At 44.3% G+C, this 71,761-nt stretch overlaps 2 protein-coding genes across 7 annotated transcripts; one reads left to right on the top strand and one right to left on the bottom strand.

Moving 5' to 3' along the window:
- Positions 1 to 14,617: 14,617 nt before the first annotated feature.
- CSNK2A1 (casein kinase 2 alpha 1) lies at positions 14,618 to 40,466 on the top strand. 4 transcript variants are annotated; one of them, XM_073682835.1, is made up of 13 exons: positions 14,618 to 14,762; positions 22,915 to 23,093; positions 24,448 to 24,559; positions 27,121 to 27,222; positions 27,311 to 27,361; positions 27,463 to 27,519; positions 27,609 to 27,692; positions 27,786 to 27,896; positions 28,463 to 28,564; positions 29,870 to 29,970; positions 30,067 to 30,215; positions 30,295 to 30,420; positions 38,892 to 40,466. In XM_073682835.1, exons 2-13 carry the CDS (start codon positions 22,993 to 22,995, stop codon positions 39,005 to 39,007), a joined length of 1,212 nt encoding a protein of 403 aa, XP_073538936.1. In that variant the 5' UTR covers positions 14,618 to 14,762; positions 22,915 to 22,992; the 3' UTR covers positions 39,008 to 40,466. The 4 variants fall into 4 exon arrangements, with proteins under 4 accessions (XP_073538936.1, XP_073538938.1, XP_073538934.1 ...); XM_073682837.1 differs by having other exon boundaries at positions 27,460 to 27,519; positions 30,295 to 30,381; XM_073682833.1 differs by having other exon boundaries at positions 27,460 to 27,519.
- A 10,547-nt stretch (positions 40,467 to 51,013) lies between these two features.
- Positions 51,014 to 63,667, bottom strand: CCM2L (CCM2 like scaffold protein). Of its 3 annotated transcripts, XM_073682829.1 has the most exons (10): positions 62,340 to 63,667; positions 62,071 to 62,238; positions 61,790 to 61,873; positions 57,371 to 57,554; positions 56,653 to 57,260; positions 56,362 to 56,494; positions 55,080 to 55,143; positions 54,831 to 54,978; positions 54,223 to 54,361; positions 51,014 to 52,566 (listed from the first exon to the last, which is right to left on the bottom strand). In XM_073682829.1, the coding sequence occupies exons 1-10, from the start codon at positions 62,367 to 62,369 to the stop codon at positions 52,301 to 52,303; spliced, it is 1,824 nt and encodes a 607-aa protein (XP_073538930.1). In that variant the 5' UTR covers positions 62,370 to 63,667; the 3' UTR covers positions 51,014 to 52,300. The 3 variants fall into 3 exon arrangements, with proteins under 3 accessions (XP_073538930.1, XP_073538931.1, XP_073538932.1); XM_073682830.1 differs by lacking the exon at positions 61,790 to 61,873; XM_073682831.1 differs by lacking the exons at positions 61,790 to 61,873; positions 62,071 to 62,238 and having other exon boundaries at positions 62,340 to 63,666.
- Positions 63,668 to 71,761: the final 8,094 nt, after the last annotated feature.

The raw sequence follows: 71,761 nt of genomic DNA, 5'->3' as shown, positions 1-71,761 counted from the left end.
AACTCTAACATTCTATGATTCTATGATCTATGAGTTGGGGAGTGTTTTCAAATAAAATATTTTTGTGTGTGTATTTTATCTTTATGCTTACTGGGTTAGTAATGGGGGTGTCTAATAGATGCCTCTCCATTACTAACACCAGTGCTTGATGCCAGCTGACACTATACAGCTGACATCAACTCCATTAACCATTACCCCGATTGCCACCGCAACAGGGCAATCAGGAAGAGCCTGTCACACCAGGTGTGGGAAAGACTTAGTGCAACACAAAGGGAAAAGAGAAAGGGAGCCCAGACTCTAGGGAAAGGGGGAAGGGGAGACCTCCTAGTCTGGTCTAGTGTCACCCTGTCTCAACAGACAGCCAGCCTCTAAGATGTCTGTAATGCCAAACATAGAGATCTCCTGCAACCAACTGCAGGGCAACTGTCTGTCACCTCTGATACACCCGTGACAGTACCCACCCCCCCTTCTATGAGTGGCCTCCGGACACTCAGGACCGGGTTTCTCAGGAAAAGAGGTGTGAAATGAGAGAACCGATCTGGGAGCGTTCACCTCTGACACTGAAACCCACATCCTCTCCTCTGGACCATAGCCTTTCCAGTGCACCAAGTATTGTAGAGAACGACATTGGAGACGAGAATCTACAATCCTCGAAATCTGGAACTCCAGAGAACCATCAACCATTACTGGGGGCGGTGGTAGAGGCGAGGGCTAAAGAGGTTCCACATATTTTTTAAGTAAGGACCTACGGAAAACGTTGTGGACTTTAAGGGCCTGAGGAAGTTCAAGGCGAAACGCTGCTTGGTTAATGACGGCGGTTGCTACAGTACTCCCCCGTTTACGCCCCCTCTTTTAGGCCAGCAAGAAATTCTTTAAGAAGAAGAGGGGCATGGATGTTCTCCCTGGGTTCCCAAGACCTCTCCTCCGGGCCAAACCCCTTCCAATCCACCAGAAAAAAGGTTTTTCCTCTTACCCTTTTGGTGGCCAAAATGTTCTCTACCTCATAGACGTCCTCAGCGGAGACTGGAGCTGGAGCGGTACCAGGATCGTCAGAAAAAGAATTAAGAACAACAGGTTTGAGGAGAGATATGTGGAAGGAGTTGGGAATCCGTAAGGTGGCCGGGAGTTTTAGCTTGTAAGCGAAGGGATTGATTTGCTTGAGAACCTCAAACGGGCCGATGAACAGCGGATCCAACTTATATGATGGTATTTTGAGCCGAACATGTTTGGAGGAGAGCCAGACCCTGTCTCCCGGACTGAATAGAGGCAGATCCAGACGTGTCTTATCGGCATGTTTCTTCATCCGCTCAGAGGACTGAAGAGGTGCGGATCTAGCGTCTTCTCAAATAGTAGAAAATTCGCCGACCAGACTCCGCGGCAGGATTGTCCACAGAAGCGGAGACGGGAAACGGAATCCGGGGGTGTTGACCGTAGACCACAAAGAACGGGGATTTGGAAGAAGACTCACTTTCATGGTTGTTATAGGAGAACTCGGCCCATGGTAGGAGCTCAACCCAATCGTTATGGTGAGCATTGACGAAATGCCGGAGAAAGCTGGTAAGGACCTGGTTGATACGTTCCACTTGACCATTGGACTGAGGATGATAAGCAGAGGAGAAATCCAGGATGACATCCAGCAGCTTACACGTAGCTCTCCAGAAGCGCGAAGTGAACAGGACCCAGCGATCAGACACAATGTGGAGGGGTAGGCAGTGGAGACGAAAGATGCGATGGATGAAGTCCTTAGCCAGCACAGATGCGGACGGGAGACCAGGCAGAGGGATGAAGTGGGCCATTTTAGAAAAGCGGTCAGCGACCACCCAAATGACAGTACAACCGGCAGAAACAGGGAGATCCGTAATAAAGTCCATAGCAATGTGTTGCCACGGAGCGGAAGGTACGGGTAGAGGCAGGAGACAGCCAGCGGGAAGATGCCTGGGAACTTTGTTAAGGGCACAGGAGGAACAAGCCGAGACGAAATCCGCAACATCCTTGCGTAGAGAAGGCCACCAGTAATGCCGGGCGATGAGCAGGAAGGTCTTCCTCTGGCCAGCATGGCCGGCTAATTTGGACGAATGACCCCAGAGAAGAAGCTTCTTACGATCCGGAACAGCTACAAAAGTTTTACCGAGTGGAAGACGAGACCGGTCAAAAGGGGCCACAGTCATTACACTGGAGGGGTCGATGATATGCAGAGGCTCCTCCTCTTGGTCGGAGGACAGGAATGAGCGGGATAGAGCGTCGGTTTTAACGTTCTTGTCCGCAGGGAGGTAATGTAGAGTAAAGCAGAATCAAGCAAAGCAGAATCCGCCTGACGCGGATTGAGTCTCTGGGCGTTTTGTAAATAGGCCAGGTTTTTGTGATCTGTGTAGATGATCACCGGGTGCAGAGCCCCTTCCAGCAGGTAGCGCCACTCCTCCAGCACCAATTTGATGGCAAGCAGCTCACGATCTCCTATGGAGTAGTTGCGCTCGGATGAGAAGAGCTTGGAGAAGAAGCCGCAGGTTACCATTCTCCCGGACGGGGATTTCTGGGTGAGCACAGCTCTGGCTCCGAAGGAGGAAGCATCAACCTCCAGGAAGAACTGCTTGTTGCAATCCGGACGGTGCAGCACAGGGGCGGAGGAGAAAGCTAGTTTTAGGGAGATGAAGGCCTCCTCCACTTCGGAAGTCCATTCCTTGGGATTTGCTCCCTTATGGGTGAGCGCGGAGATGGGAGCGGTCCGGGAGGAGAAATGAGGAATGAAGAGGCGGTAATAATTTGTGAATCCCAGGAATCGCTGAATCGCCTTCAACCCCTCCGGTCGGGGCCATTTTAAGACGGCAGAAACCTTCTCATGGTCCATCCGAAGACCAGTCTCGGAGATAATATATCCCAGGAACGGAAGGGAAGTCTGCTCGAAGAGACATTTTTCAAATTTTGCATAGAGACAATTCTGCCGGAGCCTTAACAGAACCTGACGAACATTCCTCCGGTGTGTGGGCAGATCCGGAGAGAAGACCAAGATCTTGTCCAGGTACACTACTACGCAAGAATACAAGAGGTCACGGAAAATGTTGTTAACCAGCTCCTGGAAGAAGGCTGAGGCATTAAAGAGACCAAAGATATTCATAGTGACCGTCCCGGGTGTTGAATGCCGTCTTCCACTCGTCTCCCTGGCGGATCCGGACCAAATTGTACGCCCCACGTAGATCGAGCTTGGTGAAGACCCTCGCGCCTTTAAGGCGGTCGAACAGCTCCGAGATGAGAGGCAGGGGGTACTTATTCTTGATGGTAATTTGGTTAAGCCCCCTGTAATCGATACACGGACGTAGTGAGACGCCTTTCTTTTTAACGAAGAAGAATCCTGCTCCAGCCGGGGAAGTAGATTTCTGAATGAATCCCCTAGCAAGATTCTCCTCGATGTACTCAGACATGGCCCGGGTCTCAGCCAGCGACAAGGGGTAGATACGCCCGCGGGGAGGTGAAGCACCGGGTACCAGATCGATAGGGCAATCATACGGCCTATGAGGTGGTAGTGTCTCGGCTTCCTTCTTGTCGAAGACGTCCACATAGGACCAGTAGGGTGCCGGCAGACCAGGTAGATTAGCCGGAGGTCGAGCCGGGCGAACCGGAAACAGGCAGGTCTCATGGCAATCCTGCCCCCAACGGAGCACCTCACCAGATCGCCAATTCAGGACGGGTTCATGTTTCTGTAGCCAGGGTAGACCTAGCAAAAGGGAGTGAGAGAGTTAGGATAGCACATGGAAGGAGATCCTCTCCGAGTGCAGCATTCCCACCTGCAGGGTTACAGGCTCTGTGACGAGCAAGATGGTCACCGGAAGGAGTCTCCCATCCACGGAAGCGACTGCGAATGGTTCGGCCAGACGTTTGGTGGGAATATGATACTGATCCACAAGAGACTGAGAAATGAGATTCCCAGCGGCTCCGGAATCCAGGTGGGCGGTCTCAAAGAAGCGGGTCACACCACTGGAGATAGAAACGGATAGAGTCAAGGACGGAGAGGATTTACTCTTGGCTAGGACGACCTCTCCGAGCGGTCTTAGACACTGGAGTTTCCCGGCTTCACCGGACAGGAATGGATCAGATGCTCCTTACTGCCACAGTAGAAGCAGCTCCCCTCGGTTCGGCTCTTGGCGAGACTTGACCATCTTGGTCTGGTCAATCTGCATGGGTTCGGGCGAGCGTGTCCGGGGAATTGCTGGTTGGGAGGCAGGTTTCTGGAATACAGGAGCGAGACGAGGAAATCTTCTCTCCCGGGTAGTCTACTTAACGCGTTCCAAGAAACGGATGTCAATCCGGGTAGCTAGTGACACCAGGTCGTCCAGGGTGGAAGGAATGTCCCGACCGCGTAGCTCGTCCTTGATCGGTCCGGAAAGACCCTCCTAGAAGGTGGATACCAGGGCCTCGTTGTTTCAGGCAAGCTCAGATGCGAGAGTGCGGAAATGTATGGCATACTGGCCCATGGTGAGACTCCCTTGGCGGAGGAGAAGAGAGGAGGCAGTAGAAGTCTTTCGTCCGGGCTCATCGAAGACCCTCCGGAAGGCAGTGAGGAAAGCCGGAAGATCGGACACCAGGGGATCCCCTCTCTCCCATAGAGGGTTTAGCCATGCCAATGCTTCCCCGGTGAGGTGAGACATGATGAACGCCACCTTGGCCCGGTCAGAGGGAAACTAATGTGCCAGAAGTTCAAAGTGCAGCGTGCACTGGTTTAGAAAACCCCGACATAAGACGGGGTCGCCGCCAAAACGTGGGGGCGCAGAGAGCCAGGGACCAAGGCCGGATGCCATGGCACTAGTAGACTGAGGCGCCGCCGGAGCGGGTGCCACTCGGCTCGAGGCGGACACAGGTGGGATGGACAGCGTGTCCAGGTGGGAGTTGACAGACCGCAGGTAGGTCAGGATAGTTTCCTGTTGGGATCTCTAACGAGAAACCTCCTGGTACAGGTCAGCAAGCGAAGGAGTCTGGGGCCACCGGATTCCATGGCCCGTGAAAACTGTTACGGATCCGGGTGGTGGAACCTCTGTGCTGCGGTGCAAGGAGGGACCAGAGGGGCGTAACTAAGTATCGGCGACTCAGTCAACTCCGTGAACCAGGGAGGAACCGAGCAGAGGGACCAGGTACCATTCTGGGACCGACCTTGTATGAGAGCAGGTGACTCCCACGGGTCAGAAGGCAGGAACTGACCGGTACAGCGGATGAGCACGGCAGGCAGGCTGACAGGTGGTGCGGGTAGTCAAGCAGGTTGATTCAGCTGATAGCCAGACGGGTGCTCCGGCAAAGAAGGCAGGTGGGTACAACAGGTAACAGGCAGGTGCTTCCAGGTAAGCAGGCGGGCAGAGCCCATAGACAGACTGGCGGGCTGCTGATGCTGCTGCTGTACCTCACCGCAGAGGTCATTCACCTCCAGAGACAGACAGCGGAACTGCTCTGCGAGCTCTGCAACTGAACCCATACCAAAGGAGAAAGGAGAAAAAAAAAAAAAAAGGTCCACGCCCAAAAACACACAGAGAAAAAAACAAACAAAATGTCAGTTTTTTGGGTTTTTTTTTCCTTTTCAAAACGTGCTCGGCCGGCGATAATGTCACGCCAGGTGTGGGAAAGACTTAGTGCAACACAAAGGGAAAGGGAGACCAGACTCTTGGACTCTTGAGAAAGGGGGAAGGGGAGACCTCCTAGTCTGGTCTAGTGTCACCCTGTCTCAACTACCGTCACTATATTAGTTCTTCACCAATCGCCGCACGCGTGTCTTGCACTGACTTTCCCTGGCATATGGCTAAGGCTAGGGACGGGAGGAGATGAGCACTAGTTGATCTCCACCAAACTATATAGACAACAAGGGTAGACAAACGGGGGGATTGTTTAGACGACGCCAGACAAATGCGCACACGGCCTCAAGCTCCAGAGAGGACGAAGTACTGCTCTTCCTAAAGCCTCACAAGTAGTAATGAATATCGCCGGCACCTCCCTCTCAGACACACCAGGTATTTATACACCCAGGCCAGGGAACTAATTAGCCAGAGGGAGGTAGCCGCTGGGTCCTAGAGACAGCCAGCCTCTAAGAAGATGTCTGTAATGCCAAACATAGAGATCTCCTGCAACCAACTGCAGGGCGACTGTCTGTCACCTCTGACACACCTGTGACAGATCCGAGTCGAAGCGCCAGAACTGGCGCATCTAATGTGATGCGCCAGTTCTGGCGCTTCGAGCACCACAAGCCCAGTGGCTGCGGCCTTTTATTTTTAGGTTGTAAGGGCCCAATAACAAGGGACCTTCCCAGCCTGAAAATATCAGCCCGCAGCTGTCTGCTTTACTTTGGCTGGTTATAAAAAATGGGGGGGAACCACAGCATTTTTAACTCATTCATTTATGTTAAACAAGGCTAGGAACACCCTTTAGTAGCCACATGAAAGGCACTAAAGGGTGCAAGTGTATATGTAGGGGGGTGGGACATTACTTTACTGAACTCTTTGCTTTGGGCAACTTTCTGTTTGTTCTGCTGCCTGTACCTATGATATGTTTGTTTAGATGCAATTTTTTGGGTGCGTTTACGCTGCGTAAATGCACTTACAACGCATGTGCTCTTTTTAACTGCGGATTTTCCGTATCTAATGCAAGTCTATGGAGAAATTCCGCACAGAAGGCTCAGCGTATCCACAAGAGAAAATGACATGTTGCGGCTTGGAAACACGCACCGCAGGTGATTTTACGCAGCGTAATAAAGAAGCACAGTGGGCATGAGATTTCTATTAATCCCATCCACTTTGCATGTACTGTACAACAGTGTTTTGGACGCAGTGAAAACACGCTGCGTCCAGAATGCTAGTAAGGGTACAGTCCTGCTCATCGTTATTAGCAACTCTACTTATCGGGCTCCCTCTTACTAAACTCTCCCCTCTCCAATCCGTCATTAACGCAGCAGCCAGGATGATATTCCTCGCCAACCACTACACCGAAGCCTCTTCCCTGTGCAAGTCATTGCATTGGTTACCCATCCAATATAGAGTTCAATTTAAACTTATCACTCTTACCCACAAAGCGCTCCATGCTTCAGTACCCCTCTACATCTCCTCCCTTGTCTCAGTCTACCACCCTACACGTGCCCTCCATTCTGCCAGTGACTTAATACTTAAATCCTCCATAATCCGAACTTCCCACTCCCGTCTCCAAGATTTCTCGCGTGCTGCGCCAATTCTTTGGAATGCACTACCCAGGACAGTTCGATTAATTCCCAATACCCACAGTTTCAAGCTGACCCTAAAAACCCATTTCTTTAGATTGGCATATCGCCTCCACACACTATCTGTCCATCCCAGTTATCCGTCCCAGTTTTCCCCCATATTAAAATCTTCTTCAGTTTCAGGTTCATACCAACCATGCACATAATAGCCTCGGTCAGAACTGCACATATACTGGCAGGCGACCAGTCCATGTATTATTTATCCTATATAGTATATGAAGGCTGCATTATACAATATATGTACATTCTACCTTTTGTGTCTCCCCCATTTCCTCATAGATTGTAAGCTTGCGAGCAGGGCCCTCACTCCTTTCGATATGAGATATGTTTATTCTGTATTGTTTGTATAAGTCCCCCCTAAAATTTGTAAAGTGCTGCGGAATATGTTGGAGCTATAAAAATAAAAAATAATAATTATTATTATTATTACTATTGGCAACCATGAAATTTAAGTACATAATGTGGAATATCTCCTGAAAATAATGACTCACGTGAAAGTTTTTTTGTATAGAGCACTCGTGGTAAATACAAAAGAGCAAACGATAAACAATAATTTAAAACAAAAAACAATGGGAGGGAAAAATAGAAAAACCTAAAGCTTGCTGTGTCACTGGTATTGGCACCCTTTACATTAATTAAGTATGGAAACACATTTTGACTCGCCTGTGGTAAATCACAAAAGAGATTCACCTGTAATTAATTGTCAGTGCCCATGTGACATAAATTAGCCAATCAATGATTACTTTAGTGTTTTAAAAAGCCACATGGTAGGCCCTGTTCCTTTGTCCCAATGGTGAAGAAAAAGGAGCTGTCTGAGGACATCAGAACTGCTATTATTAGCAAATACAAGACTTCCAAAGGGTATAAGGCCCTCTCCAAAGACCTTGGTATCCCAGTTTCAACAGTGCGCAATGTTATTAAGAAGTTTGCCAAGCATGGAACTGTCAAGAACCTCCCTGGACGAGGGGGAAAGAGGAAAATTGACAAGAGATGTCTTCAAAGGTTGGTGCGAATGGTGGAAAAAACATCACGTCAAACATCCAAAGACCTGAAGGCCAACCTGGAACAGTCTGGGGTCATGGCTTCAACAAGTACTATATGCCGCACACTCAACCTAGCAGAGCTTTATGGGCGAAGGCCAAGGAAGAAACCATGGCTGAAGAAAAGACATAAAAAGGAATGACTGATCTTTGCCAAAGAGTACATTGACAAACCACAATCCTTCTAGGAAAATGTTCTGTGGACAGATGAAACAAAAATAGAGCTTTTTGGCAACGCAAAGCAAACAGCCATGACGCTTATAAGGAAAAGAACACCTTACCAACAGTAAAGCATGGGGGGTTGCTGTGGGGTTGCTTTGCTGCGTCAGGTACTGGAGGCCTTGACTGTATCACATGAATCATGAAAGTCAGAGAATTATCAAGAGATTTTAGAGCGAAATGTCCTACAAAGTGTAACATACCTGGCGGCGTCCTTGCATAGTGGTCCATCTCCCACTGTGCAAGAGCGCGCACTTGATCTCCAGTCCAGTCTGCTAGCCTGGCTTCCCTCCATGCTGTCTGCTTGCCTCTGTTTCTGCTGCTTAAGGGCGGCGCCCGATCACTTCCTGCTTCTTGTAGCTCCTGCTGGCACACCCCTTGTGCATCCTCAGCCTATTGCTGTCTGTCACCTGGTATTTAACCCAGCTCCTCCCTGGAATCCATGCCTGAGCATTGTGTTCTGTCAGTTGGCTTCCGGTCACTGATGTGCCAGGTCCTGTCTATGCTTCCTGCCTTGCGGTATCAGTTCCCGTGTCTGAACTGTGTCCTGTCTGAACTATCTTCTAGCCTGTTGTCTTCTGCCTATCCTGGAGGCTGTATTTCCAGGCCAGTGTGAACACGCTCCTAGCCTGTTCTTTCCGCCTTCTAGGGGCCGCATACCTAGACCCGTTCCTGTATCTTGCCTGTTCCTGTCTGAACACGCTCCTAGCCTTTTCGTTCCGCCTTCTAGGGGCCGCATACCTAGACCCGCTCCTGTATCTTGCTGCTGTGTCTGTTCTTGTCTGAATACTCTCCTAGCCTGTTACCTGTTTTTCTCTTTGTCCGTACCTTCCCTTTTCCTGCAGAATCTGATCCCGTACCTAACTCCTACTTGTTGTCCCTGTACTCCCGTTTGTGAGTTTAGAGTCCACTCGCTACTTCATTGCATGTATCCTGTGTGTACCTGGTTCTGCCTTTCCCTTCCAGTCTGTTCCGTGTGGACAGAGCCCTGTCCCCTCTGCTCTGCCTTGCTCACCGCTCCGGCGGTTCTTGCCTGCTCTGCCTTGCTCACCGCTCCTGCGGTTTCTGCTCTGCTCTGACCCTTTGCTGGCTGCTCCGGCAGTCTCGCTCTGCTCTGACCCTTTGCTCGCTGCTCCGGCAGTCTCGCTCTGCTCTGACCCTTTGCTCGCTGCTCCGGCAGTCTCGCTCTGCTCTGACCCTTTGCTCGCTGCTCCGGCAGTCTCGCTCTGCTCTGACCCTTTGCTCGCTGCTCCGGCAGTCTCGCTCTGCTCTGACCCTTTGCTCGCTGCTCCGGCAGTCTTGCTCTGCTCTGACCCTTTGCTCGCTGCTCCGGCAGTCTCGCTCTGCTCTGACCCTTTGCTCGCTGCTCCGGAAGTCTCGCTCTGCTCTGACCCTTTGCTCGCTGCTCCGGCAGTCTCGCTCTGCTCTGACCCTTTGCTCGCTGCTTCGGCAGTCTCGTCCTGCTCCTCTCTCGCTCACCGCTCCAGGCGGTCTCGTCTTGTTCTGCTCTTGCTCGCCGCTCTGGGCGGCCTCACTCTGCTGTTTGTCCACCGCATCTGCGGTTCTGTTCCTGAGTCCCAGTCTGTACTGGGTCCTATCCACTCGGTGCTCCAACCTGTCGTACCTGCCAGTACCTCCCTGCCTGCATACCAGTCGTGCTTACCAGCATCCGCCAGTCTGCATACCAGCCGTGTCTGCCTATACCCAGCAGTCTGTGTGCCAGCCTAACCTGCCTGTTCCTGTATGCCCCTGTGTGGGTCAACAGCCGTGTCCGGGGTCTGTCCTGGAGTAGCACCTGGTCCCTCTGCTCGGTTCCTCCTTGGTGCACTGGCGTCGTATGCCGTCGTGCGACCTAGGTCGGATCGGGTGGATACTTAGTTACGCCCCTCCAGGCATTCACTCTCCGGCACGGTCCAGTGGAATCACTACATATACACGCACACGCCACTCAGCCCGGGCATGTGCATTACACAAAGTGTAAGAAAACTTGGTTTGAGTCGAAGATCATGGGTTCTACAGCAAGACAATGACCCAAAGCACACATCGAAAAGCAACAGGAATGGTTGAAAAAGAAAAAATGAACTGTTTTAAAATGGCCAGCAATGAGTCCCTACCTCAATCCCATTGAAAATCTTTGGGGTGAGCTTAAATCTGCCATTGGGAAAAAGAACCCTGCAAACATTCAAGAGCTTGAACAAATTGCAAAGGAAGAGTGGGAGAAAATTCCAGCTGAGAAGTGCAAGAAGCTCATAGATGACTACAAGAAACGTTTGGAAGCTGTCAGCAATGCCAAAGGGTGTGCAACCAAGTATTAATTAGGGGTGGCTTTATTGCTGCACATGCTGTTTATTATGTTTTTTCTTTGAAATTGCAACATGGAAGTTGAAAAACAATGTTTTATTGTTGTATTAATTTGGACCACTAATTAAAAAATCCTGAGGATATAACTTTGGTACATTTCCATTTACTTCTGAAGATATTGTACAATCTATGAAAAAAATGAAGGGGTGACAATAATGGTGAGCAGCACTGTATGTGCCCACAATCTGTAATAGCAGTGGTTTGGACGCAGCTCACCTGCGCTGCGTCCAAAATGCTGCATTGTACAGTAGAAGCACAGTGGCTGGATTTATAGAAATCCCACGCCCACTGTGCTTCTATTTGATGCCGCTAAACTCACCCGCGCCGCCGCTTTACGAGCCGCAACATGTCAATTTCTGTTGCGGAGACACACGTCTCCGCAACAGAAACTTCCACAATAGAATTTATAGGGTGCAGTATAAAAAAAAACAAAAAAAACACGGACTGTACACAGATGACAAGTGAGAAAAAAGGTGTTTCTAGATTCGCTCGTGTGAACCTGGCCTTATAGGGCAAGAACAGGGCAAAATCTGGAGCTTCAGATGAGACAGGAGATGGATATAAAGAGGTATTCAACCTTGAGAGGATTTATATTATGTGGACCTCCTTACTTTGGTGCCTATTAGTGAAGAGAGAGCATGCTTGTTTAACCCTTTAAATGAGCATTCTCGGGTGCTCGCTGAGTATATTGGCGTGCTCGGCATTTCTTTTACTGTCGCTGCAAGTTTCACGGCTGTTAAGACAATTGTGACACATGCATGGATTGCCTGACAAACAGACAATCCCTGCATGTGTCACAGGTGTATGACAGATGTGACAAATGCAGGCGCGGTGACACTTTCATCAATGCCGAGCACGCTGCAAATACTCGGCGAGCACCTGAGCATGCTCGCCGAAGGGGTTAACAATTCATACTCGCTCAACACTAGTGCCTACCCTTTCAGTACTATTAAAAAAATATATAAAAAATAAAAATGTATGACTTTTGGATTAACATATACAAATGTCAGACACCAAGAGAGGAAGAGGAGGTGGCTGACCAAAGACCAGCTCTCCATCGCAGTTGCAGAAAAGCTGACAATGGTTGCACCTTCCTGTCAACTCATTCAGCAGGAAGAGCAGCTCTGGAGAACCAACTGCAGCTCTATCAGTAGAGGAGAAACAGGCAGGTAATTAAAAAGGAAACTTAGGTAATCCCGACCCCAAGAGGTTGTCCATTTGGGAAAAAAGTGCATTTAAAATATAAATACATACAACTTGGTCTACGTGACTTAACATGGTTTGGGTTACATTAAAGGGAACCTGTCACCAGAAAAAAAAGCTATTAACCTACAGATGTGGGGTTAAACTGCAGGTTAATAGCATTACTCACCTGCCCTGTGCCCGTACTTAGCCGAATGCTGCGGGGAGAAAATGAACTTTATTCCCCTGGCAGCATTCGGTACCAGTCACGGGGGCGGTGCCGGTTCAGTCACCGCTGAGTATTAGAGCGCTCACTGTAACCATGCCCCGGCCCTGACTGACAGCCCTAATGCAGAGCCAGTGTCAGTCAGGGCCGGGGGCGCGGATTCAGCAGCCATAGAGAGCGGTGACTGTACCAGCACTTATTGCAGCGCTGGAGTGGTGCCACTAATCTAAGTTCCCTGACCCTAGTATTATACTTACCAGTCGCCATCTTCAGCTTTTACCAGCCTCCGCTCCAGTCCTGCACCTCCATTTTGATTGACTGGAAGTCAGAGGTAACGGTCACAAGTTCTCAGTGTAACTCTATAACAACCTCGTTCTGGCCTTGTTACTGATCTCATAGACTTACCATGAATTGTGACTTCTGGTCTGCCCACCAAACACTGGAGCCATCCGACAGGTCACAATCTGCAGAGGACGACCGGAGTTGTGCTGAGAACAGATGAAGACGGCGCCTGGTGAGCATGAGACTAAGAGCGGGGAACCACGCCAGCAGTGAAATAAAAAAACACTGGAGTGGTGCTTTAATTTACTGTGTATTACAAAAATGTCCTGAACCTCAGACATCAATGTTGGTCCCATGAGTTCCAGTTTGGAGTTTTGTTGCACTCGTGACCAATGCTGTGCATAAAGGCGTCTGTCTGAAAGACGAATTTTAATTGCTGAGCCAGCCTCCCCTTCTCTTGTCTATGAATTAGCTGTGACAGAGAAGGGGGCTGGCTTAGTGATTGATATGATCAGTCCTTTACACACAGCACTGGTGATGTACTGACACAGGAAACTGCTGCTTAGAACACAAGCAGGAGCTGGAGCTTCCAGGCCTGCACTGATATCTGAATATTGGGGTGCTTTCCCAAATGTAAATATATGAAAATGTTGTAAATATGTATCATTTAAAGATATCTAATATGGACAACCCCTTTAAGTGTTTCAATGTGTCAATTTCTCTTTGGGATTATTCACATGTTGTGGTTGTTGCCTGCATGTCGTGTACTTTACTCAACCTCATCCGTACACTTAAAAAACAACTTAAAGGGACTATTGTTTCTTTACCACAGGCTTAAAAACTAACAGGCAGTCACTGACCGCTCCTGACGGTGATTCAGCTGCTCCACATCAACTCCCACCAATCAGATATTCATGACCTATCCTGTGAAGAGGCCATCAATAAAAAAGCAGAAGTTTCTGATTTTGTCCAGATTTGTGAGTAGAAAATCTGCAGTTGATTTACAATGGCAGCAAAGTGGATGTGATTTTAATAAATATCCACAAGCTGCAAAAAAATTCCTTGTGCATAAATGGACCTGAGGCGCAAAATTCTAAATCAATGTCAATTCTCCCGACCTGAAAGTGACAACTGCATAGAAATACATGGTGTCACGCTTGGGTCGAGAGAGCCGCTGGCCAGTCCGAGCATTGCGTCCAAGTTATACAGCCGTCCGACTCTTCCCTTTAAGTAATATAAATGTACTCAAAAGTGGACAATCCCTTTAAGAACATTCTGCTGGTTTGTGAAAACCCCTCCACAGTAAATGTAGTCTGATTTCTGCCATGTCTGGACCAGGCCTCGCTGCCTCAGACGGAGCTGGTCTGGTGACAACCGTACTGGATGCCGTTTTGTGAATTTGAGAAGTTGTCAGAAACGTTGACGAAAGTGACGGCGATCGTCCTCCAAGGTAAAAGCTATGATGTAGGGGACGGGAGGGCGCCAGCCGCCACATGTCGGATGTTACCAGACAGGCGCATGTTGAGGGTTATGGTGCTGTATTTCCTATGGTCATCCCCCCAGGTGTGGGCACATCTCATACTCATGTGTGACAGGACCTGATACCCCAGCTCACTGCAGCTTTACTATAAGCACCCTACAGAGTGACCCCAGCCTTGACCCCATAGGTCCAGTCCCAATCCCACCCCCTTATCCTTCCACCACCAGGCGCCAACCTTATACATCCATAGTTATTTTATTATGTCATTTCTGACACATCAGAGAGACGGAAAAAAATATCAATTTCTAGAACTACAATTCCCACCATGCCCTTACGGACGCTGTGCGCATGCGTAAACCCTCCTACAAACGCCACTAGGCGCCATCTTGCGACTGGCAAGATTTTTTTCTGCTTAGTCAGGTGAGGTAGACTTGACGAGCGTGGCCCTGCGGACACTTTTACCTTCCCGTTACCCGTTCTCTCACCTCCCACATAAACTTCTACCAGTCTCCTCATTGCAGTCTAATTGCTGTTTCCAGTCATCGGACCACGGTTGAGTTTCCACTCACAAGATGGCAGCCGGAATTACCCGCCCTTTTCGGCTGCCATCAGAGTGTATTTCCGCTTCCCGTCAGCCTCGCTGTGGTCCCTGCGGCTGGCGGCCGTGTGTCTCCGCCATATTGTCTGTGTGATCCCGGCGGGAGCGGCGGCCGCGGGGAGCGGGAACAGCAGGTGCGGGGACAGGGAGCAGGGCCCGGGGTGAGAGGGGTAACGGCGTGCTAGGAACACTCCGAGGGGAGTCCGCCGCGGGGCGGAGCCTGGCTTTACCTGGACGCCCGCCATCTCCGGGTGTGAAGAGGAGGGGGCGGGGTATCCTTTCCGGGGAGAGCCAGGGTAACGTGAGGTGGCCGAGGCCTGAGTGATGGCGGCGCCGGGGGCCTCCAAAGGCCTCATGTGTTATGTGGGGAGGGGAATTAGTGGTGGGGGATGGGGGGGCCTCCGGGGGTGGTGCCGGGATGGAGCAGGCCTCACAGGGACGTCTGGGGGGTGAAGGGCCGTGGATTATGTCTTGTCTGACTATTATATGGGGCGTGTGAGGGAGGATGGGGGTTATCCCGGGGGTTAAGATGTCTTGTGATGTCACTTTATAAGAAATGGAACTTTTCTTGCATTTATGGCTTCAGAGACCAATTCACGTCCGATTTTACAGCGTCCGTCACACGACTGTGTCTGCGCGTTACCACGACAAACTGTTTATTGTGCACTAGTATCTCTCCCCGGGGACATGATGCCGACAGAGTATATAAATATGGAGCGAGTTCATCCCCAGCCGGCCGATCTCAGAGAAGATTCCATAATGAGGTTATGCAGTCACGACTTGGCCCGGCTGCGCTAGGTGTGTGCCCTCCGGCCTGGCGGCACCGTGCAGTCAGCCCTGCTGTCAGATCTGTCGCCCTCGGGCCGTGCCACAGCACATTGAGGTCTCTGGCAACTTTCACCTGTGTGGGTAACACATTTTACTTGGAGGGGTGAGAGCCACATGTCCCCAAAATATGTATTTTTCTACTTTATGATCTAAATCTTTGAGGTTGTTGTGCAACACCTTATTAATCGGCTCAGGGAGGCAAGAAAAATGTAAAAAAAACTCCCTCCCAGACCGGTGTCAATGCTGAAGTTGATCATTGGCTGTAACAATCACGTGACCTTCCTCCCCTGCCTGCTGGACGTTGATACAGTATTGGGTACAAGGGAGGGGAGCGCCATCTGTCCAAGAGGAAAGTTAAAAATATATATTTTTTAATATTTTTCTCATCTCCTTTTCAAGGCAGCGATCAGAAGGGTATCCCAGCGGCAAATCAGTGATATTTACGCCATAGTGACATAATGCCCTGCTGGAGTTATTGGACGCACGGTCATGTGATGTTACTATGGACGCAAAGGCACTGCCGCCTGGTAAACGTAAGTGACAACATGGAACAGGATGTCAGTGGTGACTAAATATTTGCTTGCAGACAGGTAGCGCAGAAACCCCATAAGCTTCATTCATTTCCCAGGTCTATGACATTTTACAACCGATTTTTGCGAGTTAAAGAAATTTGTCAGGAGCTGGGAGAAATCAAGTATTTTATTACAATGATCAAAAGTGCAGTTTGTTCTGCAGCGTGATGAACGTGCATAGCTGCGGAGCATTGTGCCACCTCTGTACAGTAATCTGAAGCAGTGAGCCTCCGTCATTGCCCGGTGAGACTGGGTACACACCAGGGCCAATCTAAAAAAAGTTAATATTTGTTAAATTATTAACTTTCATAGGGATTTAGAGAAGTTTAGAAATGGTAATTAGTGATGAGCGCAAGTGCTTGTTACTGGAGTTTGCCTAGGGTGCTCGGGTATGCACAGAGTATCGCGGGTTCTCGAGTGACATGTTCGAGTCCCCACAGCCGCATGTTTCACGGCTGTTAAGACAGCTACAAAACATGCTGGGATTGCCCACATGTTTTGTAGCTGTCTAACAGCCGCAGAACAAGCGGGCACGAACGTGACACTCGGTGCATACCCAAGCACCCTAGGCAAACTCCAGTAACGAGCACTTGCACTCACCAAGAATGGTAATATCAATGTTCTATCAATCTGAGGCACCAATGATCGTGTTATTACCGTTCTACTACAGTAAATGTATTATAACTGATCATGTGCCATTTATGAAGCAGTCGAGATCTGAACCTTGGCATAGTCCACACCCCATTGTATACTCACTACACGGCATCCATTCGTATAATTCAGCGTCCTGATGAAATTCCCAAAGTAGTTGCCTTTTTTTCCACTCCCCTCATGGTTAGGCAACAATTTTAAATGGAAACCCCTTCAAGGGGGCGGGTGATAGTAAAATTAAAAATACCTCTGGGCGGAGATGCTAGTGGGAGTGTGCACTGGTCTTCCAGATCAGTATGGGCACCCAGAGTGGTCAGGAAACAGTAGGGAAAAAATAACTTATGTAGGGACTAGTATTTGACCTTGGGCACATTATGCAATAGCAGCGCCTACTGCATCACTAATGTATTTGCTCCGTCCTAGAAACCGCTATCTTGAAACCACGTGATGAATAGACTTTTTTTGATGTAACTGGATGTCTTCATCATGGTGATCCTTCTTGGATGGGGGAGGGGAGTTCCTCTTTCTGACACAGCTCTGGCTTTTATAGGAGGAAGTCCACTTTAAGCACCCTCCCATCTTTAGTACAACTGATCATGAGGGGGTGCTGTAGTGACTTTGATTCGGAAGGTTCATGATGGTTGTTCACCTAGGGTTGCCATTTGTTTCCTGCTTTCACATGTCAGAACATAACTACTAGAGGTAAACTCTGTGCTTGGGCTGTAAAGCCGTTTGTGATAAGTGGCTAAATGTAGCACTGATCTTATTACACTCTTTTATCGTGTATTTAGTCTCGCCTGCTGGGTGCAAGATCTCTCAGCACCCTTCATCTATGCTGACAGCTGCATGGATGTGCACAGGTAAATGGACATGGACGGTGCAGTACAATGCACAGTATGTTCTTTGCTTCGGCTACTTTCACCTCTGCAATAACTTGAGGTTTTGTTTGTTTTTCCAATTTTTTTTTTTTAAATTTTAAAAATGCATGTGTTTTTGGCTTGTAACTCATTACAATTTTTGCACCTTGTGCCTTCTACAGCCCCTGTGCTGTACTAGGTACTGCTGGCCGCAGAGTGGATTAAATGAGACTCCTGTCAGCATCTTGTCCACTGGGAGTGTGTGTAACTTTTCTGACTTCCTCTTAGCTGATGTCACACAGACCACATCAAAGTTGAATGTGGCGGGAAAGAAAGAGCCTAAAGCCAAACTCTGCAAAAAATTTTAATGAAACCAAATTAAAAAAATATATAATATTTCATTGTTTACATGCCGTTGTCACATAATATGACAAGCAGGAAAACAAGCTCCAGATTGTGGCTCACTATAATACACATCTACATATCAGTTGCTGGAGTCCCATAATGCAGGATCTGTACAGATTTTGGAAGCGCCAGATATCGTTATTTTACTACGGTAATAAAAGTACATATGTACGCATTTGGAGCTAAAAATCGATTCCCCTTATTTAGTGCATTTGCGAGTTATATTTTGTTCACTTTCAGGAAAATGGACACCATACACTAAAAAATAACAAACACAGCAGGTACATGCCCTCCCTGGATCCAGCCCCGGCTCCCTATCGCTGCCCCGGTCTCAGTATTTTGGCTGCAGTGGTAATGTCCTGTCGATGGCGCACACAAAAGATGTGACCAATCCCTGAGCTCGTACCTGTGCCGAGGTGGTCGACACGAGCCGCTGAGCTCAGCGATTGCCTACAGCGGTCACCGCTACAGCCAAAACACTGAGACTGACCGGAGCAGCGATGGGGAGCTGGCTCTGGACCTGGGGAGGGCCAGTATCTGCTTATCTTATTTTAGGTATTTTTGAAAATAACCCCTTTAAGCTGCACAGTGCATTTATTATTCTTCCCCTCTTTTTTTACCGAAACTTAAGATATCTTAATTCAATTTCCAGATATCTGAAGTCACCCTGATCCTCAGCTCATTACAGATCACACGGTTTCAGATGGAGTTTCTGGAGCCCGGTGGGTGTGTACTTTGTACCTCTCTATGGTGTACAGTTCCAGATCTCATGATGTGGTATACTTGTATGATTACACGTCCTCCATGCAGATTATTACATGAGTAATAGTCAAGGGGTTTCTCGAGTTATCTAAAAACTTTTCCAAAAGTGGCAAATAACAAAATATTAAATAACTTAAAAAAAAAAAAATAAATCTATACTGTCCTGTTTAATCCCAGCAGTTAAAGGTCTGCCCTTGAGCCTCCATGATGGTTTTCTGTTTACCAATTAATCAGCCAATTATTAGCCGCATCAGTATACAGGATGTCACTGGGACATGGCAATGGAAATTGGACAGGCAACTGCAGATGTTTTTTTTTTTTTGGTTGGGGTGATTGTATTTGTAGCTTTTGAACTGGGCTTTAAAAAAAATTCTATTTAAAATTCTTATGCATTTATTAAAGGCAGCTAATTTTTATATAGGGGTCTTCTACAGTTCCCACATGAGAAGCTGCCACTGGGTCTTGCATGGTCTTATTCCCCTTTTCCTGCTGAAAAAAAAAAAAAAAACCTCATACAAACTCTGCTTTGGGGGGTTTTACTAGTTTTGCTTTCTTTTGGTCCCTTTTTTGTCCTCTCCCTATGCTTGACTCTTCTCTTCATACAACTTTAGGATCTGGGTACATAAGTAAACCTTCTCCAAAATTGATCTTCTGATTTATGGACACCACAGCCAGTCAGTATCTACCTTTTTTTTTTTCCCCTTGACCGTGGGAGAAAAGAAACTCATCCCTGGGCAAACAATGACTCTCTGCAAAGTGCTGCTGTTTACATGGAAGAGTTCATGAAAGCCAGATATTGCCTCTTGAGCTTCTAAGTGTAAAAACTGGGCACACCACTGTGGACATGGACATTGCCAGCTTATTGTTTTGGAAGGCTTAAGGCACCATGTTGCAGCAAGGGGGGTGACCCATCTTATATGCAGGCCAAGGACCCTTGCGGAGATGGGTTCTATGTGTGGCTGCTCAGTTCACCCCCACAGAGGATGAGGCTGCGTCTGGAATCGGGGGTTTTGTGATAAATCCTGCTTGTTTGATGCTCTGAACACACAAAGTAGAACATGCGCTATTTTTAGTGTCATATGCGCCAAGATGTGAAAAGCGTAATGTTTGTCGTGGAGAATAACGATCCCGTGACTGCTCTACTTTACATCCCGCCTAAAGGGTCTCTGCTCCTTGGATGGGCTTTCTTTTTTTCCCCCCAGTTTTATGTAACTAAGGCCTAATAATTTTGTAATTACAAGTCATATAATTTCCTAATATGTTTTAGTTGTACATAATCTTCAAAATCTCAGCTTGCTATTGGTGAATGGCAACCATCATTGAGAGGCTTTATGTCCGGCCCGATCATGTCCACTTAATACAGCTGCAGGACCTGGGTCACACTATATGTTCGATGATGGTCTGACTTTTCATACCTCCACTGATCCTGAGAATGAGGGGGCAGCAGAGATAGTTTACCTCAGTGTCCCTTCACTGTTTTCCCTGCACAATGGGGCCCTAACCGCCTGCTGTGGGGGGAGATTTGGGGCAGCCCCATTCAGATGAATGAAGTAGGAAAGTCAGGAGACAAGGTGCAAAAATAGTATGGCACCTTTACGCTCTGGACTGGAGGAGTCCCAGAGTGTTGACTCCCCCCACCCCACGATCATATCTAGGTATCATTTAGGTATCCAGTCCGTATTAAAAGGGTCGTCCCTCCTGATTAATGTTCATTTTGTCTCTTTTCATATGTCTTTTATGTTTTTTCTTTTCTGAAAATCCAAATAAAAATGATGTTTGAAAAAAAAAAAAAAAGGTCATCCGATGCCACCACATGGAGGGCTCAACAGTGCAGGTACCTGGACATGCGTGCAAGCGGCAGGTATTATGCACATGTACCACACGATGCAGACGAGAGCGACGCTGGTCAACCCCTTTAATTCTTTAGTGCAGTAGATATTGTGTAAAAAGCATTTTCTGCAGAATTATTTAAGCCTTAAACGCAAATCCTTAAACAAAAAAAAAATAATCAGTCATATTTGCCAAAGGCAAAACCCAAACCTTTAGAAGTCCCATGGGGTTTCTACATGGCATATTAGTATGAGGGGTTGTCATGCCTGCGTTCTGTTTTGGGGTTTGTTTGTTTTTTTATCATTAACCTCATTTTTTTTTTTTTTATTATTGTAATGGTATAAGTGCCCTTGGTATTTTTCAAAGGCGACGAGACTCGGACTTTAGCTAGGTGAACACCCTGATATAAGAATCAGTCGGTAATCTGTGGTTTCTTCTACCTTTTTTCCATTACCTTTCTATTGGCTGTTACATCAGGGGTAGAGATGAGCAAATTTATGAGTGTAATTGAATTCTCCCTACATTATTTTTTTAAATTAGTATCCACGCAAATTTTTTTTTTTTTTTTTTGCAGTTCAGTAAAATGGTGGCCAGCTGCGGCTTTTATAGTGACGTCTATAGGGCAAACAAGTAGTAAAACTCTCCACGCCTTCTTTTTTCCCCCTTGTGCGCATCTTATTCACTCTGGGCCGTGGCTTCCGGCTCTTCTAGGCCTCAGACATCAGTGCGTGATGTGCCATTGCGGCACATGACATAACGTCAGGGTCTGCTATGATATCTGAGGAAGAGGATGCACACGACGGTAGCATGGGAAGAAGTGCGGTGGGTCCCTGGGACAAGTGGGCGGTGAGGTATTACCCCCCCCACCGCTACCCCGCTTTACCTTCTGCATTATGCTTAAGGATTTGGAGAGACCCCAGAGCATAATGAGGAATATTCAGTCCGCAAAGTAACTTCCCTGTGAAGTGCTTTCATTGCTGATAGACAGGGGGTGCTTGTCGTGAGCAGCCAACTAGGTTTCTCATGGGTGTTGAATACCTGCCTATTCGTGTGCTCACTTCTATCCGTTATCTAACGGCTATAGCCAACTCTCTTGCCTCGATATGTTGCAGCTCTTGTGTGCCTAGTCACGGCCACCGATGTGTCCCATAAAACCCTGCAGGGCCATCGCTGATTTAGCATCTACCAGTAGGTTGGCAGCGACGTCTATAACACTACGGGCGCATTCAGGAAGTAAGAGGTGTGGCTATAATTGGATTTTACTTCCCCGCCTGCACATTATAATTACACGGCTGCTTGTTGTTCTCACATGATAAGGTGGCACCATTGAAAACTGAATTTGACTAATTACTTCTCAATGCGGTCCTGCTGGTTCCTGTTGAGTTTCCTGATGGGATCCTCAGTCTTCATGCTTATGACCACCCACCTATAGGAGACCAGGAAACCTCAGCAATACTTCTTATACAACATGTGTAGGTTTCTCTCCGTCCATTCACTGGCGGAGCTTAGGAACAGAGATGGTGCGGGAGTGTCTTAAATAAGTCATGTACTAGCAATACCGTAACCAGGACCCCAAGGGTAATAACCTTTTTAAAAGTAAACTAATGTGGTCTTCCTAGTGGAGTTTTCTGTTAAATCTCCATTTACATAGTTTTTTTTCTTCCAGTCTATATGCAATTTTCCGTTTATTTAATTGCACATAGTTCTCTGAATTTTGGCTACTCTCCCAGCTGAGTGTTTTGGATCCATTCTTTTCTTAGAGCCGCAGATGGAGTGGACAGGTCATATACATTGGTTACTTGGCTATAGGATACTCCATATTTTGCCGTTTTTAGTAATGCTAATAGTCTTGTATTGCCCACCATTAATGCTTCAGTGGAGGGTTTTTCCTCGGGGCCTATTCAGTATCTATATTTCCATGTCGGTGCAGTCTGATCAGGCATTGATCTGTTTTGCACTGCAGGCTCTGGCCGTGTCCAGTTACTGTTTATTTGGCGGATAGTGCTGCATGAAGCGGTGATCGGTGGCACGTTACCATACAAGGGGACAGGAGCCGAAAAACCCTGCAGAACAGGGCCTGGTACTTTTAGGACATAATTGTGGTTCTGGATAGTCACATGGTGAATGGTGGTGTTGGCTAAAAACCTTGTCACCATATCTTATTGAGTAAAATATTTTGCAGAGAAATGGTGAGATGCTATTGGCACAGCTGGGCTGAGGAATAAAGTTTGGGTACTGCTTGACGGGGCCAAGTGTAATCAGTGGGGCTCAGTGTGCATGATTTGTTTTAGCATGAGGTTTGTAAGCCCGCGCTTTCCTAGCAGTAGGATTTCATGTACGTTTTTAGTTCTTCCTAAAACCATTTTCTCTTCTCTTCGCAGTGAGACTCCTCCGTCAAACAACTACTTACATTGGGCCTGTAACGTCACTGTCCATCTCTGGCCGCCAATCAGACCGCCATGTCGGGACCTGTGCCAAGCCGGGCCCGTGTCTACACGGATGTGAACACACACAGACCCCGGGAGTATTGGGATTACGAGTCTCATGTTGTAGAATGGGGGTGAGTCTCTCATTGCAGCTGTCTTTCCTACAAGTAATATCACGTTTATCCCGGGCTAATGATGGACGCTATGAAAGGTGAAACGAAAAGAACGATGGTGTGACCCTCGTATATTCCCTCCGTCCGCGGTGTTATCTAATATACTAATTAGCAGTGCAGTGCAATTACATTTACCAGAATGGACTGCTATCTCAATATGGATACCACCCGGCTCGGTGATTACATACATAATGTGGTCTTTGTTTTGTTTGCCGAAAAGTTGAACGATTTTAATCAAAACATGATAAACTCTTTCCTATCCATAAATTACTGTGAAATTCTTAAGTCCGGCATCCACAAGTATTGGCAGATGTCAGATTATCAAGCATCCAAATGATTAGGATCAGACCTTTTATGGGTAGTGTTTCCTGGAAATGGGTCATCAGCATCAGATCGGTGGGTCTGATACCCGGTAGCCAGATGTAGACATTGACTGGAGCTGAAAAGGCACAGCTCCATATATTTAGTGGCCTGTGCCAAGAACTGCAGATCCTATGCAACGGAGGTGCACTTCTTGGCAATAGCCACTGAACAGAGTACAGGTCAATGCCTGGGAGCCTTCTGATAACTGCAGATCGTTGAGTTTGCTGTGTGTCAGATCCTCTTCTCCCATTGATCTGTTATTGGTAATCAATATGAGAGTAATTGGCAACCCCTTTTAATCTGACCCTCTGGTTTTGCGTCACTAGCTGTGAAATGCTTACCATGTGTATTGGTTACTTGCTTTTAAAGTTTGTCATTTCACAGCCCCCCTAATCATCTTGGATAACTGATGCACAAGGCATTGGTATCAGAGACACTTCTCTGTTTTTGACGCCAGGTAAATAAAGTAAGAATATCAGTTAATCTGGATGGCCCTTGTAATGGATTCTGCATTTTTAAAAGGATTTTTAATAATCCTAATACCGTAGCATCAGCCATTTGAGGAGCACCCTTCTTTCGTTTGGGTGTGAGAGCAGTCCGTTTTTTTTGGTCGGCCTCTGCATTATAGGCCTTTCTGTGCACGTCACCTGAGCGTTTCTCTGGCTGTGGATCTGCGCTTGCAGTAATTACATATATTTTCTCCCTTGTTCCTGGCTCCTCCTAAGTGACGAGGGTCATAAGTGCAGATGGCTAAATCTTTCCTGACATTAAGCAGGGTTCATAGTCCTACACCAGATAATGTCATGGCTCTGACCCTCCCATGTAGATGAAAACAGAGCTTTTCTCTACCCGGAAGAAAGGTCCCATCTGAGCCGGTGTCTGGTGATAAATGCCTGATTTATGTCTGCAAGGTTCTAATGTGAATCTGCTGAAAAATGTTGTCCTGTTACAGGAACCAGGATGACTACCAACTGGTAAGGAAACTTGGTCGGGGCAAGTACAGTGAAGTCTTCGAAGCCATTAACATCACCAATAATGAAAAGGTGGTTGTGAAAATTCTGAAGGTGGGTTTAGTCCTATGTATGTAGTCTGAATGCAGACTTGAGGCTCATCCGTAATTTTTTTTTTTTTTTTAATAAATTTAGTTTTTTTTGTTTTTTTTTTTTGTTTTTTTTACATTTATGGTGTATCCGCCTCTCGCCAATCTCAAGAAAGTTTCTGTCTAAAAGCAGTGAGGTTTATCTAATCGTGAACAAACTTTTTAAAGTGGCTAAAAAGTGTGGATCATAGAATCATTTAAAGGGAATTTATCATTAAGAGTGAAACAATTTAAAATATTAGGAGTTTTTTTTTCTCTAATACTATATATAAAAATATTAAAGATTATAAGTTCTGATATTTTCAACTTTTAAACACTATGGGTTGCAGGTGCTCATATTTAAGATGAAAACCAATTGTAATGCTAGCTTGCTTTATGATTGCTGTAAGGCTGTGTGCCCACGATGCGTTTTTTAAGCGTTTCCGCAGCGGCAAAAACGCTGCAGGAACTCTTAAAAAACGCATGGTATAAGGCCTGCCATGTCCCACAATGATAATTCGCATGTGCTGTGCAGATGCTACGGAAATTTCCGCTGCGGATTATCATTGTGGAAAAAAATGCAGCACTACCAATTATTTTGCGGAAGTGCTGCGTTTTTGCCGCCATTGACTTGAATTGGAAAGCATGGATTACGCATCACTGCATAAGCAGATGCGCATTCCATGCGTTCTAATGTGCAGATGGTAGCCGGTTCTAGAGAAGAGGAGACTCTCCTCCGGACCTGGGTACCATTGAACCTGTAAAAAAAAGAATAAAATAAATATATGCTTACCTTCTGCCAGCCCGCAGTGCGCTCCTCCTTGCATGCCAGCAGTTCGCGATGGACTGAAGGACCTGCGCTGACGTCCTAGTCATGTGACTGGTCACGCGACGCTGACGTCGGCAGGTCCTTCGGTGTACCGCTGCCCGCAAGGGAGAACAGAGAAAAGCAATACTGCGGGGGCCATCGGAAGGCAAGTACATATTTTTTTATTTTTTACCATTCTTTTACGGTCACACTATATAAATCCTTGCCGTTTGCATGGATTTATATAGTGTTGACAAGCACTTTCCAAGTGATGCTAAAATCGCTTGGAAAGCGCTTGTCAACCCGCATGCGGAAATGCATCTGAAGAACGCTTCACTTCCGCATCTCCCTGGCAGGAAAAACGCATGTGCAATCCGCATGTACAATCCACATGCGTTTTTTCTGCCAGGGAGATGCAGAAACGCTCAGGAAAAAATCCTGAGCATTTCTGCATCGTGGGCACATAGCTTAAATGTGGACGTTTGCAGAATTAAGGTTCAGGATCATAGTGCAGCACAGTTATGTTGGCAAATGCAATGTGATACTGATGTCTGGGCAGGGTTGAAGGAAAAAAAAAGTGGAAGAAAATTCTGAAGTTTGTAAAAATATTACTTTGTGGCACCATTTTTTTTGAGACCCATAACATTGTTTATTTTTCTCTGGATGGAAATGTTAGGTCTTGTTTTTTGTATGGTGAGTGACTTTTTAGTCATACCATTTGGGCTATATATTGATTCATTGCATTTCTTTTTTTAAGGAAATGAGGGGAATTACAAAAACACAATTCTGGCATAGCATATTTACTGTATGGGTTACTTTTCCATATTTATAAACCACACTTTTACGGATGCAGTCATACCAACTATTTTGGTGTTTCTTTTTTCGTTTTTTTTTTTCTCCTCGGGGAGACCTTATGACTTCATCATGGGGTGAGAACAAGTCAAGCAGCCTGCCTGCAATACTTTCTGGGCTGCCCGACCTGTTCATTACGGGCAGAAGTCATTAGCCTGGTGCCCGACCTGCTTTCAACACCACTGGCTGTATTAAGTGCTCTGAATACTGTAAATGACGGTGTGTAGTAACAGCGGATCGGGCACCAGAGTGGTGGCGCTGACTTATTCTTAAGTTGAGAGCAGTTCGAGCAGGCTGGCATTAGTGTTACTGCTGCCGGACCAGTTCCCACTGCTGGATGAAGTCACTGGCGCAGCCTACTATCCCCGCTAATTACAGGGTACAAAGCACAACAGCCGGAGATTTGACTGCTCTAAGCTTTAGTGAGCAGTAGCCGTCACATTGCAGCTCTGCGCATAGCGGTAGGCTACAATAAAATGGCCCCTGACTTCACATACAGCTGTGAAATGCATGTGGTGTGACGTGCAGCTGATGTCACCACTATCTGGGAGCACTCCAGCTCCCTCGCAGTGGTTTACACCCTGTGAATCTTAAGTTATCGCAAAACTACAACTCCCAACATGCCTTGTTAGGCTTTGCTGGGAGCTTGTTTTGTTTTTTTATTTTTTTTTTTGCTCCAGCTGTAGTCACAGGTTGAGAACCACTGGTGTTGTGCATCTTTATACTCCAAAAATGGCGAATTTTCTGCATTTTTGGGGCGTTAATCTAGAAGAACTGTAAAACGCATACATGCCAAACAGAGTGCGTACAATGGTGAGCCATGACTGTTCTAGTAATGAAAAGGTTTTGCTCCTTACACCTCTTGTCATCTTTTTTTTTTTTTTTAGCCTGTGAAGAAGAAGAAAATTAAGCGTGAAATCAAGATTCTGGAGAACTTGCGAGGCGGACCCAACATCATCACACTGGCAGATATAGTGAAAGATCCTGTGGTGAGCTTCCCGCACTCCCAGTTTTAGATAGCATGGCATCTGTGCTGGGCCTGGACATCTGTAATCTGATTTATTGTTTCTCTTACAGTCCAGGACGCCGGCACTGGTATTTGAACATGTCAATAATACAGATTTTAAGGTGAATACCAAGAAATGGCTTATTCTGCCAAAAATGGTTTTTTGTTTTTTTTTTCTCCCCTTTTTCATTTAATAATATATTTTTCTTCCTCTCCGCAGCAGTTATATCAGACTTTAACAGATTACGACATTAGGTTCTACATGTATGAAATATTAAAGGTACTCCGTAGCTTTCTCTTCTACATTAGTTTTGGGTGTGTGCTAGTCACAAACCAGTTCATAGCTGCATTGTTTTCTTCTTCCTGCAGGCCCTGGACTATTGCCACAGTATGGGTATAATGCACAGAGACGTCAAGCCGCATAATGTTATGATTGACCATGAGCACAGAAAGGTAATTGCAGGGGTTGGGTGTGTGGCCATCAGTCTGACCTCTCACCGGGGTTGTGTTCTCAGCTTCATAATTATATTTCATGTCTCCTCTCAGCTCCGACTAATAGATTGGGGCCTGGCAGAGTTCTATCATCCGGGGCAGGAATACAATGTGAGAGTCGCCTCCAGATACTTCAAGGGACCCGAGCTGCTCGTGGATTATCAGGTATAAATGCTGCTTACTATGTTGCCCCCTTCCAGCACCACAATAATGTGCTGACATCTAACACTGGATAGCACGGTGGCTCAGTGATTAGCACTGCAGCCTCGCAGCGCTGGGTTCAAATCCCACCAAGGACAACATCTGCAAGGAGTTTGTATGTTCTCCCCGTGTTTGCCTGGGTTTCCTCCCACAATCCAAAGACATACTGATAGGGAATATAGATTGTTAGCTCCAATGGGGACAGTGATTATAATATATGTAAAGAGCTGCGGAATATGTTGGCGTTATATAAAAATAAAGATTATAGGGGGGAGAAGATCATGGTGCTAATGTCATACACCAACACATATGGACCCATCCTTCCTGCTTTCAATGTAAAAGCCGTGCTCTTCACATTTTTCCTTTCGTTGCTGTGTTTAGAAAAAATAAAACGAAGAAAACCTGAACCCTATGTTGTGCTGACCCTGTAACTTTTGAATCTAGAGCGAGGGGCCCAGTCCAATTGTCAATCCTCATTACAGTGTTGTAAAGTACCATATTGTACCATATTTTACTTTTGTATTTCACAGATGTACGACTACAGTCTAGACATGTGGAGCTTGGGCTGTATGCTGGCAAGCATGATCTTCAGAAAGGAGCCATTTTTCCATGGCCATGATAACTACGACCAGGTGAAATGCTGCTACACGTCTTGATTTGTTGGGGGCGAAGAAAGTTCATAATATATAGATAGAACAGCTGTTCACATGGGCCAGTAAATACGCCTGTTTGTTGCATGGAATTTTCTATTGTATGGTGCACATATATATTTTAGTTAGTGTGCAGGTACACACATGTATGTCAATTTGATTGATACCAACTTTAAGACCCCCCTGGATATGGCTGAAAGATTCACTGCCCATTTCTCCTGAAACGAAAATTTTTCTTTCCCCAAAGTGGAGTGCCTTTAGGCTGTGTGCACACGTTGCAGATTTGTCCCTTTTTTTTTCTGTGCACATTTTTCACAAAAACAGAAGGATTTCCTGACTCCAGCAAAGTGAATGAGAAACCTGAAGTGTCATGCACACGTTGAGTATTTTTAACTTGCAGATTTGGTGCAGAAAATCTGCTGTCTGTCAATTCTCTGCGTCTTTGCCTGCATTTTTCACCCAATGAATGCACTAAAAAAAAACGGCAAAAGTGACATTTTTGAGGCTGCGTTTTCCTGCCAAGAGATGCAGAAATTTCTGCACACAAAATACTCAACTTGTGCACATACCCTTAGGCTGTAAAATGCTCAAACCATTTGAAACTTCCTTAAGTAGCTAGTGCAATAAGTTTAAAGGGGTTGTCTGGTCACAAATCATTTGACCTTTACATAAGTCATCAATTTCAGACACTCGCTGATCTACTTTTATTTGCTCCGCCAGTTGTAAACTCTTTGAATGCAAAACGCATCTTCATTCATTAAGCACTTTTGATCTGATCTGCAGTACCCGCCAGCGGCCGCTACCCGTCTGATAAAGCGTCGCTTTGCAGATCCTTTCATAGTCTTCACAGCCGCCAGAGTAAATCACAGCTGATTACTGGGGTACCTGATGTTAAACCCCTTCTTACTGAAGTAATATTGATAACCTATTACATGCACAGGTCATCAATATATTGCGACTGGACAAAACATTTAGTGAGCTAATCGCTGTTCTTTTTGCTAAGGGTTCATGCATACAAACATATTGAGGATTTGTAACATTTCTTCCATTAACTTCTAGGAACCACATTGTGCATTTGTGCCTCCAGTTTCATCACGTGCCTTGGGGTGGGGGGTCCTAGAAGCGTTACCATACAAGATACTTGGGCGTAGCAAATGCCGCATACATGCAAACACTTACAATGCTGCGGACATCCACAAATACGTGGTTTAGATATTTGGGATTAACCTTGCTATATAGCCGTAATGTTCACTATGGGTTTCATAATGCATACTTTTCCAAACTTAGTTGGTGAGGATAGCCAAAGTACTGGGGACAGAAGATCTGTACGACTACATTGACAAGTACAATATTGAACTGGATCCACGCTTCAATGATATCTTGGGCAGGTGAGCTATAAAGTAATGCCTGCTGGTACTATCATTGCACATCTGTAGTGGTCTTTGCCATTTGTTCTCCTTATACTCTGACTTTTGTGTACTCAGACATTCCCGCAAGCGATGGGAGCGCTTTGTGCACAGCGAGAATCAGCACTTAGTCAGTCCAGAGGCTTTGGATTTCCTGGATAAGCTGCTGCGATATGACCACCAGACACGACTGACTGCTCGTGAAGCCATGGACCACCCTTACTTCTGTGAGTGCTCAGTATTGTGCACCTTTCCCCTCACTTGCATTTTCTTCTTTTGTGGTTTCATAAGTCTTTTGTTCCACAGACCCTATTGTGAAGGACCAGTCTCGGATGGGCTCCTCAAACATGCCCAGCGGCAGCACCCCAGTCAGTAGCGCCAGTATGATGTCAGGTCAGTCCCAGCCCAAGTCCAGTAAACGTGATAAGCCAGGTCAGTCATTGGTAAATGTTCTAGGACTCCCTCTGGTGGTGGCGTTTTGTGCAGGATTTGTGTGTAAATAATGGGCTGTAATCAATCACACATTATGATTAATTTCCTGGGTGTAACTGTCAATCAAATGCCACATTCCAATGCATAGTGATTTAAATGGCCACAAACCTACAAGACAAGCTTTTCTTATAAAATCCTAGTAAGATCCACTCTGTTATTAAATGGTGATTGTCTTTAGACATTTATCATATGCCCATCTGAGAGTGTTGTGGTCACCAGTTGTACTTTTGGCTGTGTGCGGTAATGGCACAGGCTCTCCTGTGAGTGGAGAACAGGAACCCTGCTATTGCTTATTAGACTTGCTATACCTTATGTGCGGGTTTAACCAAACACTCTTTAAAAAAGATTAGAACAATAACCTTTATGCATACATGTCTTAAGGTTCTTGGTCATTTATTTTGCAAAGTTTTGAATTGCCACCTTTTTTTATTAAGAAAAAAAAATCTTTTTGATTCTGTTACTCTTATAGTTTTAAATTTAATTTGACCAGATGTATATTCATAGTTCAAGGGATATCCTGAAGTTTTGAAGCTATCCACTATCACTTGGGATCTGACCACTGGGATTCCCTCTAAACCATGACCAGCCTTTCCCCACCAAGCCTGAGAATGGGACTCTGAAGAGCCCTATGGGAATGGAGCTGTGGTCAACAACTGCTCTTATTAATGGGACCACCAGGGATGGCTGAGTGCAGCTCTTGGCTGGTCTTTGGCACTATCATAAAAATGAATGTAGTAATGCGCACTTCATTCATTAGTTCTCGGGACTGGTCAAGGTTATTCCCTATGTAATGCATAGAGGATAACTTCCAAATCAACTTGTATTGTTCAAAATGTATTGTAATTGTTTGTGCTATGTATATCCCTTTCACATGTAAAGTGCCATGGAATGAATGGCACTATAATAAATTTAAAAAAGTTGTCAGACCCCTAAATCCCAATTTCTTTACTTTTAAGCTAATCTGTGCTGTATTGTAATATATAACACCCCTATACTCCACCTTTCATTCCTCCTGACTGTCACTTCATTCCCTGAACCATTTACATCTGACTCTCCAGACCAGGCAGCTTCCTGGGCTTCTTATCTAAGCTCACAGCCTGAGGTAGCCCCGCCCCCAGCCTCAGTGTCCAGCTCCGCCCTCTACACTCATTGGCTGATAGTATTTTCCCCAGCATTGAAAGTCAGAGCAGCGATCCTATGTCCTCATCTGTAGTGCCATAATCTACCACACATCCCTAGTGGTGACCGAGCCATCACAGGCGCCCACATCACCCCTGACAAAGGAATACTGGGAAGTGAAAAGTCTAGTGTCACAAACAGCTGCTGCAGAACATCATAATGCACACCTCAGCTACTGCAGAACCTCTTAATACACACTTCAGCAGCTGCGGAACTTCATAGCTTTTATCAATGCATTAAATTGATAGAATGGCTTTTATTCCCACGTTGAGCCATTTAATGGTGATCTGGAGATGGCAGTATGTAATCGGTGACGCTGAGGCGTCCAATGTTATTTTGCGATGCAATAAGGAGTCTGACTGCTGGCTCCTACTGCACGACACCTCGGGCCACAGGAATCAGACATTGGCTCTATTATTGCAGTCATGTATTTTTTACTCTGATGCTGCCGCGTTTCAGATAAAATATGCATGTAATGTCTGGCGACTATGATGACTAGCTCGAGTCCAGTCCTCTGTTGCTTCTCCCTGCATTGCTCTGCTAGACTGACAGATGTCCCCCTTGGTCTGTAATTCTGCAAGTTGACATGCGGAGTCCTAAAGGTGTGTAATATGCGCTCTGTTAGGATTTAGCTTTACTTGCTGAATCCAGTGGGCATCACGTGATCACTCACATGCAGTTAGCAGACTCATGGTCATGTGACGACTGACGTTCCTCCTGATTATCTCAATTGAAAATTAGAGCAAAGAGAAGCTGGAGGAACATCAGTCGTCACATGACTACAAGTCTGCAAATCGCATGTGAGCAATCACGAGATGACCGCTCAAATCGGCAAGAAGAGCAAAATCATAACAGAGCATATTGCACACCTTTAGGACTCGGCAAGTCAATGTTAACTTGCAGAATTACAAACGTGCAAATGACCCCTCTATATAAGGCCTCCTTCACACGTCTGTGTTTCCAGTACATGTGGTATCCGGTTTTTGTTTTTTTCACAGATCCCACACATGCCTATTAAAACAGTGTGTCCATGCAAACAACACAGAGACATGTCTGTGTTTCTTTTGTGGCAGCATGGATGACAAAGGCCAATAAGTCTGTGTCCGTGAAAACCGCGTACAGCCCACGGATGGCATCCGTGTATTGTACATGTTTAACATTAAATATAGGTGAAGCTTTGTAATTTTTCTTTACCCATGCTGGAAAAACACTAATGATAAAAACGGACACACGGATGACACACTGGTACCAGTACTGGGTTTTCACGGACGTGTAAAGGAGGCCATACTTACTATTATGTTATGTCTAGACGTGCTCGACTTCTCCCAATGGAAGTGTGTTGAGAGAAACCAGGTACGTTTAGTCAGCACGAGACTGCAGGTAGGTAAATGTACCTTGTTTCTCTCGGTACATTTCCATTGGGAGAAGTCGAGCACGTCTAGACGGCACGTGACCGTAAGTATGCAATTTGCATACATGCAGCCTCGTGAACGCCGGTTTGCTCTGGGGAATCCTGACAGCTTACAATACCGCACACGGTCACAATTCAGTAATCCACAGTCACAGAAGAATGACTGCAGATTTGTGGCAAGTTTGAAGTCATTATATTATGTATGAGTGCTTATATATATATTTATTGCACCCCATATTATGTAAAGGATGTAATAGATATATATTATACTACTCACATAAAGTTAGGTAGGGATGTTTGGCTTTCGGGTGAAATTTCAGGATGATCCTAAATTGCTCTCTAACATTTTCAGGTGAACTTAATGTGATGGCTCTAAATTTTTGAATTCCTGTGTCCAACTGCTCAATGTTTCAGTGCTTTTTGCACAATTTGCTGTTTTCTAACAAGGCGCTTAATGGCAAAACTCACAACAGGTTTTTGATCGGCAGCACCACGCTATTGTGAGGCTGCAAGCTGGTTGTTCTCAGATGGAAGAGGCCACTAAGCTTAGAGGGTCACAGAGTGTGATCAGCAGGGTGCTACAGAGATACAGAGAGACTGGAAGGCTAAATGCCCACAATGCAGAAATTCTGCATATTTTTTCCGCTTCTCCCTGGCAGGAAAAACGCATGCGGTTTTTATATGCGTTTTTCCCGTCAGGTGGAAGCGTTTGTGAAGCGTTTTTGCATTCATTTCTGCATGCGGGTTATCAAGCGCTTTTCCAAGCGATTTTAGCATCACTTGGAAAGTGCTTGACAACTTGGTCACACTATATAAATCCATGCAAGCGGCATGGATTTATATAGTGTGACCAAGTAATAGTTAAAAAAAAATAAGAATGGTAAAAAATAAAGATCATACTTGCCTTCTGATGGCCCCCGGTGTTTTCTCTGCTGCGTCCGGTCTGTTGTATGGGTCGCGGTGGTGTGAAAGGACCTGCCATGACGTCATTTAGTCATGCGACAGGTCACGCGACCGCATCGGTCGCGTGACCTGTTGCATGACTAAATGACGTCATGGCAGGTCCTTTCACAACACCGCGACCCATACAACAGACCGGACGCATCGCTGAGGAGACAGGGGGCCATCAGAAGGTAAGTATAATCTTTTATTTTAAATTCTTTTTTTTTTACAGGTACCATGGTACCCCGGTCTGGAGGAGAGTCTCCTCTTCTCCAAACCCGGGTACCATCTGCACATTGAACTGTATGATATTCGCATGTGCACACACGATAATATGCGTTTCAATGCAAGTCAATGGTGGCAATTACGCTGCTTGTCCGCAAAATTAATGGACATGCTGCGTATTTTTCCGCAATGATAATCCGCAGTGGAAATTTCCGCAGCATGTGCATAGCACATGCGGATTGTCATGGGGGGACCATGGGGCACGTATTACCAAGCGTTTTTCAAGCGTTTTCACTGCGGAAATTCTGCGGCAAAAAAAACGCTTGAAAAACGCATAGTGGGCACGCAGCCGAAGAGTCATAGAAAGGCAGAGAAGTGGCCGTCCTTTGGCCACATCCCACACTGGTGACCGCTTCATTGTGAACGATGCCCTTCGGAGCCGGATGATGAATGCTGCACAATTCCAGGCACATTTAAGGAAGGTGAGAGGCACCCAAGTGTCACGTCAGACTATTCCAAACTGTTTACATCAGCGTGGTGTGCGTGCTAGACGACCTGCAAGGCTACCTGACCACACACACAGGCGCCATCTACGAGGGACCAGTGGGCCTCAGTGCTGTCCACTGATGAAAGTTGATTCACGCTGAGCAGAAATGATGTTCACCAATGATGTTGGAAACTTCAAGGAGAGCTCTATGCATCAGCCACTGTTGTCACCAGACAACCACTTGAATGGTGGTGGCGTTAGTGTGAACAGGTGTCTACTCAATACAGAACTGCCCTACACTTTGAATTGTACAGTGACAAGCCCCTACTGCTTGAATAACATCATTAATCCAGTCATTGTGCCTCTGTACGAACAACACAGGTCTCATTTCATCTTCATAGACGACAATGCTCCAGCTCATCAAGGTCGCCTCATTAGGGAGCGGCTGCGGGAGACTGGTACCTCAAATGGAGCAGCCTGCACTTTATCCGAACCTGAATCCCATAGAAAACCTATGGGATCAGCTGAGTCGTCGTGTAGAGGCGTGTAACTCTGTACCCCAGAACCTCAATGTCCTGAGGGCCGCCCTTCAAGAAGAGTGGGATGCCATGCCTCCGCAGGCAATAACTCCACTTGTGAGCTGCAGGAGACATTGTAAAGCTGTAATTGATGCTGAAGGCCACATGACAAGTTATTGAGACATTGACATTTCTTGTTGGGGTATACCCACCACTGTTGGCTTTTTTCAATAAATTGTTTGAGATGAGGAAATCACCATTGCATGCATCTACTTAAATGCCCTACTTTCATGATAAATTATCACTGGAGCGTGAACTTAAGTTTTCCATACATTTCACCCGAAAGCCAACACCTCATTTAAAGATTTTTCTGTATTTTCAGGACTATGAAAATTGTACATTCACACTGAAGGCATCAAAACTATGAATTAACACATGTGGAATTATATACTTAACAAAAAAAAGTGTGAAACAACTGAAAATATGTCTTATATTCTAGGATCTTCAAAGTAGCCACCTTTTGCTTTGATGACTGCTTTGCACACTCTTAGCATTATCTTGATGAGCTTCAAGAGGTAGTCACCGGAAATGGTCTTCCAACAATCTTGAAGGAGTTCCCAGAGATGCTTGGCACTTGTCGGCCCTTTTGCCTTGACTCTGCGGTCCAGCTCACCCCAAACCATCTCGATTGGGTTCAGGTCTGGTGACTGTGGAGGCCAGGTCATCTGGCGTAGAACCCCATCACTCTCCTTCTTGGTCAAATAGCCCTTACACAGCCTGGAGATGTGTTTGGGGTCATTGTCCTGTTGAAAAATAAATGATCGTCCAAATAAACGCAAACCGGATGGAATAGCATGCCGCTGCAAGATGCTGTGGTAGCCATGCTGGTTCAGTATGCCTTCAATTTTGAATAAATCCCCAACAGTGTCACCAGCAAAGCACCCCCACACCATCACACCTCCTCCTCCATGCTTCACGGTGGGAACCAGGCATGTAGAGTCCATCTGTTCACCTTTTCTGCGCCGCACAAAGACACGGTGGTTGGAACCAAAGATCTCAAATTTGGACTCCTCAGACCAAAGCACAGATTTCCACTGGTCTAATGTCCATTCCTTGTGTTCTTTAGCCCAAACAAGTCTCTTCTGCTTGTTGCCTGTCCTTAGCAGTGGTTTCCTAGCAGTTATTTTACCATGAAGGCCTGCTGCACAAAGTCTCCTCTTAACAGTTGTTGAAGAGATGTGTCTGCTGCTAGAACTCTGTGTGGCACTGACCTGGTCTCTAATCTGAGCTGCTGGTGACTCGGATAAACTTATCCTCAGAAGCAGAGGTGACTCTTGGTCTTCCTTTCCTGGGCCAGTCCTCATGTGAGCCAGTTTCTTTGTAGTTCTTGATGGTTTTTGCAACTGCACTTGGGGACACTTTCAAAGTTTGCCCAATTTTTCGGACTGACTGACCTTCATTTCTTAAAGTAATGATGGCCACTCGTTTTTCTTTACTTAGCTGCTTTTTTCTTGCCATAATACAAATTCTAACAGTCTATTCAGTAGGACTATCAGCTGTGTATCCACCAGACTTCTGCACAACACAACTGATGGTCCCAACCCCATTTATAAGGCAAGAAATCCCACTTATTAAACCTGACAGGGCACACCTGTGAAGTGAAAACCATTTCTGGGTGACTACCTCTTGAAGCTCATCAAGAGAATGCCAAGAGTGTGCAAAGCAGTCATCAAAGCAAAAGGTGGCTACTTTGAAGAACCTAGAATATAAGACATATTTTCAGTTGTTTCACACTTTTTGTTAAGTATATAATTCCACATGTGTTAATTCATAGTTTTGATGCCTTCAGTGTGAATGTACAATTTTCATAGTCATGAAAATCCAGAAACATCTTTAAATGAGAAGTTGTGTCCAAACTTTTGGTCTGTACTGTATATATGTGTGTGTGTGTGTGTGTGTGTGTGTGTGTGTGTGTGTGTGTATATGTATAATAGGTAATAGATGGCTAGATGGAGAAGACCAATATATAGGTAGGAGATAGATTAATAGAAAAATACAAGATGGATAATAGATATATAAATACATAGACACATGGCATATTATACTCACCTTTGTAGAAGGCTTTTCCTTCGTAGGGTTCTGCAGCAGATTCTTTATTTCTGTCTTCCAGTCACATGAGGCTGTTATGTGACCCTAAGGGGCAGGATCTTCAGTCTTTGCTGAGATTGAACGGTGGAGGAAGGAGCTTTCAGCTCCTTGTTCCACTTTCAATTTTTCTCTGTCTTTATCAGCAGAGTCCTGCCTGCTGGCTTACACTGTGCTAGCACAGGGGTCTGGCAGACTGGGGGTGGTGGCTGTTGTGACATTAGGTCCAGTCTCTGCCTGACAGGAAGACTCTGGTAGAGGAGTGAGCAGCTTCTCCAGAATCAGGAGCGAGCTGGTTACATCCCAAAGTGTGGCATCTAGGCAACAGTGTATAATGCTGACAAGGTAGGGAGTATATCACAAACTGTCAGTATTCTGCAGCCTACGTATACACATAAAATAGGAAAAAGGCCCAGACACCGCTTTAACAGTGAAATGTTCGTAAATACTACATTGTAAACCCCTTTCTGACCTGTTGATTTTTCATCTTGTTTTTTTTTCTCATTTACCTTCTTCAAAGAGCCATGATTTTCTTATTTTTCCATAGATATATAAGTATGAGGGCTTACTTCTTTAGAGGGACAGGTTTCAGTTTTGAATAACACCATTCATTTCACTATATCATGTACCGAAAAATGGTGGGGGGATTCAAGTGGAGGAAAAAAGCAGTTTTGTTTTTTACGGCCTTCATTGTGCAGTAAAAATACTCTATCTTTGTGATTTTCAAGGTCAGTACAATTACATTAATAAAAAACTTGTATAGGGGTTTCTTTTTTTTTTTTTTTTTCTGTTTTTACTTTAAGTGGCGCAAAAATTTTTCAAAAACGTAATTTTTTATATTTTAAAAAATCCTTTTCCAACGAACCTGTGTGGCGATTGTTTTTTACGTTGAGAAGTTTTTATTTCCATTTTGGGGTACATACCTTTTGATCAATTTTTTTTTTTTTTTTTTCCCCTCTACTTACTGTAGGGGTTAATTTTATATTTCTATAGGTGGAACTCTTACAGGCACAATGATGGCAAGACTGTTTTTTTATTTTTTTTAATTATTTTTAAATGGAAGGATGAGGGGGTCGAATACTTTCATCTGCTCTTTGGGACTTTACTGCATTTTTGACTCCTGTTTATGTAGTCAAAATGACCATCTCCTATGAAGCCAAGCCGCATCTGCCGGGTATGGTGTGCACACAGCTCTTGAGCCCACTCCAGAGACCTCAATTACATACATCTGTCACAGGTCTGGAAGGGGTTAAAAATGTAGCTCCAGTGATAGGTTTTCTTATAGTGCCTAGATGGTGATATCCATACTAAGTGGTATTATTTGGTCTGATCTTAACCTTCATCCAGATTGGGTTTTTAGATCCATTATTACTGATTTATTTCATGATATTAGTTTTCACATTTTTAAACACAATTTTTTAATGATCCTGGAATATACAGGATGTGTTAATTTAGGCCTTTGTATTAATGTTAATCCATTACATCTTTCTTGCTTCCATTTCAGGGATTTCCACGGTGCCAACTCCCTCAGCTTTGGGTTCTTTAGCCGGATCACCCGTCATCTCTGCAACCAACACCCTCGGGACGCCCGTAGCTGCCACTGCCGGAGCCCCACAGTAGGGAATCATTGTTCTGGCGCCTGGTCAGGAGAGGGCAGCAGATCTGGGAAGGAGAACCCTGATCCTCGGCCCCTTGTCCTGACTTCAACACCCACCAAATGTGGAGGGTGGGGGCTGCCCAAAAGAGCAAGAAAGGCCCCTGGACGCGCCGTGTCTGAGCAGTTGCTTGTGGATTTATAGTAGTTCCGTCATTATATATATAAAAAAAAAATATAGGCTGAATAATTTTTTTTTTATTTTTTTTTTGTTTCAATTATTTTTTTTTTTTTATTTTTTTTTATTTTTTTTTTTTACTTTTGTTATGGCTCCTGGTCCACAGGTTGCCCTCATGTCTCTGGGATGTGGCTCCTGGACTTGGCCCACCCTGTTTCCTCAGCTGTTTCCTGGATAGATTTTTTTTTTTTTTATATATATATATATTTTGTTCAGTCCCTTTTTCATCATGACCCTCCTGTGTCCCCCACCTGCAGAGGGAGGGGTGAGGGACTTTCTCGAATCTGTATCTAACCTCTTCCCGGGCTTTGCTGTGGCACAATTCCACGAATGACAGACGCCAGGTATATGGGTGGATGAATGAGACCATTACTCTGGCCCCGCATGGTCCTTCTGTTAAAACTAATAATAATGGCTAAAGCAAAGCCTTGACTTCTAGTTTTACTTGATCCAATGTTGCTTTATTGTTCCCTGTAAGAGACTAGGTTAAATTCTCAAAAAAAGCAATCTAATTTTGACCCTGAAGACTTTCCAGATATCATTCCCTTTTTCCTTTACACAGCTGCAAAAAATAAAAAATAAAGATGCAGGAGCCTTGCCAGTTTTTAGGTGGATTATGAAAAGCCACCAGGTGGCACTCACAGTATCCTATACTCTTGATTTTCTTGAATTGTACCCCATTAATGCATGCTTGGAAAGGAGAAACACCCCCACACACATTTTCCGGCTCGTCCTGCTTTCTTTCCAAAGAAAAGCTGTTCCACAGAAACGGGAATGTTCCCTGGAGAGACTCGGCTATTCGCACCATTCAATGATTTCTCCCATTGCCCTGGAAGTCTCTTCCTCCAGACGCCTGTCCTGCAGACAGTATCCTCACATGTCTCCCCGCACCTGAGAGAACCTCACACTTTGCCTACTTTAGGGACTGTAGTGACAACCACTCATTAGCTCCCAAGATGCTGGTGACACTCCCTCCCCTGAAAATGTACCTCATAGCTTTCATCTACTGTGGGGACCTGTCTCTTGGGACGCCCTCTTTTCCACCCGGTCTCCCTTGTTTACTCAGCAGGAATCTGTTGAAAATTTTCATTTTTTTCCCCTTCCTCCCTCCCCTCCTTTGCACCCATCCCTTTCCCCTGTGTCCAGCAAGAGATGTTCCAGTGACACAGACGATGCTTTTTCCTTCACATGTGACAGATCTAATGTTGGAACTATTTGGTGTAAATAAACATGGTTTTATTTATCAAGGTTAGATTCTGTCCGCTGTGTAAGACGCTTTCTTGGGTTGGGTTGTGGTGTGGAGGGTTGGATGGGGGAGGTGCACAATTCTCCATAATGTTTAATTTTGATTTTTTTCTAATTTTTTCTTTGTTTATTCCTCATGTCTGTTATGAGCACAGATCTAGGATGTGGCGCTGGACCACCGCCCACCCACTATGAATCTTGCAGTTATATAAAAAGAAATGTTTGTAATATATGCCTGCTGCATCAGGCTGTTTTTCTATGGGAGCTGACAGTGTAAATAGAACCCTTTAAAATTTAAGTAAATTTATTGAATACCCTTAAAAACGGCACCAATAATTCCTGTGTATACAGTAAGGCTGAGTTCACACGATGCGTTTTTCATGCGTTTCCGCGGCGTTTTTGCAGTTGCGGAAACGCATGAAAAACGCATGGTAGAAGGGCAGCAATGTTCCCCAATGGAAATCCGCATGTGCTGTGCCCATGATGCGGATTTTTCCGCAGCGTAAACGCGGTCAAAAATCCGCAGCATGTCAATTAATTTTGCGGAAACGCTGCTCTTTTGCCGCCATTGACTTGCATTAGACCGCATGGAATCCGCATCACTGTATATGTTGATGCGCTTTTCATGCGGTCTAATGTGCGGATGGTACCCGGGTGTGGAGGAGAGGACTCTCATCCAGACCCAGGTACCAAAAGAATAAAATAAAAAATATATATATTCTCACCTTCTGACGGCCCGCGCTGCGTCCTGCTGGCTTCCCGGGCACTTCGCGGTTGAATGAAGGACCTTCGCTGACGTCAGAGTCATGTGACGGGTCACGTGACGCTGACGTCGGAAGGTCCTACAGTCTTCACTGCCGGCAGCCGGGACCGATGAAGCAGGACACCGGGGGCCATCAGATGGTAACGTATAGATTTATTTTTTGACATTCACACACTATATAAATCCATGCCGGTTGCATGGATTTATATAGTGTAAAGTTGACAAGCACTTTCCAAGTGATGCTAAAATCGCTTGGGAAGCGCTTGTCAACCCGCATGCGGAAATGCATGTGAAGAACGCTTCATTTCCGCATGTCCCTGGCAGGAAACCGCATGTACAATCCGCATGCGTTTTTTCCTGCCAGAGAGATGCAGAAACGCTCAGGAAAAAATCCTGAGCATTTCTGCATCGTGTGCACATACCCTGTCTGTCTACAAGACAGTTGATCAAACTGCTCATAACCAAGCATCAGTATGGTATTTATGGATACAAGCATAGATATAATCCAAATTATACCCTAAACCAATAGTCTGTTTTGAACCCATAATGGAAAGTGTTTAATAACCTAGTCTCCCCTGACCAACAGTGCTGATAATTTAGATATTCTTATACATCAACACCCAAAAATCAGTATACCGTGGATGGGACATAGATTCACAGACAAAAACAGCAATGCTATGGTTAAACAAAATAGAATAAATCAAACATGATCCCAGGTGATATCCCAATGAGCGGAGGCTATATTACCCTTGGATAGATGCTACGCTGTATCTGCCTAGCAGCGAAGGTTGGCACCCCAAATAACTGGATTTGGTGCCCCTGCTCTATGGCGGCTGTCCCTCACTAGCCCTGGTTGCCCCTGCTATACATACATCACAAACTATTAGCTGATCTAGACAGCATAATTCCTAAGCTAGGAGGGATGCACATGGTACACTGAGAGTGTATAATAAGGACTTATTGGTAATGTTCATACTGTCCACCCCTATTCTACAGGAGCTCCCTGAATGGGTGACTGCATATTGTAGGTTTCAGGCCGTGTTCACATCATTTCCGTGGCTCTGTCATGGGCTTACACCTGAATCCAGGTTTATTTATTTATTTTTTTTTTTTCAGGCTTCAGATGCATCTGCCGACCAGGAAGATCAGGTGCAGTCACTGACCTCATTTTCAGCAGTATCTGTCTTTTTGAGACTGGTACAAAACACAGTTCACCACCCTTTTGTACCCAGACACTGCCAAACTGAGGTCAGAAAGAGCATAAAGTGACTGAGCCACTAATGTGGCAAAAACGTGATTTGAACATACAGCATTAAACTGTGAAAGGGTGGGGGTCTGTATATAGATTTACCTTAGTGCAGGGAGGGGATTTAGGCCACGGCCCCACTATCAGTATTTGGTCAGTATTTTTTCTAAGGAGTGGGTGATAAATGCAGAATTAGTGACTTGTTTCTATTATAGATTTTCTCTGATTGTTCCTCACTTGGTTTTGGCTCCCACTCCTGAGAAAAAATACTGATAGTGGGGCCGTGGCCTTACTCTAATTTCTGGAGGCCTTAGGCTTCATTCAGACTTCTGTAATTCGGTGAGATTTGGTTGAAGTCACTTGAACTGTGAAATATCCCGAGGAGTGATGAGTGAGCATGCTCGTTACTCGAGACTTACGAGCATGCTCGGGTGTTTTCCGAGTATCTTCAGCGTGCTCCTGTGTTCTGTTTTCGTCACTCCGTGCTCATGATTTGCGACTGACCGTTTTAATACATGTGAGGAATGCCTATTTCTTAAGCATTCCTCACATGTATTAAAGCTGTCAAACAGTCGCAAATCATGAGCACGGAGTGCCGAAAACATAGCACCTGAGCACGCTGAAGATGCTTGCCGAAAGGGTTAACAGAACAAACTCGCTCATCACTAATCCTGAGTAATTGCAGCCATAATGCGTGCACTAAAATGCCACCTGGATGAGGCTAACAATCACACAATTTCCACACTAAGAGTAACATTGTGTTTTTTAATACACTGAAGCCTCAAAGACTACCACCCAAAAATAGACTGAAAAAGTGGTCTTCTAGAGGGCTATTGTTAAATCAGACAGCAGGTATACCTAATGTCTGCTGGAACTGACATTAAGCCACAGGGCATGTGTCTGGATAAGACTAGTATTACCAGTAACTACGGCTGCTTTAGTCCTTTTATCCAGTGGATAATTTTTGGCTAGGGTACTCTAACTTTGTATAATTATTACACTTAAAATATACAGCCTGCATGGTAAAGCTGGCCTTCTCCTCTGTACTTAAGGTTATACCTGGAAACTACAGAGAGAAAAATCTTTGTATAAGAGCTCTTGTATGCAATATGTGGCCCCTTAGTCTACATCAGACAATGGCTTATGGGAACGTTGGTGTCTAATGTAGAGTACAGATCATACATGGCCTTATAGAGCCACACAGCAGGTGTCGTAGTTCCCCTTCGTGTTTTCTGTAGTAAAGATCCACTGTCTATCAGTACAGCAATTCACAGGTGCAAACTGGGTCACCAAAATCCAGTATTGCCAGCCCCCCCCCCCCCTACCCTGGAATTCACTGGTACCTGATGTCTGTGATATGCACAGCACTTTGGGGGTGGGGGTTGTGAACACAGGCATTTCATACACCAGTCTCAATAAATTTGATGAATTGTACTGTACATGTCACTTAAAGAGATGCACTCACAGATTTGGTTGCACTTGTGCCAGAAATTGAAATCTATACTTATGAGTCTGTTTAAATTTTCAATTGCCAGCATTAGTGAGTAATTTATGTATTTTTTTTCTCCTTTTCATAAATCAATGGTACATGTGAAAATAAGACTCCTTATATATCTTCGAGACAAATCTGTTTCTACCTCCTGGACTGATCAGTCATTCTCAAAATTCTCTCTTTCACAGGTAGAATGTGTCCTCAGTGACTACAGATTTTCCCATTACTGAGATAGATGACGGTTGGTGCTTATAAAGTTCAATGGAGGACTGTAACTGTCGTTTCAGGAGAACTTGTAGCAGAATGCCTGTGTCTGACTCTAGCTCTCAAAACCCTCCCCATAGAATTTTAAAAGCACCAACTGTCATCTTGGTAATGTGAAAAATATGTTGACTGAATACAGACTTTATCTGTGAGTTGGAGGAAAAAGAAGCTGATATATCTTTAATAAAAAATATTTCAATTTCTTATCGAATAACATGCTTTTTATTAAAGTTGTCCTAAAATATAAATCAGGGAATCTATTCACAGAACTCTGGTCCAGCAGCTATGTTAATGTGCTGTGGCTGCCAGATGCGTGCCCTGTGAGCCTTTTACTTGCCGGAAGGTACATCACAGCATGATCATTCTGACATGACATCACCTGGGGGATGTTGGCAGGTAGGTGGTCCTCAGGGCTCCTGGCTGGCGGCCACAGAATACTGACATGGTTGCTGAACCGGTTTTGTTTAATCTATTCATACATCTTCCCCTAAACATTTTATGAAAAGTGATGACCAAACAATGGTGCACATCATATTTGCACTGTGACTAGTGATGAGCGAGTATGTTTTGTTAACCCTTTTGCCGAGTATGCTCGGCCGAGCACCGAGTATTTATAGTGTGCTCGGGCTTTAAGTTTTCGTCGCTCCGTGAACATGATTTGCGACTGTTTGACAGATTTAATACATGTGAGGAATGCTGGAAAAACAAGCATTCCTCACGTATTAAATTTGTCAAACAGTCGCAAATCATATTCACGGCAGAGTATACTCGAGCGAGTGTTTTGATAACCCTTTCGCCATCACTACTTGTGACTTTTCTATTTCTTAAATGTAAACTGAAGCCATAACTAAATTCCCTTTTTTATGGTGGATGGGTTACTCTGATCAGTCAGAACATAAATACCTGCCTCAATGTGACAGGCTATCCTGTCGAAATAGGCCATCAATGTATGAACTCCAGAAGACTCCTTAAGCAGAACTGTGTTGTCCGGTCTTTACCTGTAGTGGTATAAGAATGTACTGTTGTGAAATATAGATGGTGGCAGTAAGTGTTCTCTAAGCACGGGGCTGATCCTGAGTTATGGGGCTCAGACAGCACACCATTGCTGTGCATCTATCCCACAGCTCTCCTTGCACTACTGTAAGAAGACCTTTACCATCCCCTATATACTGCAATGCAAGCACTGGATATGCCTTCACAAGCACACTATGAGAACAGTATCCTCCCTCCATGCTCCCCGTGCTAATATATAATTATATACCCTGCTCAAAAAATAAAGGGAACACTCAAATAACACATCCTAGATCTGAATGAATGAAATATTCTCATTGAATACTTTGTTTTGTACAAAGTTGAATGAGCTGCTAACAAAATCACACAAAAATCATCAATGGAAATCAAATTTATTAACCAATGGAGGCCTAGATTTGGAGTCACTCCCAAAATTAAAGTGGAAAAACACACTACAGGCTGATCCAACTTTGATGTAATGTCCTTAAAACAAGTCAAAATGAGGCTCCCTATTGTGTGGCCTCCACATGCCCTTATGATATCCCTACAACGGCTGGGCATGCTCCTGATGAGGTTGCTTATGGTCTCCTGTGGGATCTCCTCCCAGACCTTGACTAAAGCATCTGCCAACTCCTGGACAGGGTATGGTACAACGTGACATTGGTGGATGGAGCGAGACATGATGTCCCACATGTGCTCAATCGGATTCATGTCTGGGGAACGGGCAGGCCAGTCCATAGCTTCAATGACTTCATCTTGCAGGAACTGCTGACACACTCCAGCCACATGAGGTCTGGCATTGTCCTGCATTAGGAGGAACCCAGGGCCAACCGCACCAGCATATGGTTTCGCAAGGGGTCTGAGGATCTCATCTCAGTACCTAATGGCAGTCAGGCTACCTCTGGTGAGCACATGGAGGGCTGTGCGGCCCTCCAAAAAAATGCCACCCCACACCATTACTGATCCACTGTCAAACCGATCATGCTGAAGGATGTTGCAGGCAGCAGATCGCTCTCCACGGCGTCTCCAGACTCACGTCTGTGACGTGCTCAGTGTGAACCTGCTTTCATCTGTGAAGAGCACAGGGCGCCAATGGCGACTTTGCTAATCCTGGTGTTCTGTGGCAAATGCCAAGCGTCCTGCACGGTGTTGGGCTGTGATCACAACCCCCATCTGTGGACGTCGGGCCCTCATACCACCCTCACGGAGTAGGTTTCTAACAGTTTGTGCAGACACATACACATTTGTGGCCTGCTGGAGGTCATTTTGCAGGGCTCTGGCAGTTCTCCTGTTCCTCCTAGCACAAAGGCGGAGGTAGCAGTCCTGCTGCTGGGTTGTTGCCTTCCTACGGCCCCCTCCACGTCTCCTGGGGTACTGGCCTGTCTCCTGGTAGCGCCTCCAGCCTCTGGACACTACGCTGACAGACACAGCAAACCTTCTTGCCACAGCTTGCATTGATGTGCCATCCTGGATGAGCTGCACTACCTGAGCAACTTCTGTGGGTTGTAGAGTCTGTCTCATGCTACCACGAGTGTGAAAGCACAACCAACATTCAAAAGTGACCAAAGCATCAGACAGAAAGCATTGGTACTGAGATGTGGTCTGTGGTCCCCACCTGCAGAACCACTCCTTTATTGAGGGTGTCTTGATAATTGCCAATAATTTCCATCTATTGTCTATTCCATTTGCACAACAGCATGTGAAATTGATTGTCAATCAGTGTTGCTTCCTAAGTGAACAGTTTGATTTCCCAGAAGTTTGATTTACTTGGAGTTATATTCTGTTGTTTAAGTGTACCCTTTATTTTTTTGAGCAGTGTATATTTATTGTGTGTATATGTATATACAGTGGTGTGAAGGTGTTTGCTCCCTTACTGATTTCTTATTCTTTTGCATGTTTGTCACAACTGAGCACAAAACTAATTTAAATATTAGACAAAGATGACACAAGATGCAGTTTTTAAATTAAGGTCTATATTATGAAGGGAAAAAGAAATCCACACCTACAGAGCCCTGTGTGAAAGTGATTCACTCTTCCACACCCACCCCCCCACCAAAACCATAAATTAACTGTTTTTTTCACATATTTGGGATGCGAAGTTCAACTTCCCTAGCCTCACACAGGCCTGATTACTGCCTCACCTGTTCTCAATCAAGAAATCACTTAAATAGGACCTGCCTGACAAAGTGAAGTAGACCAAAAGATCGTCGAAAAAGCTAGACACCATGCTTCGATCCAAAGAAATTCAGGAACAAATGAGAAACAATGTAACAGATCTATCAGTCTGGAAAAGGTTATAAAGCCATTTCTAAAGCTTTGGGACTCCAGCGAACCACAGTGAGAGTCATTATCCACAAATGGCGAACACATGGAACAGTGGTGAACCTTCCCATCCGACCAAAATTACCCCAGGGCACAGCGACGACTCATCCAAGAGGTCACAAAAGACCCCACAATAACATCCAAAGAACTGTAGGCCTTGCTTGCCTCCTTTAAGGACAGTGTTCATGACTCCACCATAAGTAAAAGACTGCAAAAATGGCATGCATGGGAGAGTTGCAAGACAAAAACCACTGCTGAGCAAAAAACAAAAGCTCGTCCCAGTTTTGCAAGAAAACATTTTGATGATCGCCAAGACATTGGGGAGAATATGCTGTAGACTGACCAGATAAACTGTTTTGAAGGGGTATGTCTCATTACATCTGGTGTAGAAGTAACACAGCATTTCAGAAAAGGAACATCATGCCAAGAGTAAAATATAGTGGTGGTAGTGTAATGGTCTGGGGCTGTTTTGCTGCTTCAGGACCTGGAAGACTTGCTGTGGTAAATGGAACCATGAATTCTGCTGTCTACCAAAAAATCCTGAAGGAGAATGTCTGCCCATCTGTTCATGACCTTAAGCTGAAGCGCACTTAGGTTATGCAGCAGGACAGCGATCCAAAACACACCAGCAAATCCACCTCTGAATGGCTTAAGAAAAACAAAATTAAGACTTTGGAGTGTCCTAGTCAAAGTCCTGACCTTAATCCGATTCAGATGCTGTAGCATGACCTTAAAAAGGTGGTTCATGCTCGGGAAAACCTCCAATGTGGCTGAATTACAACAATTCTGCAAAGATGAGTGGGCCAAAATTCCTCCAGAGCGTTGTAAAAGACTCATTGGCAGTTATCACAAACGCTTGATTGCAGTTGTTGCTGGTAAGGGCGGCCCAACCAGTTATTAGGTTAGGGGGCAATCACTTTTTCACACAGGTCCCTGTAGGTTTGGAGTTATTTTTCCCTTAATAATAAAGACCTTCATTTAAAAACTGCATTTTGTGTTATCTTTGTCTAATATTTACATTTGTTTTGTGATCTGAAACATTTAAGTGTGACAAACATGCAAAAGAATAAGGAATCAGGAAGGGGGCAAACACTTTTTCACACCACTGTGTGTGTATATATCTATCTATCTTATAAATACACTGCTCAAAAAAATAAAGGGAACACTTAAACAACAGAATATAACTCCTAGTAAATCAAACTTCTGTGAAATAAAACTGTCCACTTAGGAAGCAACACTGATTGACAATCAATTTCACATGCTGTTGTGCAAATGGAATAGACAATAGATGGAAATTATTGACAATTATCAAGACACCCTCAATAAAGGAGTGGTTCTGCAGGTGGGGACCACAGACCACATCTCAGTACCAATGCTTTCTGGCTGATGTTTTGGTCACTTTTAAATGTTGGTTGTGCTTTCACTCTCGTGGTAGCATGAGACGGACTCTACAACCTACAGAAGTTGCTCAGGTAGTGCAGCTCATCCAGGATGGCACATCAATGCGGCTGTGGCAAGAAGGTTTGCTGTGTCTGTCAGCGTAGTGTCCAGAGGCTGGAGGCGTTACCAGGAGACAGGCCAGTACACCAGGAGACGTGGAGAGGGCCGTAGGAGGGCAACAACCCAGCAGCAGGACCACTACCTCCGCCTTTGTGCAAGGAGGAACAGGCGGAGCACTGCCAGAGCCCTGCAAAATGACCTCCAGCAGGCCACAAATGTGCATGTGTCTGCACAAACGGTTAGAAACCGACTCCATGAGGGTGGTATGAGGGCCCGACGTCCATAGATAGGGGTTGTGCTCACAGCCCAACACCGTGCAGGACGCTTGGCATTTGCCACAGGACACCAGGATTGGCAAAGTCGCCACTGGCGCCCTGTGCTCTTCACAGATGAAAACAGGTTCACACTGAGCACATGTGACAGACGTGACAGAGTCTGGAGGCGCCGTGGAGAGCGATCTGCTGCCTGCAACATCCTTCAGCATGACCGGTTTGGCAGTGGGTCAGTAATGGTGCGGAGTGGCATTTCTTTGGAGGGCCGCACAGCCCTCCATGTGTTCGCCAGAGGTAGCCTGACTGCCATTAGGTACCGAGATGAGATCCTCAGACCCCTTGTGAGACCATATGCTGGTGCGGTTGACCCTGGGTTCCTCCTAATACAGGACAATGCCTGACCTCATGTGGCTGGAGTGTGTCAGCAGTTCCTGCAAGATGAAGGCATTGAAGCTATGGACTGGCCCGCCTGTTCCCCAGACCTGAATCCGATAGAGCACATCCGGGACATCATCTCTTGCTCCATCCACCAACGTCACTTTGCACCACAGACTGTCCAGGAGTTGACGGATGCTTTAGTCCAGGTCTGGGAGGAGATCCCACAGGATACCATCCGCAACCTCATCAGGAGCATGCTCAGGCGTTGTAGGGAGGTCATACAGGCACATGGAGGCCACACACAATACTGAGCCTCCTTTTGACTTGTTTTAAGGACATTACATCAAAGTTGGACCAGCCTGTAGTGTGTTTTTCCACTTTAATTTTGGGGGTGACTCCCAATCCAGGCCTCCATTGGTTAATAAATTTGATTTCCATTGATGATTTTTGTGTGATTTTGTTGTCAGCACATTCAGCTTTGTACAGAACAAAGTATGCAATGAGAATATTTCATTCATTCAGATCTAGGATGTGTTATTTGAGTGTTCCCTTTATTTTTTTGAGCAGTGTATATAGCAACAGAAAAAACTGGCAGGCACTTCCAAAACAAAGAAACAGGTGTGAACAGGTGCTTAGTAGGAGCACCTACCTCCATATACATCTAAAAAACAAAGCAGCACACTGTAACGCTAAGTATGCAAACGTGAAATATATGAAATTTGAATAGCATTACTGCTGTAGAAAATAGAAATAAATGAGAAATCTTAGAGCATAAATTGGCCAATTCATGTGGACCTGGTAGCCACGATAAGGCATCCCGCAGAAACACTGAGGAGCGCATGCCGGCATCAAGATGAGCTGAGTTCATGTCAAATGAACTCTGTTCACCTAATTGACGTCAGCGTGAGCGTGGGAAAATTATCACCGCGCATGCTCTGATGTCATTTCCTGACACCGTGAGCTTGAGAATTTTCTCACGCTCGCGCTGACGTCAATTAGGTGAACTGAGTTCATTTGACATGAACTCAGCTCATCTTGATGCCGTCACAGCAAGCATGCGCACCTCAGTGTCTCTGCAGGATGGCAGGCTGGATGGTTGCAGCCCGCTATGATCCAGCCTGCCATCTAGATGTAGCAGAGCTGGAGCCGTCACGGGACACTTGGATTCTGTTCTTCACGTCGGAAAGGTGAGGATGAGGTTGGTTTATTATTTTACTTTTATTACAAGTGACATTGGATTCAGATGGAATGGGCGTATTGGTAAGTAGAGTTTAATTTAGAATATTAAAGGAGCCTGTGTGTTTAATTCAAAAAAATATTTTATTCACGGAGCGGGTAAATGTATTTATTTCACATTTCACTATGGGGAAAGTAATGGGGGCGTCTTATAGACGCCTCTCCATTACTGACCAGGGCTTGATGGCCGCAGGCATTATAAGCTGACATCAACCGCAACCCTATAACTCCACCTGCCACCACCACAGGGCAATGGGCAGAGCGGAGGCTAAGTGCCAGATTTGGCGCATCCTATGGATGCGCCATTACTGGGGCAGCTGAGGGCTGGTGTTTCTAGCCTGGGAGGGGGCCAATATTCATGGCACCCTTCCTGGGCTATTAATATCAGTCCCCAGCTGTCTGCCTAGCCTTTGCTAGCTGTTAAAATAGGGGAACCCACGTAATTTTTTTTTGTGGTCCCCCATTTTAATAGCCAGTAAAGGCTAGGTATTCAGCTGGGGGCTATTAGTAGCATGGGAAGCTCCGTGGGTATTACCCCCTTCCCAGGCTTCAAACATCTGCCCCAGCCGTCTGCTTAACCTCTGCTAGACTATAAAATTACGGGGGACCCCACGCCAATTTTTTTTAATTCTTTCATTTTACAATAAATGACAAGTACAGAAACCAGCACAGTCACTTTACTAATTATATATGTCACTGACATCTTTCTATCTAACTAGTCTGTGTGTACAGTATAGCTATTCTTTCTATTCTATATTGTCAGGTACCGCTATGTTTTTACTGTACGCGGCTGATGAATTGCCAGGTTATAAAGAGACTGGCGCGTGAAAAACGCATAGCACTCACATGACACTCACATAGCACTCGTCCGTTTTTTTGGTCCAGATATCGGACTGTTTTTTTTTTCTCATATATGGGTATGAGCCCTAATGGCAGATTTTGTAACCTTTATCTCTCCTCTTAGTTGATTTCTTACCAGCTTGGAACATTAAGATCAGCCTAGAAGATAATCAGGAAAGAAAAGAATAAAGTTACAGACACTACTTTCATAATGAGCTTAGTAATGCAGTCTGTTATGTACTGTGAAACACACAGGATGAAGAAGCCAAGCAGTTGAACATGTATAATAAAATCCTATTACAAAAATTAAGTTTTGGCTAAAAATTGATTTGCAAGTAAAAATAAAATGCTTTCAAAGGAGTCCATAACACAAAGGCAGATTTTAGACACAGAGCCTGTGTGTGGAATTGTTACTCAGTTCAGTGGTGCCGTATCCCCTTCAGCTCCACCTCTGTCCCTTAAAGACATGGCTTTTAAATTCAATTTGTCCCCTCGTGGAGACTGTTGAATTGTCACAGGAAGTCATCATCCTCAGAGTCATCATCGTCCCTCGCCAGTGCCTCTATATTGTGTGTGATGTCTGTGATCATGCGGTTGAAGCGGTTGGACCCTGGGGAGCAGCTGTCGTAATTGCGCACGGCAGAGGCTGACGTATTACTCATGCTGCGCTTGATTCTTCCAAAACTGTCGGTCAGAATTCCCCCGTCACGAATTCCAATGCTCTCTAGGAATCCTTCAAAATAGCCAATGTCCATATCAGGGATAAATGGCCTCAGTCCTGACAAGGAAAACAAGAATAAACCCGGGATGTCATAAAAGGGAAGAGTTATATTGTTTTTCCTATCCAGATCTCCATATATCCTGCAAAGACATACAGTGAAATTCTGGTTAATTACAGTCACCACTAGAGGGAGCTTCATACAACTCTATGCATTGAGCTCCCCCTAGTGGTAGCTGCAGTCAGACATAAGTTTAAAGAGAATCTGCCACCAGGGTTTTGCCACCTAATCTGAGAGCAGCATAATATAGGGACCCTGATTCCAGCAATGTGTCACTTACTGGGCTGCTTGCTGTAGCTTTGATAAAATCACTGTTTTATCAGCAGGAGATTATCACTTAGAGAACTAGTAAACCTGCTGCCATGCAGTCCTCATAGAATCATAGAATCATAGAATGGTAGAGTTGGAAGGGACCTCCTGGGTCATCTGGTCCAACCCCCTGCTCAAAGCAGGATTCACTAGATCATCTCAGACAGATGTCTGTCCAGCCTCTGTTTGAAGACGTCCATTGAAGGGGAACTCACCACCTCTCGTGGCAGCCTGTTCCACTCATTAATCACCCTAACTGTCAAAAAGTTTTTTCTAATATCTAATCTGTGTCTCCTCCCATTTAGTTTCATCCCATAGCTTCTAGTCTTTCCTTGTGCAAATGAGAATAAAGATGATCCTTCTACAATGTGACAGCCCTTGACATATTTGTAGACAGCTATTAAGTCTCCTCTCAGTCTTCTTTTTTGCAAGCTAAACATTCCCAAATCCTGCAACCGTTCCTCATAGGACATGGTTTGCAGACCAGTCACCATTCTGGTCGCTCTTCTCTGAACTTGCTCCAGTTTGTCTATGTCTTTTTTAAAATGTGGTGCCCAAAACTGTACACAGTATTCCAGATGAGGTCTGACCAAAGAGGAGTAAAGTGTGATAATGACTTCACGTGATCTAGACTGTATGCTTCTGTTAATACATCCCAGAATTGTATTTGCCTTTTTTGCTGCTGCATCACACTGTTGACTCATGTTCAGTCTATGATCTATTAGTATACCTAAGTCTTTTTCACATGTACTGTTGCTTAGCTCTATTCCTCCCATTCTGTATATGCTTTTTTCATTTTTATTGCCCAGATGTAGTACTTTGCATTTTTCCCTGTTAAAAACCATTCTGTTGGTTGCTGCCCACTGCTCCAGTTTATTTAGGTCTTTTTGAATCCTCTCTCTCTCTTCTCTAGTATTAGCTATCCCTCCTAGCTTTGTGTCATCAGCAAATTTAATCAGTTTACCCTCAATTCCTTCATCCTCCATATTCATGAGCTCTGTGTAATCGCGCCCCTTACCAGTGATTGGCTGCTTTCTGCCTATGCACAGTGTTCAAAGAAAGCTGCCAATCAGTGGTGTGGGCGGGCTTATACACAGCTCAGCATTCAGAGAACTGCTACATCTGCAGCAGAGAAAACAGATATTTCATCACAACTGCAGCAAGCAGCCCAGTAAGTGATACATCACTGGAATCAGGGTCTCTGTCTCTACATTATGCTGCTCTCAGATGGGATAACAAAAACCTGGTGACAGATTCCCTTTAATGTGTAACTATTTCTATGCAGGGGATTTGGTTTTCTGTATCTGAAAAAAGATCACTGATCACTAATCTCCCACTGTTCTTACCTAGTAGAAGGAATTTCCTATTTTCTCCGTACAAATGGAGCAGCTCTCTGCAGTATTCCTTCACATCCATCCCAAGACGATATTCACGTAAGAGACAGGCAAACCGGTAAATCTCCATGGGGGCCAGCTTGTTCCTCAGCTAGACAAAACAACCATTATGGAGAATGAACTTGCACTCCAGTCACATCCAAAGCAGCATCCCCAATTCTGTTCCAGATTGCATGACCTTACGTCACGTTTTCCCAATCACCAGGCTAGACCATAGTGTATAGAGAGCACTCCACTGTATTGCACTGTGGGAGATGTAGCTTTTATACTGGGCATACTGTTTTCTCCTTATATAATGGAAAATTACAAAAAATGTCCATTATCTTATTTCAGCTAGTAGGGTCATTGTGTGTTTGGGTAGGGTTAACAGAGAACAAAACATTTTCGTATGCAGCTCTGGGTGTGATTGGAGTATAAATATGAGATCCAAAGTGACTATTATATGTCACAGTCTATGCTACACGGACTCTGGGGACAACAGCATGCTGAGATTTGTAGTTCCCCAGCAACTGGAAAGTCACAGAATGCATCAGCACAGACATAGCCGCCCAGCTACGTACAGTTATCATGTAGTCCTGCAGCTGTTCCAGGGCGACGCCATTCTGGTCGCCATCACTGACTCCGGATGCCAGGCTCTGCTCAGATACAGTGAATGAGGGGGACGATTCTCCGCTGTAATGCACCTCGAATGTATCATGGGAACCATTGCTGGGAAAAGGAAAAAGTTGTAGAGGAATATAAGGCATTTGGTTGAAGTTCCCCTTTAAGGATATGTATCTCTATCCCTTCTGGTTTATTTGTTGACTTACAAGGAGCTGCAGCAGCTGAAGTCGGCATCGTATGAAAATGTCCCATCTGTGTGTGAACTGTCACCTGCAGAAAGACGAGAAAAGAATCAAGCAATGTCCAGAGCCAGGCTATAAATGGAAGGAGAGTCCTGGTTCTTCCATCAAAAACACCCTATAGCCACCATAACTGGTTTGAGAATGTAGGAATGCTAAGGTCAATGGGACAGGACTCTACTGCACACGGCATATGGCAGAGTCTGTGCTCATCATCAGGACCCCAGCATGGCTGCAAATCTCAACATGACACTTTATTGGGAACAGTGGGGCCGATATCACACATCCAACATTCACGACCCGAGTAACGACTACGATGTCTAAACCGGCTGCAGTTCTCCTGCTCTTCCAATGTCATGTCAGGAGACACATCGGATGTGTGAAACCAGCCTAAGCTAGTATTATTTTGACACAATATGGCAGTAGTACTTCAGTATAATATGCAAATTGCCTCTTTAGAGAGGAAGAGGACTTGAACTCTGGTGCCAATTACTGAAAATAGCAATCTAAAAATTGTCAATATCGACCCTTTAACGAGCCTTGTCACATGACTTAGAATAAAAGCCAAACCAGAATCTCAATTTGCAGACCTGTGTTTCGATCTGTCACCCCTCCTCAGTGCAAAGCATGAGATCCTAAGTCATGTGGCAATGCTCATTAAAGAGTTGACATTGACTTTTAGGATTGCTACTTCCAGTATGTGGCATTATTGCATATTTAATTTCGCAGAGGACCATTGGATGGCCTATAAGTCTCCTTACACTGTCACTCTCCACAATTAGAAATGTTTCCCCTTATATTTCAGTATAATATGACTGTTATTTGGCCATTGTGTGCAGTTATTATTTTGGCATTGCTGTCTGGACACTACAGGCATCATGGTGGTATTATTTAGGTATTCTTTTTTGGACACTTGTATTAGAACAAGTCACGGAGATATTTGGGCACAACATGGCATAATAGTTGGAGCTTGGTATGCTATTATTTTGGCAATATATTTAGGATGCTTTTATTTGGACGTGGTACTGTTTGGGCACATTGTTGTACTGCTATTAGGTTGATGTTTTGGAACTATTCCCTAATTATTTTGCCCGGGGTCTCCAATGGCAGAAAAATATTGGCCAGAAAAAAAATCAAGTTGGCAATCTTGGTTCCTACACAAGTACAAAGTCAATAACCAAGGCTTTCTACCATGCCATAATTGAGGCATAGTGCATGCAGGGGTGTCACCACGAGGCCTTCATCTTACAACGTGATAGCCACGGCCTCTCCGGAGGGGAAGTATAGTGATAGCCGGCACGGTCCACACATTCAATGCTCTGATCCCCATAGATGATCTGGAAAACTTGGCAGATGAGCGCACAGGATTCTTCTGCAGCATCCTGTAAAAATGTACAAAAATGCTACTTAGCAGCAGAACATAATGGGAACTGTCTCTGGTAGGGCTTGGAATGCAGCTTTGGTTGCAACCGGAGTGTATGACAATATGTGAATGAAGATCAGTAGCAGGGAAAGTAAAGCAACTCAACAATCAACTCACTCTGTTCTCCACAGCCAAGATGATCAAGTTGCAGTAGGCATCTGGACTTGGCTCTTTGGGATCTAAAGGATTCTGTCCTCCTGGTCTTCTCTCCCAGCTACCTCCACATGGCTGACGTCTCTCCCAGCTGCCCCCACAAGGTTGTCGTTTTTCCCAGCTGCCCCCACAAGTTTGTCGTTTCTCCCAGCTGCCCCCACGAGGTTGTTTTCTCTCCCAGCTGCCCCCACAGGGCTGACGTCTTTCCCAGCTGCCCCCACAGGGGTGTCTTTTTTCCCAGCTACCCCCACAAGGTTGTCGTCGCTCCCAGCTGCCACTGAATGTCATTCTCCGCTCCCAATTATTGCATGCCTGGCCTCTATGACTCTTCTCCCAGCTTCCAGTTTCTTGCTTTTCTCCACTCCTCTCCAAACTCCCTCCATTCTTGGGTCGTCCATCTGAAGATTTGTGAGCCATCTTCCAGTCCAAGCTGCAGATAGTATGGCGCCTCTCCATGGCACCCCCTATTTGTTTAGGACCAGCTCCACTTGCTCCTGGAGTCCTGTCGGCTTTTCCAACTGGAGGTTTTCTTTCCAAGCTACCAGAGGCTGGAACAGGATCTAATCCGAGACCTAAAAGAAAGACCATGAGACTGAGGCAACTCCAACTCTGATGCAAGACCTATTAACGTTCACTGTACATGAGAACACTCAGTGCAGGAAAGACAACCTGCCGGTCACACCTGTCTTGAGGACCAACAAATGAAGAGCATCATCCCTAACATAGGAAGCTGCAGCAATCTCATGTGTGGGAATCCGTAGAATGAGCTCCTCGTTGTCTCTCCAGGTCAGTAAGAGGCTCCGAGCTGATAAACTGAGGATACTGTCCTGCTCCGGGGTGCAGTGGAGAGGGAGCTCCTTGAGATGCTGCAGAAAGAGAACAAAATGTCAATCCTCAAATTCCACATATACAGTAACAAAGATCAGGATGAAATAATTCAGAAATTGGTTATATCCTTAGGAGCAGTATTATAGTAGTTCTATCCTTGTACATTCTTGTACATAGGAGCAGTATTATAGTAGTTATATTCTTGTACATAGGAGCAGTATTATAGTAGTTATATTCTTGTACATAGGAGCAGTATTATAGTAGTTATATTCTTGTACATAGGGGGCAGTATTATAGTAGTTATATTCTTGTACATAGGGAGCAGTATTATAGTAGTTATATTCTTGTACATAGGAGCAGTATTATAGTAGTTATATTCTTGTACATAGGAGCAGTATTATAGTAGTTATAATCTTGTACATAGGGGGCAGTATTATAGTAGTTCTATTCTGGTACATAGGGGGCAGTATTATAGTAGTTCTATTCTGGTACATAGGGACATTATTATAGTAGTTCTATTCTTGTACATAGGAGCAGTAGTATAGTAGTTATATTCTTGTACAAAGGAGCAGTATTATAGTAGTTATATTCTTGTACATAGGATGCAGTATTATAGTAGTTATAGTCTTGTACAAAGGAGCAGTATTATAGTAGTTATATTCTTGTACATAGGAGCAGTATTATAGTAGTTACAGTTATATGAAAAAGTTTGGGCACCCCTATTAATCTTAAGCTTAATGTTTTCTTAAAATTGGCGTTTTTGCAACAGCTATTTCAGTTTGATATATGTAATAACTGTTGGACACAGTAATGTTTCTGCCTTGAAATGAGGTTTATTGTACTAACAGAAAATGTGCAATCTGCATTCAAACAAAATTTGACAGGTGCATAAGTATGGGCACTCTTATCATTTTCTTGTTTTAAATACTCCTACCTACTTTTTACTGACTTACTAAAGCACTTTTTTTGGTTTTGTGACCTCATTGAGCTTTGAACTTCATAGCCAGGTGTATGCAATCATGAGAAAAGCTACTTAAAGTGGCCACTTGCAAGTTGTTCTCCTGTTTGAATCTCCTCTGAAGAGTGGCATCATGGGCTCCTCAAAACAACTGTCAAATGATCTGAAAACAAAGATTATTCAACATAGTTGTTCAGGGGAAGGATACAAAAAGCTGTCTTGGAGATTTAACCTGTCAGTTTCCACTGTGAGGAACATAGTAAGGAAATGGAAGAACACAGGAACAGTTCTTGTTAAGGCCAGAAGTGGCAGGCCAAGAAAAACATCAGAAAGGCAGAGAAGAAGAATGGTGAGATCAGTCAAGGACAATCCTCAGACCACCTCCAGAGAGCTGCAGCATCAACTTGCTGCAGATGGTGTCACTGTGCATTGGTCAACTATACAACGCACTTTGCACAAGGAGAAGCTGTATGGGAGAGTGATGCGAAAGAAGTCGTTTCTGCAAGCACGCCACAAACAGAGTCGGCTGAGGTATGCAAAAGCACATTTGGAGAAGCCAATTTCTTTTTGGAAGAAGGTCCTGTGGACTGATGAAACCAAGATTGAGTTGTTTGGTCATACAAAAAGGCGTTATGCATGGCGGCAAAAAAAACACAGCATTCCAAGAAAAGCACTTGCTACCCACAGTAAAATTTGGTGGAGGTTCCATCATGCTTTGGGGCTGTGTGGCCAATGCTGGCACCAGGAATCTTGTTAAAGTTGAGGGACACATGGATTCCACTCAGTATCAGCAGATTCTTGACAATAATGTTCAAGAATCAGTGATAAAGTTGAAGTTACGCAGGGGATGGATCTTTCAGCAAGACAATGATCCAAAACACCGCTCCAAATCTACTCAGGCATTCATGCAGAGGAACAATTACAATGTTCTGGAATGGCCATCCCAGTCCCCAGACCTGAATATCATTGAACATCTGTGGGATCATTTGAAGAGGGCTGTCCATGCTCGGCGACCATCAAACTTAACTGAACTGGAATTGTTTTGTAAAGAGGAATGGTCAAAAATTCCTTCATCCAGGATCCAGGAACTCATTAAAAGCTACAGGAAGCGACTAGAGGCTTTTATTTTTGTAAAAGGAGGATCTACTAAATATTAATGTCACTTTTCTGGTGAGGTGCCCATACTTATGCACCTGTCAAATTTTGTTTGAATGCAGATTGCACATTTTCTGTTAGTACAATAAACCTCATTTCAAGGCAGAAACATTACTGTGTCCAACAGTTATTACATATATCAAACTGAAATAGCTGTTGCAAAAACACCAATTTTTATAAAACATTAAGCTTAAGATTAATAGGGGTGCCCAAACTTTTTCATATAACTGTATATTCTTGTACATAGGAGCAGTATTATAGCAGTTATATTCTTGTACATAGGGGGCAGTATTATAGTAGTTCTATTCTTGTACATAGGAGCAGTATTATAGTAGTTATATTCTTGTACAAAGGAGCAGTATTATAGTAGTTATATTCTTGTACATAGGATGCAGTATTATAGTAGTTATATTCTTGTACATAGGGACAGTATTATAGTAGTTATATTCTTGTACATAGGAGCAGTATTATAGCAGTTATATTCTTGTACATAGGAGCAGTATTATAGTAGTTATATTCTTGTATATAGGGGGCAGTATTATAGTAGTTATATTCTTGTACATAGGAGCAGTATTATAGTAGCTATATTCTTGTACATAGGGGCACGATGATAGTAGTTCTATTCTTGTACATAGGGAGCAGTATTATAGTAGTTATATTCTTGTACATAGGAGCAGTATTATAGTAGATATATTCTTGTACATAGGATGCAGTATTATAGTAGTTCTATCCTTGTACATTCTTGTACATAGGGGCAGTATTATAGTAGTTCTATTCTTGTACATAGGGAGCAGTATTATAGTAGTTCTATTCTTGTACATAAGGAGCAGTACTATAGTAGTTCTGTTCTTGTACATAGGGAGCAGTACTATAGTAGTTATATTCTTGTACATAGGGGCACTATTATAGTTCTATTCTTGTACATAGGGGGCAGTATTATAGTAGATCTATTCTTGTACATAGGGGCAGCATTATAGTAGTTCTATTCTTGTACATAGGGAGCAGTATTATAGTAGTTATATTCTTGTACATAGGGGCAGTATTATAGTAGTTCTATTCTTGTACATAGGAGAAGTATTATAGTAGGTATATTCTTGTACCTAGGGAGCAGTACTATAGTAGTTATATTCTTGTACATAGGGGCACTATTATAGTAGTTCTATTCTTGTACATAGGGGGCAGTATTATAGTAGTTCTATTCTTGTACATAGGGGACAGTATTATAGTAGTAATATTCTTGTACATAGGAGCAGTATTATAATAGGTATATTCTTGTATATAGGAATAGTATTAGAGTAGGTATATTCTTGTACATAGGATGCAGTATTATAGTAGGTCTATTCTTGTACATTCTTGTACATAGGGGCAGCATTATAGTTCTATTCTTGTACATAGGGAGCAGTATTATAGTAGTTATATTCTTGTACATAGGGGGTAGTATTATAGTAGTTAAATCTAGTACATAGGGGTAGTATTATAGTAGGTATATTCTTGTACATAGGAGGCAATATTATAGTAATTATATTCTTGTACATAGAGGCAGTATTATAGTAGTTATATTCTTGTACAGAAGGTGCAGTATTATCGTAGTCATATTCTTGTACATAGGTGGTAGTATTATAGTAGTTAAATCTAGTACATAGGAGTAGTATTATAGTAGGTAATTCTTGTACATAGGAGGCAATATTATAGTAATTATATTCTTGTACATAGGGGCAGTATTATAGTAGTTATATTCTTGTACATAGGGGCAGTATTATAGTAGTTATATTCCTGTACATAGGGGGCAGTATTATAGTAGCTATATTCTTGTACATAGGGGCAGTATTATAGTAGTTATATTCTTGTACATAGGGGCAGTATTATAGTAGTTATATCCTTGTACATAGGGGCAGTGTTATAATGGTTATATTCTTGTATATAGGGGGCAGTATTATAGGAGTTATATTCTTGTATATAGGAAGGCTGAATTTTAAAGTTATTATATTTTTTGCCCATAAGGAACTGCCATATAATATAGCCTATGAAGTAATTCCCATATAACAAGCACCTGCGTAGATAAAGAAAATATGAAGTCTTGGTTGTCCCATCATGCTTCAGGATGTACCAGTAATTTTTTCTCTTTACCATGTGCTTACTTATGACAAGGGGGTTTCTTACCCTCGCTGTATCCAGAAGCTGCAAAATTTCATCTCGACTTGATGGATTTAGTGAGGCCACAACCCATGTCAGATGACCCAAGAACTGTGAAGAAGACAATTTTTTTTTTTTACCTTATTCCCCATTTGGGACCTCCTGGATGAACTATAGCAGCGAGCATCCTCACCTCTGGAGATCCTGGCATGTCCTCCTAGCAGACGGGCATCATGGGGTCTGCAGTGAGTATCTACCAAGCAACTTTCCTGCCTATAAATGGCTTGACTCCCCAATTATCAGCTTACCTTTACTTCCTTCTCCACGTAATCATGCAGAAGAATTTGAGGATCCAACAAGAAGTCGGGGGGCATGACAGGCACCGAGTGGAGGGGTCGGCGGTAGCTGCTATTCCTGACCGCTGACCGACGGGCAGATTTAAGTGAAACTAATCGTTTGATGGGTGAAACCAGGGCCTGGTATGAGGGAGACAGAGATGGGCGACAGGTCCTATGATGAGACAACAGCCTGGATGAACCTGACCACACAGATACATAGGGACGTTACACCTTGGTACCTTCTTTCCCTTCTTGGTTTGTTGCTCCATTTTGCTGTCTTTCAGATGACTTCACCAGTTACCACAAACTTCCAGGGTATGTCTGCGTCCTACCAGACTTCATGCGTATTCCTGCCCTCCCAGCTCCCTGGTCTCTGTAGAACTGGCTCTGCCTCCTCTTCCTTTCCATTGTTATTTTCCTACAGAGGAAACTCCACCAGATTGAGGGAGAGAGTCTAGTTCCTACTTCTGTCCAATGTGATAAGGGCAGATATAGACATGAAAAGTGTAATGCAATTCCTTGGACTGCTTCTAGGTGGAAGCACACAACAGTATGTGATGCAGCAGAGGAAAAGGGGCTTGTAACTCCTTGTGATAATGTAGAAGCTTCACTTGTAGTCTTATCATACATTGGACACCAAATGATGGCATCAACGACAAGCTCGGCTCTGCCGCATCTTCATAGAAAGTGAATATCGATCAGTACTTGTGCACTTGCAAGTTAAATGGGGATGTACAAGAATAAAAATCACATCTGCTTTCCAAAAACAGTGCCACGCCAGTCACAAGGTAATATGTGACAGCTCATTAACTTCACTGGAACTAAGCGTGCAAATTGACTCTTCCTAGAAGAGAACTTGAACTCTATAGTGCCACCTATTGGAAGTAGCAATCCTAGAAATCAATAGCAACCCTTTCACAAGCCTTGTCACGACTTAGGATAAAAGCCAAACCAGAATCTCAATTTACAGACACATATTTCGAGGTTTTGCCCCTCCTCAGTGCAAAGCATAGAGATCTGATTTGGCTGTATGAGAGGCCTCTGACTGGGGTCTAAGGGCTAATGTTTCTACTTGTGGAAAGTGACATGCCTGACTTGCCAGTATAAGGAGACTTATAGGTTATGCAATGCCCATCTGGGAAATTAAATATGCTAATTGCCTCTTCAGAGAGGAAGAGGACTTGAATAATAGTGTCACCTATTGGATGTAGCAATCCTAGAAATCAATATGAACCCTTTAACAGGCCATGCCACATGACTTAGGATAAAAGCCGAACCAGAATCTCAATTTACAGACACGTATTTCGGTGTTTTCCCCCTCCTCAGTGCAAAACATGAGATCGGATTTGGCTGTATAAGCGACCTCTGACTGGGGTCTAAGGGCTAATGTTTCTCCTTATGGAGAGTGCTATATCAGTGTAAGGTAACTTATAAGCCATGCAATGCTCCTCTGGGAAATTAAATATGGAAATTGTGTTTTTGAAGAGGCCTCTCATACAACCAAATCACATCTCATGCTTTGCACTGAGGAGGGGCAAAACCCCAAAACACGTGTCTGTAAATTGAGATTCTGGTTTGGCTTTTATCCTAAGTCATATGGCAAGGCTCATTAAAGGCTCTATCTATATTGACTTCTAGGATTGCGACATCCAATAGGTGGCACTAGAGTTCAAGTCCTCTTCCTCTCTGAAGAGAAAATGTATGTATTTTATTTCCCAGTGGGTCATTGCACGACCTACAAGCCTCCTTAGCCTGGCATGTCACTCTCCGTAAGGAGAAACGTTACCCTTTGGAGCTAAGCTGTAATACCAGGCGCAACTTGTGGACCAATGAGCACTGTTTCCGGAAGAAAGTAACCATGTTTTTTTAAATCTTGTTCAACCCCTTTAAATCTTCCATAAATATGTTTTCCTATGGATATTTAGTGCAGCTTCACAGCACAGAATACAATGTGGTATCAGCCATATGCTCCTCTCTGGGGCCTGGACCCCCCATGTGCAGCCATATGGTTGAACGCCTCAGCACATTCCTTCTTGGCACCTCCATAATAAACAGCATCAGAACTGCACATTGTCATTTCTGCATTGTGCTGCTATGTAGAAATTATTCTTAGTTGTCTGGTTTGTCTTATTTTCTTTAAAAGCATTGGGAGGACTGATGTAGCTATTCACATAGCCAACGACGGATGATCTGCAGTGATGAAGATCTCGCATAAGGGATCAGGGCCAAAATCCGTTTTTCCCTACAGGGGGCAACAGTTCTGGAGGTTGGTCCAATATATGCTCCAGATCCTTTAGTAATATACAGTGGAGATAATAAGTATTTGCAAGTTTTCCCAACTACGAAGAATGGAGAGGTCTGTAATTTTTATCTTATGTACACTTCATCTGTGAGAGACAGACTCTAAAAAGAAAAAAAAACAGAAAATCACATTGTATGATTTTTACATAATTAATTTTACTGCATGAAATAAGTATTTGATACAATAGAAAACCAGACCGTAATATTTGGTACAGAAACCTTTATTTGCAATTACAGAGGTCAGACGTTTCCTGTAGTTCTTGACCAAGTCTGCACACACTGCAGCAGGGATTTTGGCCCACTCCTCCATACAGATCTTCTCCAGATCTTTCAGGTTTTCGGGGCTGTCGCTGGGCAACATTGAGTTTCAGCTCCCACCAAAAATTTTCTATTGGGTTCAGGTCTGGAGACTGGCGAGGCCACTCCAGGACCTTGAAAAGCTTCTTACGGAGCCACTCCTTAGTTGTCCTGGCTGTGTGTTTCAGGTCAATGTCATGCTGGAAGACCCAGCCATGACCCATCTTTAATACTCTTACTGAGGGAAGGAGGTTGTTGGCTAAAATCTCATGATACATGACCCCATAAATCCTCCATTCAATATGGTGCAGTCATCCTGTCCCCTTAGCAGAAAAGCACCCCTAAAGTATGATGTTTCCCCCACCATGCTTAATGGTTGGGACGGGGTTCTTGGGGTTGGACTCATCCTTCTTCTTCCTTCAAACACTTCAAATGGGCCTGGACATGTGCTGGAATGAGCAGGGGGACCTTGCATGCCCTGGAGGATTTTAATCCATGACGGCATAGTGTGTTACTAACGGCAATGTTTGAAACTGTGGTCCCAGCTCACTTCAGGTAATTGACCAGGTCCTCCCGTGTAGTTCTGGGCTGATTCCTGACCTTTCTCAGAATCACCCTTACCCCAGAAGGTGAGATCTTGCATGGAGCCCCAGAGTGAGGAAGATTGGCAGTCATCTTTTCTTCCATTTTCTAATAATTGCACCAACAGTTGTTGCCTTCTCAACAAGCTGCTTGCCTAATGTCCTGTAGCCCATCCATTTCGTCCCTGGTGTCCTTAGACAGCTCTTTGGTCTTGGCCATAGTGGAGAGGTTGGAGTGTGATTGATTGTGGGGGCAGGTGTCTTTTATACAGGTAACAAGTTCAAACAGGTGCAACTAATACAGGTAATGAGTGCAGAGTAGGAGGGCTTCTTAAAGAAAAACTAACAGGACTGTGAGAGACAGAATTCTTGCTGGTTGGCAGGTGATCAAATACTTATTTCATGCAATAAAATGTAATTTAATTATTTAAACATCATACAATGTTATTTTCTGAATATTTTTTGTTTCGATTCTGTCTCTCACAGTTGAAATGTAACTACGATAAAAATTTCAGACCTCTCCATTCTTTGTAGGTGGGAAAACTTGCAAAATTGGCAGTGTATCAAATACTTATTTTCCCTACTGTAGATAGCGACCAAAGAACATGGTATACTTTGGTTTTCAAGCCTTCACTATTTTCAAGATCTCTGTTTGCGGCCATCGAATGGGATCATTCTTGTTTACATCCACAGGCTGAAATTCCAGACAAAATACTTCTCACACACTTTGTCACAGTCATACCCAGTCTGGACAATCCTCTGTAACTCCAGATTTAAGTGGTCTTCCATTCCAGGGCAAACTTATGGAAAGCAGTGCAACTTGTCGAATACTAACAGTGTGTACTATATATATTGTTAGGATTCAACTCTGCTAGCTGGTTCGACAGGTCATCATGTGCCCACAAGTATGACATTTGTATACATGCAGTCATGTGCCGACTAGATTCTCATTCACTTCTCTTGATGTCATACCGACGACAGCTCGATCCAGCCAGCAGAGCCGAATCCTATGGGTAAGTTCACAAGTTGCGCTCGCAAACTAATCATCATCAGGGGCAGCGCTGGCCTCACTGACACTGCTTCCAACACCGCCCCAATGATTTTTTTGAGGGTGGTGTTAGAAGCTGTGGGATATCGCTGGTGTCACTCACTGATCCTTGTCTTGTTTCACCTGGGATCCAGGACATCTTCAGAGGGGGCAGCGATGCAAGAAACTGTAATAATTGCAGCGCTACCCCCTGATGATGTCCTGTTCCAGAAGGAGCGATGGATGCTATGGGGAGTATGTGCAGCTCTAGCCTCCAGTGACGTCACATTTGAGACTCCTTTGAAACTAAACGTCACAGGAAGTTAAGTAAAAAAAAAACACATTTAGGGATTAGATAGACAAGGAAAAGTGTAGGGTATTGTATTATTACATAAGTGGTTAAGGTGTAAAGACAGATATTTAGAAAGAACATTTTAGTTGCCCGACCACCCCTTTAACGTGTGTCTAATTTCTAAACACGTTATTTGCGACCCTGTTGACTATGTGTCACGTAGTGACTAGGGTTGGTGGGCGCCTACCTGATCTCTCGAACTAGGGGGCACCCTAGTCTATCCCTGTCCCCTGGAATGTTAAGACGCTGGGGTCATGTACCTTGCTATTCTCCTATCTTAAACCTTCTCTGTTCGCTCCCCCACCCAGGGAGTTGTGAGGCTGAAGTGTATAGGATTACACTTACCAGACAGACAAGGGAAGACAGACAGGGATAAAAGAAAACTACAATCATACAAATAAACTCTCAAAACAACAGAGTGGAACACAGGGGAGACATAGATAGGAGAAACCAAATAGGAGAGGATGAGGATAAACATGCAAACCAACTCCACGCAGAAATCTCTTGAACAACTCTCCAACCGCCTACTCCAAACACTGAATTTCTCCCCCCAACACCTAACCAGGAAGTAAGAACTATCACTGGCATTTATCAAGTGCCAGTGTCAAACATATATATTAGAGGGGAGTGGCCAACACTGAACAGCTGAGGCAATTCAGAAAGGCGAGCTCCAAGAGATCAACTGAACATGACAGCAAGGAAACCTGCACTGTTTAATAGGATGGTGAAGCAGTTCTAATCAGTGCAGAATTTCGTGTGACCAGACGCTGCAATATTTTGGCCCCTCTCTGTCGCAGTATCCCCATGACACTATTTGCAACAAAACTTTTGGAGTGGTTCTGGGATCGCATTCCAATAACTTAGGAATTTCAGGAGTGCTGCATCTTTCCGTAAGACTTGTAACAATTTTTCACTTTTCAGAATCCAATAAATCTCTTTTTTAGCCCATTATTTTTTACCCATTTACAATGTGCCTAATAATTCTACTCACCTTGATAAAGGGTGTTGTTTCTTTAGACCCCCCTATTACACAAATACACATCACCAGAACTGCTTCATCCAATAAGCATTCAAGTTTACACAGCGCCAGAGTTGGAAAATCTGCATAAAAATTATGATCTGGTCAAAATACTCACTTGTCTAATAATTCTGCACACAGTGTAATGTATTCCATGCTGCTACCACTTTTGAACATGTGCTAAACAGAGAAAGAGACAGGAATCCTTCTGTCTCTGTGTATGGTAGACATCATGGCAGCCAGTCTCTACCCATTAGGTCAGAGATAACTGAAAATTAGAGACAAAGCCTGCAGAAGGGTAAACTGGTGAAAATATATGGCAGCACGGTGACTTAGTGGTTAGAATTGCAGCCACCGTGGGGTCCTGGGATCAAATCTCACCAAGGACAATATCTTCAGGAAGTTTGTATGTTCAACGAACTGTCACTACATGAGTGGTCGTAACCATGAATACCTAAGCTACTGCAATGCCCTGCACATAGGGTAAGCGACATAGCTTATCAGAAGAACTATACTAAATTTCTAATTGGAGCCATTTGCTATTATCATTACACCTACTGTATATTGGGATAGGATCTTGGCAGGCACATGGATCAGCATCAGAATGGCAGTGGTAGGGGATTGGTGAAGGCAGGTATTGTATATTCCTGTCCCTTATATATAAAAAAAGAATTGATCGGTCAGATTTAAGTTGAATGTTGGTGGCCAATCTGTAAATGAAATGGACTGGGCAGCATTATAATTTTCCTATGACGGCCTCCCACCCCAGTATAAACCCCTAGCCTGGACCCCTGGCAAGATTTAATTGCTTTCTAGATAAATATGCTTCCATTGACTCTTATGTAATTGAAAACAGCAGACAAGTTACTGAAATTACGTTTATTATTTCATGTAGCACCAAATGAAAAATATACAAAAATTGGTGTTTACAAAAAAAGATTCCTAGAATCCTGATTTTGCCCCCAATGAAAGGGATTTTGTGCACGTTGGGGGGTGGATCTGTGACAATTCTGTGAGATACAGGACTCCAGGCACTGGAATAAACACAGGACATACAATCAGCAGCTTATAGTCAATGACGTCCACCCCAATCAGCGAGCCAACCAATCACAGGCCTACGTAGAGGTGGCATTTGTCAGTACAGGGAGCTTCATTGTACGTCTGCCGTCATACAGGAGGGGATACATCGATGAGTCGCTCTGTGTAGAGGAGTTCAGGCTATATCCATTGCTTGACACACCAGGGATTTTACAACTCAACACCCTCCATCGTCTCCAGGTAATAACAGTCTGAAATCTCCAGTTACACTCCATGATATCAATGTGCTTATCTGCAATGTGCATACAATCAGCAGAAGCAACACCCAGGGCAGATCCCAAATAATCTCTACAAAAAACTACTGCCCGAGTGGTAGGGGCATCAATGTACAGGGCAACCAATTGTTAAAGGGCTATTCCAGTCAGATACGGACACTGTTTTACATACTTATTCTGATATTCTTGTATATTGAGGGCAGTACTATAATAGTTCTATTATTGCCCATAGGGTGCAGTATTATAGTAGTTATATTCTTGTACATAGGGGGCAGTATTATAGTAGTTATATTCTTGAACATAGGGGACAGTATTATAGTAGTTATATTCTTGTGCATAAGGGGCAGTATTATAGTAGTTATATTCTTGTACATAGGGGCAGTATTATAGTAGTTATATGCTTGTACATAGGAGCAGTATTATAGTAGTAATATTCTTGTACATAGGGGCAGTATTATAGTAGTTATATTCCTGTACATAGGGGGCATTATTATAGTAGTTATATGCTTGTACATAGGAGCAGTATTATAGTAGTTATATTCTTGCACATATGGGGCAGTATTATAGTAGTTAAATTCTTGCACATAAGGGGCAGTATTATAGCAGTTATAATCTTGTACATATGGGGCAGTATTATAGTAGTTATATGCTTGTACAGAGGGGGCAGTACTATGATAATTCTATTTTTCTTCAAAGGGGGCAGTAATATAATAGAGTCTTCGTTACATTGGTGTACATCAGTGGCGGTATTATAGCAGTTAGATTTTTGTTCATAGCAAGAACAGATTACATTACTTAAAGGGGTTATCTCAACAGCTTTAGTGTCCCAGCGCTCCTCCGATGCTGCAGAAACAAAGCTGCCTCAGCTTGCAGTATCGAAGAATCTACGGTTTGGTCCAGCAGCTCAACTGTGCCGCCATCTCAAACTGTTATTCATCAGGAGCGCACCTTCCCCCATTGCAAGAAGGAAGCCAGGAGGGAGAAGGACGGTGAGCTCCTGAAGAAAGATGAGGACACCTCTTTAATGCTGGTGTAGAACAGCTCAGTTTGTCAGGACAATGGCTGAATGGACATATAAAGTGACAACCACTTGTCAGGAATGTGCACAGAGCAGTAGTCTCTTCCCTTCCTCTGCTCCTCTTAGAAGCTCTGGTTACTCATCACTGGGTAACAATGTACAAAAGAATGAATCTTCTACCAGTGAAAATTAAATCATGTTAGTATGAAAGACGACTGGAAGTGCCCTTTAAGATTATTAATAGTCACCAAGAGATTTCAAGACAAAGGCACAAAACTGCAGCCAGGTCAGTTTTTATACGTCATAGAAATCAAGGGAGACTCTGGATATCTGCCACCATTTCTAATAGGGTCATTCACTTCAAAATTACGCAATTATATTAAGACTCATCAATTATAAGCACTGACGTCAGAACTCACCATATATATACAGATAAGATTCACAGGAATGTATCAGGCAATACAGGAGATGGGAAATCGAGTTATCTATTATATATCTTTTGTCCATTACATTAGCAGACTTGACTAACACACCGATCAGCTGGAGATTCAGCAGTCATTCGGAGACTGCTCATATGGAAAAGTGAACATGCGCCCCCAATCTCCAGGACCAGTCCACAAATTAGATTGGGCAATAGGGCAGATGCCCAACTAAGCCAATGTGTGTTGCCATCCATGACAAGGACCATAGTAAGTGCCAATGGCAACACTTTCCCACCCATTCCACACCCATACTTAATCTAGTAGGACAGAACCCCATAAAATACTGGAAAGTCAACTAAATGGTCATGTATAGGAAAAGGAACCCAACATTAACGTTAAAAGTCATCTTCTGGATGTCCAGATCTGAAACTGAAATGTCCAATGCTGTGTATATTCTGTAATGACAAGGATACTTTGTTTCGGAAACAATGGTTGTATGTGGTATTGTAGATAAGCTCCCTTTACTTCAATGAAGCAGCGCTGTTTCTCAAACAAAGCAGCCATGTTTTTCTAAATTGTTTTAATTGTAAGGGGGTAAACACCAAGAACTTGAGCAACCGAGTATCTGGCCCCTTACTAATGATGAAGAGCTACGATGTGGAGGTTCTCATAACAGTCGGTGGCTGTAGATGATCACAATTGGTAGAACGTACAATGGTTATTGCTCTCAGGAAAGTTGACATTGACCATAAAATCCTATATCCTTGGAACTCATCAAAGTTGTGTGCTTTCAAGTTCTAACACGTTTGGCTAACCTTTAGATGGGCATAGTCCTAGGGCTACTGAGGAGATGCAGGTACCTCAACTGATAGGGAAGGAGATCTCCACAAGATGATGCCCATCCATAATGGCACATTTGGAGATGCTGGAGCAGTATAAGCAACATGGCAACCCATTGATAGATGATTAGATGTTGGAGGTTAGGATGGGAAATCCCATGTATGCAACCTTCCATAAGAAGAAGACTTGAGAAAAGGATCTTCTGTTCTAGGAAATCAATGATGAATCGGGTAACCAAAGTAGACAAATAAAAAGGCTTGAAGCCACCTCAGATATTGAAGTGACTACAAGTGGAGAAGGTTCCAGATGCACTGAAAAATTAGTGACCCCTATGTCCAGGTGAATGGTGAAGTTAATTTTGGGGTCATCTAACCATGTATGTCCAAATGGAGAGTTTAATCTTTTTAGAGACAGGGTAGGCAGACATGGCTACTAAGAAGAGTGGATGTTTGAGGGGAACCAACAGATCCGTATACATAATGGGATCCACTG

This window comes from Phyllobates terribilis, unplaced genomic scaffold (assembly GCF_046119375.1).
Source record: "Phyllobates terribilis strain yellow unplaced genomic scaffold, ASM4611937v1 Scaffold_5__5_contigs__length_657084704, whole genome shotgun sequence".
NCBI lineage: Eukaryota > Metazoa > Chordata > Amphibia > Anura > Dendrobatidae > Phyllobates > Phyllobates terribilis.
This window is presented reverse-complemented; position numbering and strand designations above follow the sequence as displayed.

What these genes read in the sequence shown, in the direction of transcription:
- CCM2L (XM_073682829.1), bottom strand. Translation starts at nt 62,369, where the DNA reads ATGGAGCAACAAACCAAGAAGGGAAAGAAG. An exon ending in TTTGTTGGTCCTCAAGACAG is followed by an intron (nt 57,261 to 57,370) that starts GTGTGACCGGCA and finishes TCTTTCTTTTAG; the next exon opens with GTCTCGGATTAGATCCTGTT. An exon ending in GAGGCCGTGGCTATCACGTT is followed by an intron (nt 55,144 to 56,361) that starts GTAAGATGAAGG and finishes GTCTTTCTGCAG; the next exon opens with GTGACAGTTCACACACAGAT.
- CSNK2A1 (XM_073682833.1), top strand. Translation starts at nt 22,993, where the DNA reads ATGTCGGGACCTGTGCCAAGCCGGGCCCGTGTCTACACGGATGTGAAC. An exon ending in ATATAGTGAAAGATCCTGTG is followed by an intron (nt 27,223 to 27,310) that starts GTGAGCTTCCCG and finishes TTTCTCTTACAG; the next exon opens with TCCAGGACGCCGGCACTGGT. An exon ending in ACATGTATGAAATATTAAAG is followed by an intron (nt 27,520 to 27,608) that starts GTACTCCGTAGC and finishes TTCTTCCTGCAG; the next exon opens with GCCCTGGACTATTGCCACAG.